Here is a 72,089-nt window from a genome sequence, read left to right as displayed (position 1 = left end):
TCTGAGGGCAAAAACTTCTAAGATATCACAATGTCAGCATGTCACAGAAGTTATGAGGATAGGAGAGGTTTGTGATGTCACATGGTATTAGATATATCACAATGGCACTGTGATGTCACAACGTGATTATGATGTCAAAATGGTTATGTTGGCACAAAAATGTATTTTGGATATCAACTCTCATGGCATATTTGAAATACAATGAAATCACAGAATAGGCATTCATAATGTATCTATGATGTCACAATGACAATTGTCATAATGAGATTATGTCATTGAGTTTGGTGATGTCACAATTAGCTGATGCTCTCATAATGAAAATGTGACATCACACTGTTGAGGATGTCACAAACACTTTTTGATGTTATAATGGCATGTCTGATCTCAATTGTCATTAGTTAACAACAAGGATATGGGTACACAAAGGGAATGTAATGTTGAAAAGGGTATGTAATTTTTCAAAGGAGCTAAGATGTCATAATAGATTTGAGATGTCACAATGGAATCATGATGAAACAATGACAATATGGTCACAATGGGTTTGTGATGTCGTGCTGATGATGATGTCAAAATGGGTTTGTAATTTCACAACGACTTTGTAATATCACAAGCAAATTTCCAATTTCAATTGCAACTAGTTCACAAGGAGGATACTGTAATAATCAGCAGGGCCCTAATAATCTATAGGGTCCAATAATCAGTGTGGCCCCATCTCCTGGCCAGCTGGAGAGGACAGGCATTCTGTGGGAGGGGCTGGAACTTTAATCACCAGGAGTTGAGCTGTTAAGAAGTGATTGGGCTGTGGGGAGTTTGGGATGTGACAGTTGAAAACTGTTAGCTATTGGAGTGGAGAAGGGGTACAGACTTTATATATGCTGCTTGTTCACAGCAATGGAAGGGGAGATTAAAATTGAAAAGTCCTGGAAGGAAGGAAGTGGTGTCATAGCAGAGGGGAAAGACCTGGGAGGAGAGGAAGTTGAGGGAGAGCAGGAGGTGAAGGATGGCAACTGACGACCCAGGCAAAACAGTTCAGGCCTGTGGAGAGTAGAGAGGCCTGAAGAGAAGAAGGAACTGGTAAAAGGGATAAAGGGAAAGACTTCAAAGGAAGTATAGGTCTGTAGCGAAGGAGAGACAAAGGGAAGGGGAAAAAAGTCTTGCCCTTTGATATTTGGAGCTTTGGATAACATAATTTTGGGTGTCGGTGGTTTGGAGAACATTCATTATATTAAATGTGTCTTGATGGATTCTCTTGAACAATAGAGGCTTGAATTTTGGAGATCCCATTGAGATTAATCTGTTTGGATGGCATCAGACCTTGGTCTCAGGGGAAAATCCCTATAGGTGAGAGTGTCAGCCTTCAAGGCCTCGAGTGTTTGTCTCCAGAGGAGCAACATGCACAAAAGTCATATAGGTACCTCTAGGGGTGCGTCTGGGCAAGCTTGCCAGCCTGTTTTTGGGACCCCCTCTAGAGGTCATTTGTGGCTTTCTTGGGAACTCCTTGAGAGGTCATGTGGGCCTTCCTTGGGAAGCCATCTGGAACTTCATCAAGAGTGCATCTGCAACTTCCTTGAGAAGCTATCTGAGACCTACCCTGGAGGTAATCTTGTGCCTTCTCCAGTGGCCATCTTGGACTTTCTCCAGAGGTCATCTGTGGCTTCCTCAGGAGGCCACCTGAGACCTATTCAAAAGTAGTCATTGGGGCTTCCTTAAGAGGCAAGTTAGGACGACCTCCTGAGGTCATGTGGAGCTTCTTTGGGAGGTCATCTAGGGTTACCTTGATGAAAACTCTGACTGTCTTCAGACATCATCTGGGAATTCCTTGAGAAGCTATATAGGACCTTCTCTGGAAGTCATCTGTCACTTTCTCAAAAGGGTTATCTGGAACCTTCTCTGGAGTTCATATGTGGCCTCCTTGAGTGGCCATCTGGGAGCTACTCAGGAGGTAATCTCAGCCTCATGGAGAGGACATCTGGGTCCTCCTATGGAGGTCAACTGACACTTCCTTGGGAAGCCGTTTGGAACCTCCATGAGAGGTCTTCTAGGGCCTCCTAGGGAGAATATATGTGACATCCTCCAGAGGTCATCTGCAGCATCCACAAGAGGCAATCTGGGATGTTCTCTCTGTCATCTCATATCTCTGTAGAGGTCAAAATGGAGTGGTGTGGCACTTGTGGGTTAAGTGTCTGTGGCTGTTGGTCTGTGTGTGTATGCTGATAGTTTTATCTGTGTCATGTATGCACCTCTGTTTACTCCTTTTCTCAGGATGGGAGAACAAGCCTAAAGTTGTCATATCCAAAAAAATATTCTCCCCCAGTGTTACAGAATCCTTCAGTGGAAGATGCACTCTCTGTCCTATTCTTTGCCATCAACACCTCTAATCTAAAGTCCTCCCATACCAAAAGTGGTTACTTGTACCAGCCTGAGGTGGTACAACGTGGTATGTTACCCTTATTACCCTTGAGACAGGAACATGGAAGAGATGGTGGGCAGGACCTTCTCTAATATATTTTCCCTTTACAGCTAGTGACCTGTATAACTGGAAACAGCAAAATACATCCTTTTCAGAAAAAATAAATCCAGGGACTCATTCCCTCATGAGAGACAGTAATTTTCACACACAAGCACATCTGGGATGAGTGTCAGCAAATTTTACACGTGTGTTTCACCTGGTCGTAAAGGGAGTAAATCCTGCTCAGTGACTTAAAGGTGGTCCTTCTACCACACAGTAGCCCCACTATTGAACCAGACCATTTGGTGCTTTCTTTTTAGTAGGTAGTTGGAGATAAGAGCATTAAAGACTTTCCTGCCCTGGCGTTAAGCCTCTATCCTTCTAACTCAGCCTCTTAAGTAGCAAGGATGACAAGCGTGATGTTCCAGCATTCAGCTCAAACCAAGGTTTCTTCATGTGCTCGGGAACCAGCACTAGAACCTTTCATCGTCTATGACCTCCCCACACACTGGACCCTGGCACACTGTGATGCGTTGTTGGATAAATAAATGAACATCTGCCTATTACAATACTACAGAAAAGTCCCATCCCATACTGGTAAGCATCCTGGGGCGGGGGGTGCAAAACCTGATGTAGCTCTCCCAGTTCTCCGTCTTTCCTCTTCCCGCCCTCCTGGTGCCACCGCACTTAACTGTTTTGGCTCCAAGAATGTGAGCCACGATATACTCACTGGATTCTGGGGCCTCTGGTATGCCTATCTTCTCAAAGATCTCTGGCCAACAGCTGACCAGTTCTGTGGCACTCAATTCCCTACTCAAGTGTGAACAAGGTTGCTGTGAGCTGAAGGCCTGGCTCAAGTGGCCTCCTCTCCTCCCCGCTGGGCCAGTCACGATGTTCTACCACCTCCAGCCCCCAAGTTTCATGTTGCAGAGAAAGGATCCTTGAGGCATCCCAGGTTTCTGAATCTCCCAGAGTCCAGTGTAGGTGCTCGGAATCATCTCTGTTCACAGCTGGCAGGCTAGGGATGATGAGGTCACAATCTCTGCTCCCCACGATATCCTCGACTGTGGTGGTCACCCTAGAAAGAGCCAGAGGAGAATCAACAGCTGCCTCATAAAGGCAGTCAAGTCACGACGTTCATAGCAGGAGACCATCTGGCTGGGGAACTCTGCCTGTGCTTCTTTGAATGTCATTGTTTGGTGGCTGAAGTGGTCTATCTAATTTGACCCATAATCCCAGGTGTTAATGGAAATTGCCAGCTTCAAGAAAAAACCCTGGAAAAGATGGAATTGCAGTTGTCCCGATCAAACTTAAAGGGTTCCAAAATCAGTGGTCCCCTTTTCCTTCCAGACAGCCTACATCAGGTTACAGAAACTAGCATTCAGAGAGCCTTAGCTAACTGCCACGGCCTGATACTGAGCAGGCTCCAGGAGGGGAAACACACTTGCCTACCACAGCCCAGCTGGAAATGGACTAGGAGGGACGCAGATTGGAGTTTGCAGGACTCCAGGGAGGACTGCCCACTGGCGCACTCCCCCTGGAGGGAACACGCCACCAGTGGGGGCTTGGAGCACCCTGGCCAGATGCCCATGGACACCGTCAATGCCCTGGGTAAGGTTGCCCCCTCATTCTTGGTCGTGGTGAATCATCTACTACGTAACAATTCACCACTCCCCAGACCCTCCTAGCTTCATAGCCCCTGCTCGACTCCCCCACATCTCATTCCCTAATTACGTTTTGTAGACACATTCCCAATCCTTGAATTAGCTCCAAATATACACACGAGAACAGACAGGCTGGCTGGAAGAGTGAGGCTGTGGTCACACTCGTCTCACAAGCATTCAGGCTGAAGACAGATGCACAGGTGTAAACTCTGGTCTGCGGTTCACATAGGCCTCCTAGGGGAGACCCATGCAGGCCCAGGAGCTACTGTGGGATACATAACAGAGGGAAGAGATAGCTGGAAAGGAACATCTACTGAAACCTTCCCCCAAAGGAGCCATGAAACGGTGAAGGAGGAAACAAAAATTATGGCTAGACGCGTACTTGGTATTGATGAAAAAAGAACAACACACACACACACACACAAATAAAATGCTTTTGCTCTTTTTAGACATGGTGACTTAAATATATTTTCATTTTTCTCATCCCCCTGCTCTCCCAACACATACACACATCCAGACTGTGACAGAAGACTAATCTATGCAGTACCTGCAATTTGCCAACTGATCACTCACCTGAGCACAGTCAACTTGTATAAGGGAAAGATGATCTCTCTCTCTCTCTCTTTCTCTTGCTCTGTCTCTCTCATGCACACACACACACACACACACACACACACACACACACACACACACACACAAACAGACTCAGAGCAGTGCCTCCTGAGATTGTTGGTTCCTCCTCTGGGACAAGGTGCAAGCTGGAGCATGGGGGTTCCCTTGTCAGAATCAAGGGCTCGACCCAAGGAAGCACTACTCTAATAATGCTGAACAATCCTGCCTCTCCCGTTCTCTAGGGCCAGATGCTTTCCCTTGGGAACAACCAGCCTTGACTCCCCATTCACCAAAACCCCAGGTCAGGATGCTGGGTGAAGTTATACCGAGATAGGTGGCTCCTCAGAGCCAGGACTGAAAACAAGCAGGGGGTCATAGTGCCCCAGAGATGTGTCTGACCTGGGGTGCGGGCGGTGTTGGGGAAATGGATAGGATCCTAAAGGCTACATACATAGATGGACTCCCTACTTCCAGCTTAGATGAGTCTGGGTGACTTGGTGGATTCTTGGGAAGGACTAGGAGACCAGATGAAACTGGAGCATCAGCAGATGGTGGCAGAACTGGGAAATGTGATCACCCTGTGAGGACTGTTGACAGCTGAGATGGAGGGCGGACAGGCCGAGTGTATGTGTGTCAGAAGAGGTGTGTTCCTCCCAGATATTCACCTTCTATCTGACCCCCAGTGCCCTCACCTCCCTAGTGGGCTCTTCTGGGACCCTCCTCAGTTAAAAAGGTGACCGAGCACAAAAGACAAGGGCTCACACAGCAAGGAGGCCCTATCTTCTGCATCCAACACCCACCACCCCCAGCAAAAAGGAAAAGACCCAAGAAGGCTGGTGAGGTGCTACTCCCCACCTCTGACTAAAGCCACCAGGTTCCCACCAGGGAGAAATACGGTGCAGATGCACAGCTGTGTGTCTCTCACTGCTCCAGGCCAGGGGCTCTGTGGTGCCCACTTCTCACTCTTTCTGCATCTTCCCGTTTCCTGGGACACTGGCAAGTAGATGGAGGTGGGATCCCTGGGTCGACACCCACTCCCACCCTCCACCCCTGGGGCACATTTGTGGCAGGGCTATGGCAGACTGTGGGGCATGGCGCATGCGAGGGAAGGACGGGAGAGGGGAGGCAGGAGGCATGGGTCTACATCAGTGGGGGAAGAAGGGGGACAGGAGGGTTCACAGGTCCTGGGCCCTTGGCAGCCACTCACCTGTGCTGCTGGGAGAAGCCGTAGGCAGTGGCTCTGTGTGCTTGCAGGCCTGGAGTCCAAGGACTGAGGACTCAGACTGGGTTGGGGCCAAAAACCGGCCAGGGATGCGCCATCTCTGTTGGGTGACTGTGAGAGACAACATGGGTCCAAGCTATGTTTGAAACACCATGCTGCTGGGAGGGGGCAGGTGTATCTGCACGGCAACATAGAATGGCTGCATGAGGCCTCTGCTCCTCTTCCTCTTCCAATGCCACCCCTGCCTCAACTGCCACCATTGCCTCCGTGCTCCCCTATGCTGTGACCTCAGACTCAGGGCCACCATGGCCCTGAGTGGCTGCCTGTGGCAGTGTGCCTGCTGCGCCAGCTCCATGTGCTCTGTGATCTCCACTAGGACCTGTGAAATTTCGGGGAGGCCGCCAGATGATGAAACTGCTTGTCCTTGTGCGTGTGCTTGCTCTTTTCTCTGCTCTCTCTCTCTCTTTCTCTCTCTCTGCCCCCACTCCTCTCCTGGGCCACCTCGTGCCTGCCCCCTCCCCCAGTGCCTGCCCCCATACCCCTGGCCACTGCTGCCATCTCAGTGAGCCCTGGGCCCTGCCCCCTCCTTCCCTTGGCCATGTCCCCTCTTCTGCTAGACCCCTCCCCCCACCTTGGCTGCAAGCCCAGACCTGATTGGGCCCTAAGGCTTCCAAGCCATGGCAATTGCAGCCTCACCTCAGCTCAGCACTCCCTCCCAACCCCAGACCCTTCCCAGAGGATTAATTCTCCCCTTGCCCCACTGTTGGAGGAGACTCTCCTCCGTCTCTCTCCACTCCACACACCAAGCAGGTACACAGTGACCCTCATTTGTATGTGTGTGTGTGTGATTGGTGGGGATAACAACCTCTCAAGGACTCAGAACATAGCACCCTTTGAGATGATTCAGCACACAGCACACTTCAAAAAACAGCTTAAAGCACCCTGTGTAAAGGATTCAGCACACAGATCCCTTTGAAGGACTCAGCATATAGTATCTTGTGTAGAGTACTCAGCACACAGCATCCTTTGAAGGAAGGAGTCCATAGCCTGCAGTGTAAAGGACTCAGCACATGGCATGCTTTGAAAAACTCAGCATGTAGTACTTTTTCCCAGTTACTCAGTACATAGCACCCTGTGTTAAGAGCACCCACAGCCCCCTTTGAAAGGCTGAGTATGTAGCACCCTGTGTAAAACAGTGCACAGAACCCTTTGAAAGACTCAGCACATAGCACAATATTGAAAGACTCAGCACATACCACCCTGGGGAAGGATTCAGCACATACCACACTGTCAAAGGATTCACCACAGAGCACCATTTGAAAGACAGTACAGAGCACACTGTGTAAAGGACTCTGCACACAGCACTTGAAAAATTCACCTCATCCCTCCCTTCTCAAGGGCTCAGCACATAGCAGCAGCCTTTGGGATGAATTAGCACACCTCACCTTTTGAAGGACTCAGCATACAGTACGTTATGTAATGGACTCAGCACATAGCACCCTTTGCATGATTCAGCAAACAGCACCTTTTTGAGGACGTAGCAGAAAACCCCAATGTGGAAAAGCCCCAGCCAACAACACCCTGTGAATGACTCAGCACATAGCTGTATGTCACAAGTTCAGCTGTCATTAGAATTAGGGTGCTTTCTTCATATCACCATTCTTCAGAAACACTTCACAAATCCTACTAGTTTACTTTAGCCAACCTGTGTTTTATGGAGGACAGTCAACTGGGCGTCTTGAACTCAAAGCATGGGGTCCCTTTTCCTGAGCTCTTTGGTTCAATGCTAGAACTCTACCACTTGGAGCCATAGCTCCAATTTTGTTTTTTTGGGGTTGTCCTTTGACAGGTCTTATGGTAATCAGGAAGGGAAGGCCAAGTTGGGGTGTCTGTGCGCAAAGGCTCTTAGCTCGGCCTGGAACTGACCTCTCCTTTCCTTGGGCCCCTGGGTGCTGTGCCTCCTGGAGCTCTCTTGGCTTAGGGGGAACAGACCTGCTCTGGCATCAGCACTCAGGGTGAACAAAAGTCAGCTTGGCCCTGGTCACTTCCGAAAATTGAACTCTAGAGAATGGCATGAGGCTGCACATCTGGCCACCAGGGGGGAGGGGTCACTCACCATAGGGATTGTACCTGCAAGTTGTGTTTACTCTTGCTTCCATGGGGCCCCCATCATGCTTCAAAGCCATCCTGGACAGGAAAGCACTTGAGACTCTTACTTACAATTAACCATCAAAAGGGAAGTGGGGCTGTGGCGCAGGTCACAGAACATGAGCCTTGAGCAAGAAAACTCAGGGATAGAGCCTAGGCACTGAGTTCACACACACACATACACACACACACACACACACACACACACACACCACACACACACACACACACACACACACACACACACACACACACACTACATGCATGCAAAATCAGATATTTCTACACTGCATTCTTTGGGTATTCTCTACCTTTTCCCCACTAAGCCTGATGGCTGTTGACCTAGGAGTTCGATGCATACACCACCACCTGGCATCTTTAATTTTGGGGAACAGAATGGCTAGAAGGTCTGCCTTCCCCCATCCCAGCTCCTTGATTGGGTCATGGTCTATCCAGGCCCTTTGGAGACTCTCCAAGATGCCTTCAAAAGGCCTCACATGCTGGGCACAGGTGGCTCGTACCTGCCATCCTAGATACTCAGGAAGCTAAGATCTGGTGGATCATGGTGCCAAGCCAGCTTGGGCATGAAAGTGTGTGAGACTCTTATCCTCGATGAATCATGATAAAACAAAAGTGTCCCTGTGGATCAAGTGGTAGAGTGCTATCCTTGAGAAAACGAGCTCAGGGACAGTGCTCATGGACAACAACAAGGAGAGGCATTGCATGTTGACTTTAGGATTGGTATGGGCCAAATAAAATTGGAATTTTCAAGTGCTCCAAGACTAGCAGTACCTCCTTTAGCCCTGTGCTCCTCCATCTTGTCTCACACCCTGACCTTGGCCATGCTTTGGGTCAGCATTGATCTGGCTTGATGGGAGGGCTCCAAGTCAGAAGATCCCAAAGCAATCACCCCGCCTCCTTCCACCCTTCTCACCCTGCTGCTTTTGCTCTTTGCCATAGACCTTCTTCCTGGAATACATCCATGAGGTCATCACTGCCAACATTGTGGTGAGTGGTGGGTCCAGCCTAACTCGAGGTAGTCAGAGGTGGAAGTCAGTCTGGGATTAGGAGCTTCTACCTGTGTGTGGGCTGAAGTCAGGGCTGACCTTTATTTCATCCTGAGTCTTGAAGTGATGAAGAGATAGTGTAGATTCCACATTGAGTCAGGTAAGATCAGAATCTAGAGGACCACTTGTGTGAGGTAGGCTGTGTGTCTCACGGGGCCACTTTTCGTGATACTCTTCTCTTGGGACTCACCTCTCCCTCTCTCATCCCTATGTTAGAATAGAAAGTTCAACTAAGTGGATCTAAGAGGTGTCAGTGGAGCATTTCTGTGTGAACCGGACTTGTGCTTCATATTCATCCTAGCCCCTACTTCCTATTTATCTGAGGAATGGCCATATGGGTTTGGGGCGGAGAGGAATCATCCTAACTGAGAATGTGGCTCAGTGGTAGATGGTCGCCTAGCATGAGTGACACCCTGGGTTCAATTCCGTACAGAAAAAGCTTGAAGGGGAGGTGGGGCTCAACTGGTAGAGTGCCAGCCTTGACCAAAAGAGCTCAGGGAGAGTGGTCAGGCCCTGAGTTCAATGCCCCGGACTGGAAGAACGAATTTTTGTTGGAGGTTTTACTTCCCTTTGAAAACAATTTATTGTTTGTGACAAGCATAACATGGGTCTCTTCTCTGGCTACCGATGGGCCATTAGGTGTCCCTTGAATTTGGGCCACATCCCGAAGCCTGTGCCCTACCTGACCCACAGTTTACCCATCCCATCTTGTGGCAGATGGAGGCCTGAGAGAAGGCCACCTTGCCACCTACTTCTGGTGGCTTCCAAGGCTTTTGAAAGTCAGTATGTCATATAGAGAGTCATCATCCAGATCAGTCTACAGAAGAAAGGGAGGGAGCACTCCTTGTCCGAGCCCGCGAGCAGCAGGCCACTCTGGATGTGGGGCATCTGCATCAGGACGAGCTTCATGGAGGAGTTATCTACAGGTTCAGGAACTCCGACCTCTTCTTTGGCAGTTTCCAAGGTGTCTTCAAGTTGCAATTCTTCAAAACCTTTCTGCTCCTCTCTCATTTCGCCCAGCCCAGAGCATGAGTCATTTGAAGCAGTGGTGGTGGCAGGGGGCTAGAGCCTGCTGTCTGTCCTTCCCCTGCGAGGAGCGACATCAGCTCCTGCAGCTCTCTTCTCCATCTTCTCCTGGGAGAGCCAGCACATGCGCTTGGCTTTCTCCCAACACAGCTCATCCTGGATGAATGTCTGCTCTTTACACCCCATGAGGGACTCCTCGACAGTGGATATGTGTGCCAACATCTTGCTGCATCGATGGTGGAGCTTATCTGCTGGACTATCGAAGTCCACTTCATCATACAGGTCATGGACAAACCAGATTTTCTTCTTGGATGCCCACATGTCCTACTTCCTATCCCTATGCCTGCTGTGGTGGCAGCTCACAGAGCAGGGGGCCTGTGGCTCCAGCTCTGTCTGGCACTTGCTGCCGGATGGGCCGGGCACCTGCAGCAGGGCCACCGCTCCTGCAGCAGGAGTTTCCCCCTGTGGATCTCAGCCTCCTAGAGCTCTCACAGAGCCATGTCCCTCTCGGTCTGGGGGACATCTCCAGCCTCTGCTTGGTCTCATCTGGGGGTGTTACCTCCTCACCTTTTGCTTCTCCAGGGCTCATGCCTTTCCCTTCCTTAGGGAAAGACAGGAAGCTCAGCTGGGCCTCCAGGCACTCCTGTGCTCTGGTGGTTTCCAGGCACTGGACCATGTCCTGCTACTTTGGGGGCACCAACTGTTCCCCCCAGTTGGTTGGGCCTTGTACTTGCTTCAGCTGCTTCAGCAGCTGGGTCTACTTCTGCAGGTGCTGCTGCAGGGCCTACTTCTCAGTGTTCAGCCGCTCATTGGAGACAATCTGCTGCTGACAGGTGGCTCTGAGCTCCTGCAGCTGGGCCAGAGACTGATCCTGCTGCTCCTGCAGCTCCCAAACCACATGGTCCTGTCTCTCGGACCTGTCTCTCTTTCCATTCCCCTATATTCTCCTCTAAGTGATCTAGCTGTTCCCACAGATGTTTCTTCACCTGGTGCTCTGAGTCCAGGATTCTGGTGAGGTCCTTCTCACTGCTCACCCTGTGGAGAGCATCCCACAGCAGGGCCAGCTATTCCTCTGGCTATGGGTCGCACACACCCATGTGCATCATGGGGGTCTGAGGGATCTCCTGCCGACCCTTGGCCTTCTCCTCTAGTATCCGTAGTTGCTCCCACTGCTCCGCGTTCTAGAGACATAGCTTTTGGTTTTCCTTGACCTGGATGTGACCTTGTTCCTCAAGGTTCTTCAACTCCATCTGCGTGTGCTAGGCCTGCACCGCAACTGCCAATCAGCCTGAGATGGCTCTATCAGCTTGCTGCTCAGTTCCCCCAGCTCATTCTCTAGGTCCAGCACCTGCCTCTCCCTTTGCTCCTTCTCTGTCAGTTGGTTCACCTGGTCAGTCAGCCACTGAGCCTCCTCCTTCCATGAGGACCTATCAATGCACAGGTCCTCTGAGAAGGTGTCTCTCTCCAGATTTTCTGAGGTCACCATACAGCTCAGGTTGTCCAATAGTCTCTTCAGTACCTCCCGCCCCGCCAGCCCTTGTTGGAACTTGCAGATTCTGTTCTTCCTGTTACTCTTCTGTGTCCAGAGTGCTTCCAGCTTCTCCTGCAACACTGTGTTCACTTGCTCCAGGTCATTGAAGCTTCTGGACTTTTCCTCGAACTGAAGTGTCACATCATTCAGCTGTTCGAAGAACATTTTGATCTCCTTCTGTGTAGCAGTGATGGCAGAAAAAGCCATCTCCACCTCCACCATGCCCCACTCTGCAGCCTGCATGTGGCAGGTGAGAGCTTCTTGCTCCATTTCTGTGTCATTGGCCACCTGCTTCACTTAGGCCGTTGCAGATTGTAAATCACTTTTTGCTGAAACCAACCTCTGTATGGGTGGCTTGTGGATCTCTAGCTCTGTTTTTGGTTCTTTGTGCACCTCAGCTATCTTGTCCCTCTCTTTCTCCAGTCGACCCTGCCGGTCTGTCTTTTCTTGCTTCAGTGGTTGGATCTTGGCACAGAGTGCCTGATTTTCCTCTTTGGCTGCAGTCCAGGGTTGGCATCATGTGTCGCTAGCACCTCTGCAGATCCTTGGTGGTACTGCGATACTTGATATTCTTGACCCTGTTGGCTTTGACTGTGTTCAAAGGCAGGGGAGGCCCCCAGTCAGCATCACCTTTGGCTGGACCCTCCGTTGAATCACCCTCCCCAGTTGTGTTTGTCTTGGGGATCCCTCCCTTTTTCGTGTTCTGTGTTTTCTTGAATGTTGCAGGTCTAATGGGAGGATTCTTCTGCCAGTGTTCTGGCAGTAGATTCTTGCCCACAGCTCTCTCATGGAGTCTTGTTGTTTCAGACATATGAGCACTGGAATGGGAAAGATGGGCTGGCCACATTCCCAGGCTCTGGGAAATCCTCTATTCTCCCACTCACTGACAAGGACGTCAATTTCCTACTCTACTCCAAAGTTGCCTCAAGTCTGTAGCTCACCACACAGCCACCTCTACCTTCCTCAACTGCTGGTGGTGGTGTCAACCAATAGAGGGAATCTTGATGCTTGGCAGCATGGAATGTGGGGTGACACCATCCTTGTATCCCATTGGTTAGAAAGAACAATGAAACAATGGGGTGTGACCGGAATCCTGTGATGCAGACAGCATGGTCAGAGTCAAGATGACAGAGGCTCCCCCAGCCCCTTTCCCAGGGAATTCTCTCCAATTCTGTTGGGGACAAGAGGATGACCTGCTTTAGCTGGATGGCTGCACAGATTGTTGTGTATGTCTGTTTTTTGCCAGTCCCAGACCTTGAACTCAGGATCTGGGCACAGTCTGTGAGGTGCCTTTGCTCAAGGCTAGCCCTCTACCACAAGAGCTACACTGCTCTACTTCTGTCTTTGTTGTCACTGAAGTTGGACAGAGGTCTCAAGGACTTTCCTGCCTAGGGTGAATTTGACCAGGATCCTCACATAGCATCTAGATTTGTAGATATGTTCTCCATCATGCCTGACACCAAGGACTCTCCCAGAAAAGGAAAATATGTGTCACACTCGGCTTCTTACTCCAAGATTAAATTTTTCGCTGGGATCTGAACTCAGGGCCTAGCAGGCCCAATTCACGAATGGATGATTGTGAGCATTGCAGCCTCTAGCCATTGAAGCTGTCAGGTGGCTCCCAGATGCTGATATCCAGCCCCAGGTTTAGCCAAAACAGTGATACATGGATAGGCAGACGATGCTATACAAATAAATATATGTTGGTAAAGAGTGCCAGAGCCGTCTAGCTACACCTACTATGTTCCTACCAACTCTTAGTCATTTATTATAGTGCCATTAAAGGAATATTATTCTTTTCATGCTTAATAAACTATTCATTAGGATCAATCAGGTTCCTAGGATTATTGCATCCAATTTTAGACTAGACTGAAGCATGAACTACTCTTTCAACTGGTATTCCTATGCATAGGAACGAGTCTCTTCTGATCTGCCATTGGTAGGTGTCAGGACTGGGATTTGAACCCAGGACCTATATTGACAAGATGGCCTATGGCTTCACTGATAGCCCGCCAGCCTTCAGCAATGGCAGGTAAGGTCCACTTTGCAACCGTATCATTCAGACCTAAGATGTTCACCATGCAAAGAAAAAAATGTAAAACCCCCAGCCCTCTGCAGCTCACCACGTTTTGTTCTATCCTACTTTTTTTTCTTCCTGCAAGCCATCTGGGCCTAGGATCCCAGGATCGGCTATGGGTCCAGAGGCTTCACCCCAGCCTAGGGCTATTGAAGCTGAAACAGGGTTTCAAAGACCTGAGTTCAAGTCCTGTGTTGTCAAAATAAAGAATAAATAAAAAATTAATTAAATATTTAACTAAATTAAAAAAGAAATAAAGCTCCCTGGTTTGGAATTTCTGCCAATTTTCTTTCCTAGCCTGGGATTTGAGCTCAAGGTCTTTGTAAATCTGTAGCAATGTTTGGGAAAGTGCAGAGTTGCCACTTCTTGAGATCAAACCCCATGAAAAGCCAAAAATAAAAAAAAGTGACTGAGCTCAAAAGGGGGAGTAGTTGTGGAGATGGGAAGGGAGGCATGGTAGGGGGAAAACAAAGAAGGAGGCAAGAATGTTCAATTGGAAATGTACTCACTACCTTGATCGTTTAACTGTAACTTCTCTGTACAACTTTTTTACAATACAAATTGAAAAAAAATAGTGCTCAGAGAAACATTTTTGGGGTAAGGGATAGTTGTCTAAATAGATGTACAAAATTCTACACTGCTTTTTTTAATGTTCAGTATGGAACTGAATAAACATAACTGCTTCCATTAAAAAAATTAAGTCATTGTCTTGGAACTGGGGCCAGTATTTCCATCATTGCTGGGATTTGATCTCACCATCCAGGTAAATCTTTTGCACCATGGATGAAGGCAAAACTCACTGTCCTTGAGGAAAAGAAATTCAGACTAGAGATACCAGGGTCTGAATGAAGGCCCTGCAATGGAAAAATATTTCCATATAGGTGTAATATATGATATATATTTACATATGTAAGTTTACATATTATGATTTTTATTATTGATTTTGCATTTATTTTAATTTTTACTTGATTCATTTATTTATTGTTTATGGTATTTAGTATTATTATACACATAATATTTAGTACAGGTTGTACATTTATTATAAAATTATACACAATAATTTAGGACATTGACTCATTTTTCATTAATACTTTTTAAGTGTTGAACATGATACATAATTAAATGGAAGCATTTGTCACAGTCTTCACATGTTCACAGTCTCTCCCAAGTATGATCTTTGTCTTATTTATCTTTGGACACCTTCCTATAGGAATTTCTTTAGATGAGTTATACTTAGAAGCCTTTTCTTGAGGATAGGCAATTTGAGGGATAAAATTGTAAGGGTGGGGCTAGAAATTTGTCTTACTGGTAGAGAGCTTGCTCAGCATTCATGGATGCCAGACTTTGAATCATCAGTGCAACAACTCAGAAAAAGCCAAAAGCTGTGGAATGGCTTAAGTGGTAGAGTGCTAGCCTTGAGAAAAAGAAGCTCAGAAACAGAACCTGGTCCCTAAGATCAAGCCCCAGGACTGTCAGAAACAATAGGCCACGTGCCAGTGGCTCACAACTGGAACATTAGCTTCTCAGGAAGCTGAGATCTGAAGACCACAGTTCAAAGACAGCCTAGGCAAGGAAAGCCTTTTAGACTCTTCTCTCCAATGAAACACAAAAAGACCCTATGTGATGCTATGCCTCAAGTGATAGAGTATTCGCCTTGAGCTGATGGGATCAGGTATAGTGCCTAGGCTTGAGTTGGAGACACATATCAAGGGAAAAAGTGAGGGTTAATCAAACTATTTTTCCTATTTGCTAATTAGGAGAACATTCTCCAGAAAATGAATGCTGATGTACACCAGAATTGGAGTCAGAACTCCAGGTTTAAGTGTAGAACATCCATATGCCCAGCCTCTCAGGCTCTGGCATTATAACCGTGTGTCCTACAGGGTTCTGAAAGGTCCAATGTTGAAAAGCTTAATACGTTCCCCAAGCCCTTTGTGATAAGCAGTTGACTTATATTGTTAATGTCATTACAGTTCTGACCTAGCAGAGCACCAGTAGCTCATGCCTGTCACCCTAGCTCAGGAGACTGAGGTCTGAGGATCACAGGGTGAAGCCAATCAGGGCCAGAAAGTCTATGACACTCTGACTTCCACTTCTGAAAGGTCAGATATTCAAGAGCTTCCTGTGTTTCCCTTGGTGATGAGAAGTTACTTGCACTCTAAATGTTCTTAGAATTCTTGAGCTATAGAAGCAGGAACGAAACATTATTGAACCATCCTGGGTTCAAATGAAGTTCTCAGGATCCAAGCCCTAGCCATGTTAACAGGATGAACTCCGGTGTAACACTGTATTTGAAGGCAGAAAACAGTTGCAAAAGCCAAGCTAGGTGAAGAAACCTAGGCCTACAGGATTAGGAGGCAGAATGTACACACTCAACAGGGAAGTAAGCTGCAAAACGACTTCATTCATTCCAGGCACGGCCAGCCATGAGGGGAAACTGGAAATATTTTTTAGAGTTACAACAAGGTCAGGCTTTTCTCAGCCTCTTCAAACAATGACTAATTAACCTTCCTCCCTCAGGTGAAGGAACTTCAGGCTATCTTTAGGATACTAATAGAGAGCCAGTTTAGTGCTGGAGAGGGGAGGAACAGAGTAGAAAAACCCTGCTCTTTGGTCTTAGGGAGTGCATTCTTGACTCTCCATCTGTCAGATTTGAAGGCCCTTCTACCTCTACCAGACCAATCTCCTTCCTTCATTCTCCCCATCATTAATGTAAATCCACAGTTCAAGGAGAGGCATGGCCTTTTCTCTTCTGTTTCCAAGCACCTGAGTTACAACCTACCTCTGCCCTCTGGACTCTGGGGCCCTGCCTGAGAAGTGGGAAAGAGACCATCTTCCTGCTCTGTAGTTGTTTGAAGGTGATGCTCGTGGTCTGGCACACTGCAGAATGCCTCATGACTGGGACTTGTTCCCTTCTTTCCTCCTGACAACCAAGACAAGATTCATCTATTTATCTATCTATCTATCTATCTATCTATCTATCTATCTATCTATCTATCTATCTATCTATCTATCTATCATCTATCATCTATCTATCTACCTACCTACGTACCTACCTACCTACTTACCTGGCTATCTCTTTGCCGTTTGTTGGGTTGAACTCAAGGCCTGGGCATTGGTTCTAGAACTCTACAACTTGAGCCACAGCACCAATTCTGGCTTTTTCTGTGGATGTGCTACTAAGGAATCAAACCCAGAGCTCCTTGAAAGCTAGGCAAGGACTCTCTCACTAATCCGCATTTCCCCCTCATCTTTTTCTTTTTTTTTCTTTTTTGGGTCCGGTCATGGGACCTGAACTTTGGGCCTGGGCACTGTCCCTCAGCTCTTCAGCTCAAGGCTAGCACTCTACCACTTGAAACACAGCGCCACTTCCAGCTTTTGTTCCTTTTTCTTATGTGATGCTGAGGAATCGAACCCAGGGCCTCAGGCATGCAAGGCAAGCACTCTAACATTGAGCCACCTTCCAGCCCCCTCATCTTTTTCTTAATGGTAGTTTTTACATAAGGATGCTGCCATTTTACGTCCCCAAGTTTAATTTTCTGAATATAGGTCACTTCTAAGAAACCTGATCTTCTCTTCACCTGCCTGGTTTGTGACTGTTCCTGCATTGGCCTCATAATAAATTGCAAAAAAGGCTGTTGAGGGTGACCTGCTTTAGTCCGATGGCTGCACAGATTGTTCTGTATGTCTTTTTGTTTCCAGTCCCGAACCTTGAACTCAGGAGCGGGGCACTGTCCTTGAGCTGCTTTTGTTTAAGGCTAGCCCTCTACCACAGGAGCCATATGGCTGTCTTCTGGCCTTGTTGGCAATAAAGTTGGACAGTGGTCTCAAGGACTTTCCTGCCTAGGGTGAATTTGACCATGATCCTCCTATCACAGCCTTGTAAGTATCAAGGAGGACTGCTGAGAGCCACTGGTGCCTGCTTAATCACTGGTTTTGCTGATATTCTTGGACAGACCAGTGAGTTCCCTATCCTCAGGTTTACGTGGTGGGATGTGGAGACCACTGTTCCAATCCTGGTCCTGCCACCTCCAAATGGCAGAAGATCCTAAGAAACTCATTCCTATCCATATGAATACTAATGGAAAGTTATATATGTCATGATTGAGCGGGCAGTTCCTGGATTATTCTAGGATAAAATTATACACAATTTTATTATAGTAATCTGATCGGTTTTAATTAATACTTCATGAAGCACTTAAACAATCACATTCATTAAATGGAGGCATAATGAAATACGTAAGAATTGGGAGTCACATAATTTAGAGATGTCATTTTTTTCTGCCAGGACATTCTTTAGTTAATTGGTATATACCATTTTCTGAATGTAGTTTGATATATGAAACTAGGATATATTATGCCTGAAGAGTTTTTATCTGAAATGCTTATAGCGAAATGTAGAGGTAAAGCCAAATTATGTATATTTGAAGACAATGCTTGGTTAGTCCTATTCTCACATTCCCCATTCCCTTCATGAGAATAATACACATTGTAAGGAAATGCTTAGTGTGTTTTGGAGATATAGGTTGACTTTAAACCAGTGAGTGACTCTATGCTGCATTTTGTTTACTTTATATACAAAAAAGCTAAATTCTTACTTTATAATTTTCCTTAGGCTTTATACTCAGATTTAATCTCTGATGGGTGACAAATAAAGATATAAACATTTTTTAACAGTGGCTAAATTTAGGCTGAGAAATCTAGGTACAATGGTACTCATGCACATAGGCCTCATCAGTCATGAGACGATGATATCAAAATGTTAACCAATGCGTACTGCTGTCATGCTTATGAGATTTTGTGTATTATAAACAGTGGTTATTAGAATTTTTTGTAATCATCATCATTTCATGGGTTATGAACTGAAGTGAGACATTATACTCAGAACAAAATTTAAGGAAGCATCCAAAATTCGTTACCAAGATATACATCATGTAACACAATGGTATAAAAATGCAAGCTAAACTAAATAACTTTTGGAAAAAGAAAACAGCATTTACTATAAATACAGAATCAGTACGACTGATTATTCTTTTACCCAAGTTGCAATATGACTTACATGATAACTTTTCTGGTTATATGTTTAGTTAGGTCTTGATATTTAGTTGGAGAAGATATGTTCTTTCATATATTCATTTGTCAGATAAAAGAGGAAATGAATTCCATGCCAGAGTTAACATCCATAATAATGTTACAGATGTATCCTTCTACTTTGCCAAAGTTTCAAATCAGCTCGAGTAACTTGGGTCTTTTTTTGTATCTAACTAAATAGGTATGCAATTTTGTCAGTGCTTAAAAGATTTTGACCAGGGCTGGGAAGGTGGCTCAGTGGTAGAGCGCTTGCCTTGCATGCTCAAGGCCCTGGGTTCGATTCCTCAGCACCACATAAGAAAAAAGAAAAAAGCCGGAAGTGGCGCTGTAGCTCAAGTGGTAGAGCACTAGCCTTGAGCTGAAGAGGTGAGGGACAGCGCCCAGGCCCCGAGTTCAGGCCCCACGATCGGACCCCCAAAAAAAAAAAAAGATTTGGACCACTATTTATTAAACTATTACTTTCCACAAACTACTTCTCTCTTTTCATGAGATTTTTAATTTCATTTATATCATGTGTTAATGTGTTCCTTTAGATAAGCCACATCCAGTCTTCTACAAGGTGTAATTTGGAGTAGTTTAAAATTATGTACACTCAGCTACACTGCTCAGATTCTATTATTTGCATATTTTTTCTTGTTAAATCAGCAGGAATTCGTTCTCAATATGGATACTATTGTACTTATTCATTGCCTTTCTGAATTGTTTAAACATGTCATGATTTTTCTTTTAAATATGTGCAGATCTCACTCTGCATAGTCACATTTGTTTTAAACAATTCGATCCAATCAAGGGATTTGCTATATTAGGTTCATCTAGATGAATTTAATTACAAATTAACACAACCGTATTTCTGAGACACAGTTATCTTTATGGCTCTCCTCCAAGTTAACATGTATTTGAGGTTTTTGTGCATAAAAAACCTGGGCACAACATGTTTTTGTTTGTGGGGGAGTTCTACTTTGTTGGTTGTTTTTCCGGTTGTGGTGACTTCAACATATGTGTGCATTTTATTACAATTGTTTTGTGTCTATATTTTGTTTCATATAACAGAGAGTACAGAAAGAATCAGTGATTTAGACTGCTTCCTAATACAATTCTAAGAGAAACATTTGAAATTTTGTGACAACTGGGAATGGACAGGTCTTCATAGTGGAGGGGGTAGCAGAATAACAGAGACATAGTTTGATATGATTTGAATTCTTCCTCCTCTTGCCTCAAAATTTCCAATAATATTACTTCAAAGTCTTTAGTGAAAAGAAAATAATTTTGTCTGTATGAACTTAGAATTTTTGGTTCATTTGGGACACACTACACATTCATATTCATTTTAACTCGAAAATCTTTCCTTCGTTTAAAATCACAGATGTGAATTTATAATGCTAAAATAGCATCTACTAATTTATATGAAATGGTCCAAACTATTTTCACTTCACACTATATGTAACATAGAGTGTAATAATAATAGTGAGTAATACAGTATGTAATAATTAACTTTGGGGAAAGTCAGTTACTGTAGATTTTTGTGAGATATTGAGTAATAGTAAAAGTTATATTTGATTCTATTAAAAAATTCAATTACATCTAAAAATAACTCATAGTTATAAACTAATGCTCAACAATAAGATTATTTACTGGAAAAAGACAGAAGTTTCTGTAAGTTTGCTTTTTAAAAATTGTCTTTGAGCCGAGCACTGGTGGCTCAATCCTGTAATCCTAGCTACTCAGGAGGCTGAGATCTGAGGATCGCGGTTCAAAGCCAGCTCGGGCAGGAGAGACCGTGAGACTCCTATCTCCAATAAACCACCAGAAAACCGGAAGTGGCCCTGTAGCTCAAGTGGTAGAGCGCTCGCCTTGAGCTGAAGAGCTGAGGGACAGCGCCCAGGCCCAGAGTTGAAGCCCCAGGACCGACAAAAAAAAAAAAAAAATTGTCTTGGATCTGCACTCTGGTGGCTCCTGCCTGTAATCCTAGCTACCCAAAAGTCTGGGATTTGAGGATAGTGGTTCAAAACCAGCTTGGGAAGAAAAGTCTGAGAGACTCTTATCTCCAATATATCTCTTGAAAACTAATAATAGCACTGTGCCTCAAGTCATACAATGGTATCCTTGAGCTGAAGAACTGAGGGATAGTGCCGAGGACCAGAGTTCAAACCCCATGACCGACAAAAGTATTGACATGGGGGATGGGAAGGTGGCTCAGTGGTAGAGCACTTGCCTTGCATGCATGAGGCCCTGGGTTCGATTCCTCAGCACCCCACAAGCAAAAAGAAAAAAAGCCGGAAGTGGCACTGTGGCTCAAGTCGTAGAGTGCTAGCCTTGAGCCGAAGAGCTGAGAGACAGTGCCCAGGCCCAGAGTTCAGGCCCCACGACAGGATCCAAAAAAAATAAATTGACATGGACTTTTACTTTATTATTTCATGATTTTTTATTATGAAAATACATACAGAGGGGTTACAATTACATGAACAAGGTAATTAGTACATTTCCTATCAACATTGTTGCCTCCTCCTTTGTTTCCCCTTCCTATCCCCTCCCATCTCCCCTTCTGGGCCTATCCGCCCCTCTCCCCCACGACAAAGTTGTAAACTTTGGTTTTCGATATAATGCCTTTATATGTCATTGTTGCAATAGGTTCACCTGTATCCAAATTTGTTTTTCCCATTCCCTCCACAAATTATACCAACATCAAATACAGTGAAAATAGGGGTTATACTGTGGGGTAGGGACATACAAAGCAACAAAAAATCATCTTATAAATACACTGGAAACAATAGCAGAAAAGAAAAAAAATTGAGTATCTTGGGGTTCATTTCACCTAACATCAACTTGTCTAACTGTTACAGTTTGTCTCAGACATATATTGGATATTGCAAATAATGGAAACCATAGGACCTTTGTTTCTTTGGGCCTGGATTATTTCACTTAATATATTTTTTTCCGAGGCTTTCCATTTCCTTACAAATGGGGCAATGCTATTCTTTCTGATGGAGGCATAGAATTCCATTGTATATATATCTCACATTTTCTTTTTTTTTTTTTTTTTTTTTAATTTAATTTTATTTTATTTGTGAACATACTGTACAGAGGAGTTACAGTTACATGGGCAGGATAATGTGTACATTTCTTACCAAGCATTGCAGCCTCCTCCTTTGTTTATCCTTCACATCCCTTCCCAGCCTCCCCCCTCCCCCCCTAATCCCAATCCTTCTCCTTCCTCCCTCCCCCCAGCCCCCCCCCCACCAACATTGTAAAGTTCGTTTTGGACATGACAACTTGTACTTCTCATTGTTGCAACAGGTCCACCTGTATCCTTAAACAACTGGTTTTTCCCCATCTCCTCCACAAGTTATACTGACATCAAATATAGTGAAAGCAAGGGTTATACTATGGGGGAGGGACATACAAAGCAACAAAGAGATAATCTTATAAATGTGTTAGAAACACATGCATGAAAGAAAAAAACATTAAAATACACATCTAAGGGTTCATTTTCCTGACATCACATTATCTGACCTTTTCCGCTTGACTCATACATATACTAGATATTACAAATAAGGGAAACCATGGGACCTACGTTTCTTTGGGCCTGGCTTACTTCACTTAATATAATTTTTTCCAAGTTTTTCCATTTCCTAACAAATGGGGCAATGTCATTCTTTCTGATGGAGGCATAGAATTCCATTGTGTATATATACCACATTTTCTTGATCCATTCATCTACTGAGGGGCATCTGGGTTGGTTCCATATCTTAGCTATGGTAAATAATGCTGCAATAAACATAGTTGTGCTGGTAGCTTTAGTGTGGTCTTGTTTGTAAACATTAGGGTAAATGCCCAAAAGTGGGATTGCTGGGTCATAGGGGAGCTCTATGTGGAGTCTTTTGAGGAACCTCCATACTACTTTCCAAAGTGGTTGAACAAGTTTACATTCCCACCAACAATGAATTAAGGTTCCTTTCTGTCCACATCCCCTCCAGCATCTGTTGTTGTTAGAGTTCTTGATTTTTGCCGTTCTCACTGGAGTGAGGTGATATCTCAATGTTGTTTTGATTTGCATTTCTTTTATGGCTAGGGATGTTGAACATTTCTTCATGTGTCTATTGGCCATCCTTCTTTCTTCTTCAGAGAAGTTTCTCTTTAAGTCTTTCGCCCACTTATTTATTGGGCAGTTGTTTCTTTGAGGATTTGTTGTTGGGGGGTTTAATTTTTTGAGTTCCAAGTATATTTTAGATATGAGACCCTTGTCCATTGTATGGCTAGTAAAGATCTTCTCCCAATCCGTGGGCTTTCTATTGATCTTGCTAGCTATGTCATTTGCCCTGCAGAAGCTCTGCAACTTTATGCAATCCCATTTGTCCAACCTTTCTTTGATTTGTTGTGTTTCCAGGTCTCTATTCAGAAAATTTCGGCCTGAGCCAAGGAGACCTAGGGTTTCTCCTATTCCATCCTGTAATGTTTTCAGAGTGTCTGCTTTGAGTTCAAGGTCTTTGATCCATTTGGAGTTGATTCTGGTGCAGGGTGATATATAAGGATCTAGCTTAAGTTTTCTACATGTAGTTAACCAATTTTGCCAGCACCATTTACTGAAGAGGTTGTCTTTCTTCCATTCTATTGTTTTAGCTCCCTTATCGAAGATTAGATGGCTATAGGTCTGTGGGTTCATTTCTGGGTTTTCAATTCTATTCCATTGGTCCTGAGGTCTGTTCTTATGCCAATACCAAGCTGTTTTGATTACTATGGCTTTATAGTAGAGTTTGAAGTTTGGTATTGATATTCCTCCAGCAGTGTTCTTTCCATTCAGGAGCGTTTTTGCTATTCGGGGTCTTTTATTGTTCCATATGAATTTTTGGATTGCCTCTTCTATTTCCTTCATCTACTGAAGGGCATCTGGGTTGGTTCCATATCTTAGCTATGGTAAATAATACTGCAATATGGGATGGGAAGGTGGCTCAGTGGTAGAGAACTTGCCTTGCATGCATGAAGCCCTGGGTTCGATTCCCCAGCACCACATAAGCAAAAAGAAAAAAATAAGCCAGAAGTGGTGCTGTGGCTCAAGTGTTAGAGCGTTAGTCTTGAGCTAAAGAGCTAAGGGACAGCGCATAGGCCCAGAATTCAGGCCCCACCATGACCCCCCAAAAAATAATGCTGAAATAAATACATTTGTGCTGGTAGCTTTAGCATGGTCTTCTTTGTGATCATTTGGGTAAATGTCATGGGAGTACTGGGTCATCAGCGAGCTCTATGTCTTTTGAGGAACATCCATACTACTTTACGAACTGGTTGAACAAGTTTTCATTCCCACCAACATCCCCTCCAGCTTCAGTTGTTATTAGAGTTCTTTTTTTTGGGGGGGGTCCGGTCGTTGGGCCTGAACTCTGGGCCTGGGTGCTGTCCCTCAGCTCTTCAGCTCAAGGCTAGCGCTCTACCACTTGAGCCACAGCACTATTTCCGGCTTTTTTTTCTTTTTGCTTATGTGGTGCTGAGGAATCGAACCCAGGGCCTCGAGCATGCATGGCAAGCGCTCTACCACTGAGCCACCTTCCCAGCCCTGTTAGAATTCTTGACTATAGCCATTCTAACTGGGGTGAGGTAGTATCTCAGTGTTGTTTAAATTTGCATTTCTTTTATGGCTAGGGAGATTGAGCATTTCTTCATGTGTCTATTGGCTATCTTTCTTTCTTCATCAGAGAAGTTTTTCTATACATCTTTAGCCCACTTATTTATCGGGCAATTGTTTCTTTGAGGATTTGTTATTGGAGGATTTAAATTTTTGAGTTCCAGGTGTATTTTAGATACACCTTGTCCATTGTATGGCTAGAGAAGATCTTCTTCCTATCCGTGGGTTTTCTATTGATCTTGCTACTTTTGTCCTTTGCCATGCAGAAGCTCTGCAATTTCATGCAATCCAATTTGTCCAACCTTTCTTTGATTTGTTGTGTTTCTGGGTCTCTATTAAGAAAATTTCCACCTGTGCCAAGGAGACATAGTGTATCTCTTATATTGTCCAGTAATTTGGAGTTGTTTCTTGTGCAGGGTGATATATAAGGATCTAGCTTTAGTTTTCTATAAGTGATTGACCAATTTTACCAGCAACATTTACTGAAGAGGCTGTGTTTCTTCCATTCTATTTTTTTAGCTCCCTTATCGAAGTTTAGGTGGCTATAGATCCATGGGTAAATTTCTGCGTTTTCAGTTCTATTCCATTGGTCCTGAGGTCTGTTATTGTGCCAGTACCAATCTGTTTTGATTACTATGGTTTTGTAGTAGAGTTTGAAATTTGGTATTGATATTCCCCCAGCACTGTTCTTTTTGTTAAGGTTCATTTTTGCTATTCGAGGTCTTTTATTGTTCCATGTGAATTTTTGGATTGCCTCTTCTATTTCCTTGACGAATGAGGATAGAATATTGATAGGTATCACATTGAATTTGTAGATAGCGTTGGGAAGTATTGGCATTTTCACAATGTTGATCCTTCCAATCCAGGAGCATGGGAGGTTTTTCCACTTTCTAAGTTCTGTTTTGAATTCCTTTTTCTGGTTTTTAATGTTTTCTTCATAAAGGTCCTTTACTACTTTGAATAAGTTAATTCCTAGGTATTTTATTTTTGGGGGGCTATTACGAATGGAGTTGCTTTCCTGATTTTAGCCACACTTTTCTCATGTTGGCATACAGAAAAGCTATTGATTTTTAAGATTTAATTTTATACCTTGCTACTCTGCTAAAGTTTTGAATCAGCATGAGTAATTTGGGAGTGGAGTCCAAGGGATTCTTTAAATGCAAGATCATGTCATCTGCAAAGAGGGAGAGTTTTACTTCTTCTTTCCCCATTTGGATCCCATTTATGTTTGCATCTTGTCTTATTGCTGTAGCTAGGCATTCTAATAGTAGGTTGAAGAGAAGTGGAGAGAGTGGACATTCTTGTTTTGTTCCTGAGTTAAGAGGAAATGGCTTTAGTTTTCCACCATTAAGTATAATGCTGGCTGTAGGTTTGTCAAATACATCCTTTATTGTATTGAGGCATGTTACCCAGATTCATAGTTTTCCCAGAGCTTTCATCATAAAAGGGTGTTGGATCTTGTCAAATGCTTTTTCGACATCCATTGAGATAATCATGAATTTCTTATCCTTGCTCTTGTTGATGTGATGAAATATTTTAATTGATTTGCATATATTGAACGAGCTTTGCATCCCTGAAATAAATCCTGTTTAATCGTTGTGTATTTTTTTGGAGGAATTGTTGAATTCGATTGGTCAAAATTTTGTTGAGGAGTTTTGCATCAATGTTCATCAAAGAAATGGGTCTATATTTCTCTTTCTATGATGAGTGCCTGCCTGGGTTTGGGAAGAGGTAAAAGGGTGAGATGTGGTCCCCTCTGGGCGAAGGAAGCAGGCAACAGCTGTCACTTGGGCATTGAGTCCTTAGATGAAGTCTGGCGCCTTGGATGAAGTCTGGAGAAGATTCATGAGGCATTGAGGGACTGAAAAAAATACTAGAGAGCAAATAAATGGCAAGAGGAAGGACTTGGGGCTGAAAATGTTGGTAGAAAATGTAAGGTCCATTCCTGGACGGCGAACAGACCTCACCCAGTACCTGCGTTACCTAGGCAACTGGGATACCTGGAAGAGGTCACATCCACATCCGCTGAGGTCACATCTTAACCTGATGTGGCCACACCTTTCTCCCACCTGATCCCACTTCACTTTACCTGGACACACCCTTCCCCACCCCCTACCCTATATAAGGCCTAAACCGCAGCCAGACCGCCCTCTTTTCCTTTTGCCAGCCGCGTGGAGTGCCAACCTTGCCTGGTCCCAGCAGGTCTACTGAATAAACCTACCCCTTACCTGAATACCACGTGCGTGGTGCAGTTCTTACTCGGCCACCTCTTTTTAAAAACCTAACAGAAATGTTCCTAGATATTTCTGACATCTGGCGACTAGGTAGAGAAGAAGACAAGTGACAAAGGCAAGAATATAAATTCCTGTCCAATTGAAAGTTAGAAAGGAATGAACATTAGATGGGCAGCCTTCTTACTTCTATTGATCTCCCGGCTCTGGTATATTTTGAAAGGGCAGGCACAAAGTGGCTGATGTGATATCATCTCCTCTTACTCCTCTCTATGATCCCCAGACCGGCCGAGTCTAGGTGATCATTGTTGGAATGGTTTGCCCCAGTTGGTATTCAAGGAGGTTTGTACTTAAGGCCTAGGCACTGTCCCTGAGCACTTCTGCTCAAGGCTAGCACACTACCACTTTGAGTTATAGTACCACTTGCAGTGTTTGTTGCTTAGAGATAAGAGGCTCGAGCCATGCTTCCAGCCTGTTTTTGCAGGTTAGTTGGGTAATGGAGTCTGAGGGATATTTTGGCCTGGGCTGGCTTTGAAGTGCAATCTTTGCCACAAAAACCCTTTGTTATTTCTAATTAAAGCAACAAGGAGATCAAATAGAATAAGTAGGGCTTACCTGGTTCTTATCAAGAATTGACCAAATATTCTGCAATGACAAAACTCATTAGACGTGAGAATCTTAGCAGAGATATACTCAATATTTTATAATCACATAGTCAGTACCAAACTACACAACACAAAACAAAAAAGGCAAAACTCAAAACTTAAAATTTTTGACAACAATATTTAGACATCTTTGCTAACAAATCACATCAGATGGTTGGGCATCAGTTATCAGTGTCTGTGAAAAGAGCAACTTTTTAGCAAGGCACATTAGAAATAGATGAAAGGAGGAGTAGTAAGCTTGGTGCAAGGGTACGGGTTGGATGGGGCCAATCCCTTAACCCACTATGTGGCCAAGATGGCAAACTCAAGTTGGCAAATTTCTGAAAAATGCAAAGAAAAACAACAAAAAATCAAGCCTTGTTTGGCCAGCCTTTGAGAGGGAACTAGAGGGGTGCCCAGGACCCAGCCCATGTAGCACTCTTCAGGGCACAATCCAAAAAGTTGTAGAAAAGAAAGGGAGATATATGGAAAGTTGGACATGAATAGCAGAGATCAAAGGGAGTCTGAAACTAAACATACTTCGACCAATGCAGAGGCAAAAGTTCTCTAAATCTGACAACAGCATAAAAATATTAGGTGTGCCGTCTATCCAGGGAGTGCAGGAAGCATTTCAGAGGGGTTTCACTGTTCAGGCATGGCTCACAGAACCCTATTAAATGTGTACGACAGTCAGTCTGGTGAATGAAGGAGAGCTGACCAGGCAAAAGTGGCATCCCATCTTCCCCCAGAGCCCTCTAGAGAGAAATGTCCAAGTCCCCAAACCAAGCATCCTCGGCTTCAGAGTGACCAGCCTTTCGGCTAAAGGCCAGAGGAGCTCTTTGGCTTGGTGGCACCTCTGAAAAGAGATTGAGAAACAGAGAGCCATAGAGACTAGTTTCACTCACCAGAGTAGAGATGTGGTGTGGACGTGGATGTCAAGGCCAGCAATGGTATTGGTGAAAAGTCTCGTGTGGTGTCTCAAGGCATTTTGGTTTGCAGAAAGAGGGTGGTTAGGAAATTCTAACATTTCCAACTCAAAAACCCCATCCGAGACAGAGCACCATATATAAGGTATATTAAATAGGTAGGTTTCATTAGGTAGCTGATGAAGAGAACACCACATGCTATTCAGACTCTTCGGAGTCTTCTGGAAGCCTTGGGATGCTTGAGAGTGTGTGGTCCTCTGAAGGTCCAGAGCCGGGGCCACATAAGCAGCCTGGTAAGAAGCCCTGCCACTTAAGCTGCTCAGCGTGGAGCCCCATCAACAACAAGGGATTTGGGAAGGGTCTTCCCACTTTAATGTCTGTGTAAGTTTTTCCCTTTTCTTTTTCACTTCCTGTAGCTCTCTGAGTAATCGCCCTTTTTCTGGTGGGTCACCTGGAGAAACAGAGAATTGAAATCTGTATTTGGTTAGAGAGAGCTATGGTGTTTCCCTGCTGTTCCATCGCCATCTTGACCCCTCCCCTGCAGGTGGAGTTTTTCTTAGGTGGCCTGTGGGCCTTCCTTACCAAAGGATAGGTACATAAAAGAATATGTTGTAAAGCCTGCAGATTGTATATTAACATTTATGTTAATATAGCCTTCCCAAGTTTAGCAACCAAAGGGGGTGGTCTACCATAAAGTATTTCAAAGGTATTAAATCCTTTAACATAAGGGCTACATATTGCTCGAAGGAGAGCAAAGTTCAGGAGGCTTACCTAGCCATGGCCAGTCCCTGTATTTAATTTAGTTAATGTTTCCTTTAAGGTGATATTCATTCTTTCTAGTCCCTTGAATTCTGAGATCTATAAATGGATTGTAACTTCCAATTTATTTCTAGGGCGTTAGTTAATAATTGAGAAATGTGGCCTTGAATGAAGGGGCATCTTTGGACCCCATAGCTAAAGGTAAGCCAAATCAAGAAACTATCACATGCCTCAGCTCAGCCTGAAAAAGTGTCCACAATTAGTAACAGATACCAATAACCATACTTTCCAGCCTTTACCTCGGTGAAGCCCACATTCCCAAATTTACCATCTGAGGTTCCTCACATACGAATTGTTTCCATACGTTCCAGCTTTTCAGCATTTACCTGTTGGAAATTACCTACACACATTACAAAGGATTGTCAGGCTGAGGTCCCACTGGTTTTCGAACAGTTATAATAAGTGGCCCGGGGCAATATACCAGGGTGCAAATATATACATGTAAACTGACAGAAAGCTTGAGCCTGCATGCATTTTTCACAAGTTCAGTGTCAACATTTGCACACTTATTACTACTGTTTTTGCTTCTTCTTTTAATCTTAACGACTAGTAGCTCTAGAGATCCCACTGGTTTTAGAGTGGTCTCCCAAGCTACCTGATCAGCTCAGATGTTTCCCTGTATCTTAGGGTCTCTAGTTTTACTCCTTTATAGTACGCTGAACTTTGGAAACTTCTTCCGTTTTATTCTCCTCCTTTTCTCTCAAACTTGCTTTCATGATCTTACTCTCCTTCTCAATGTGCTCCTTAACCTGCAAGTATTTTGACAGGGTCACAGGAGAGTTCCTTTGACTGGTCAACTGCTGCTCCTTCTCACATCACCTTTGCTTGCTCTTCAACTACTCCCTTAAGTTCAAAAAGGTGCTATTGAGAGGTATTTTTTCCCACCTCCATCTGTTCCATCGGGAGTCGATGCTTCTGCATTACATTTATGGTGAAGGTCTCAGCAGTCTTTTTGGCCTTTTACTCTAGTATTTTCTCTTTCTGGTTTTCCACTTCAGTGTAATTTTGTGACAGATCTTTCAACTGTTTGTTTAGCTTTTCTGCTTTTCTTCCCAATGATCTTTCCCTTTCCCTAGCATTCTCAATCAGAGCATGTGGTCCTTTAAATCTTTCTGAAGATTAACAATCTCTTTCTTCAGCCTGATATTTTCCTGTACACTTTTCTTGGCCTGATCTTCTATGACACAGCACTTCCCTGTCTTCTCTGCTAACTACTCTTTCCTTCTTTCTCTGTTGCCTTGAATTTCTGGTGACACTCTTCAAAGCTTATAATCAACATGTACTTTACCCTAATACATTCTTATATTAGGTCTAGCTCCTTTTGCATGGCTATGATTTCTTAATGCAGCATCTAGATCTTTTCTTGGCCTCACTTGTGGTTAGCAAGGATGGCAGCATTGCTGTCCTGTGCTTCTGTTGGCCTCTGACTTGCAGTCCCCTAATTTTCCTCATGCTTACCCAGGCTAATGTACTTGAATTTCATTTGATTCTGGGTGTTTTCTAGGTTCCTTGTGAGGATTTTCTTCTCATTTTTGACTCTCACAAGTTCCTAATTTATATCTTCAAATCTTTTCTTCATGTTAAATAATTATCTCTATTTTCTCCTGTGTGCTCTATGTGCTTTTACCCTCTTGGTGGGTTTTGACTGGCACCTATAGGAGATTCAGTCTTTTATAAGCCTGTGTTTTGAGTTAGAAGTGGGTGAATTTTTTCTTTACCACATTTCTTCTTAAGTTCAGAGGGCTGCTTTTTAAATTGAGCACAGTTGGAATTCGGGGCCCAAAGCTCCTTTGCATGTTTCCCCAGAGAAATGAATACATTTTCCAGGTGGTTAATATGATTATTTACCCTGTCATTTTCTATCTTTCTCCTCCTTGGACATTCTTTCCCCAATGTCCATTTTGCTTGCAATAAGCACACTGGTTTAGTCCTACTGGTTTAGTTTCCTACTGTCATTTTCAAATCGATTGTACTGTCTTCACCAAAGGTTTCTTGATCCGTATTCTGGTGCTCCTACCAAAAATTCAAACTCCCTTCTTAGACTCTTTTTTTACAGGGTACCTCTGTTATCAAAAACCCACTGGGCAAAACACTTCCAACTTAGAATGCACCTTTCCCTCAAAACCTTCTAACTTTTGAAGCTTTCTTCTAATCTCTGTGGCCAACTGGGTAACAAAGGCCATATTTAGGGATCTTTGATTCTCCAGGTCTTCAAGATCTATAGGCCAGGCCTATAGGTCCTATAGGTTTCTGGGAGAAGTTCCAGAAAAGCATTAGAGTACTCACTGGGGAACTGTCCCATCTCACTCACCTTAGATTGATGACTTGGCTTTCTAGCCACTGTGTTATCCCTGCTAACCAAACCTGGCAATAATTGGTAAGTACCTCCATACCTCGATAGCTGTTAGTTTCAGCTTGAGTTAGTCTCGGGAAAGACTTGTTCCAAATGGTCTGGTTCAATAGTGGGGCTACTGTGTGGTCGAAGGACCATATTTAAGTCACTGAGCAGGACTTACTCCCTTTACTACCAGGTGAAACACACCTGTAAAATTTGCTGACACTCATCTCAGATGTGCTTGTGTGTGAAAATTACTGTCTCTAATGAGGGAATGAGCCCCTGGTTTTATTTTTTCTGAAAAGGATGTATTTTTCTGTTTCCAGGTATACAGGTCACTAGCTGTAAAGGGAAAATATATTAGAAAGGGTCCTGCCCACCATCTCTTCCATGTTTCTGTCTCAAGGGTAATAAGGGTAACATACCATGTTGTACCACCTCAGGCTGGTACAAGTAACCACTTTTGGTATGGGAGGACTTTAGATTACAGGTGGTGATGGCAAAGAATAGGAGAGAGAGTATATCAGTGCATCGTCATCTGAAGGATTCTGTAACCCTGGGGGAGAATATTTTTTTGGATATGACAACTTTAGGCCTGTTCTGCTATCCTGAGAAAAGGAGTAAACAGAGGTGCATACAGGACACAGATCGAACTATCAGCATACACACACAGACCAATAGCCACAAACATTTAACCCACAAGTCCCACACCACTCAATTTTGACTCTACAGAGATCTGAGATGACAGAGAGAACATCCCAGATTGCCTCTTGAGGATGCTGCAGATGATCTCTGGAGGATGTCACATATATCCTCCCTAGGAGGCCCTAGATTACCTCTCCTGGAGGTCCCAAACGGCTTCCCAAAGAAGTGTCAGATGACCTCAAAATGAGGCCCCAGACGTCCTCTCAATGAGGATGAGATTACCTCTTGAGTAAGTCCCAGATGGCCAGTCAAGGAGGCCACATATGAACTCCAAAGGAGGTTCCAGATAACCATCTTGAGTAAGCGACAGATGACCTCCAGAAAAGGTCCTATATAGCTTCTCAAGGAATTCCCAAATGATGTCTGAAGACAGTCAGATTTTTCATAAAGGTAACCTGAGATGACCTCCCAAAGAAGCTCCACATGTCCTCAGGAGGTCGTCCTAACTTCCCTCTTAAGGAAGCCCCAATGACTACTTTTGAATAGGTGTCAGCTGGCCTCCTGAGGAAGCCACAGCTGACCTCTGGAGAAAGTCCAAGACGACTACTGGAGAAGGCCCAACATGACCTCCAGGGTAGGTCTCAGATAGCTTCTCAAGGAAATTGCAGATACACTCTTGATGAAGTTCCAGATGGCTTCCTAAGGAAGCACTACATGACCTCTTAAGGAGGTTCCAGATAGCTTCCCAAGGAAGTCACTCATGACCTCTCAAAGAGTTCTCAGATGGCTTCCCAAGAAAGCCACAAATGACCTCTAGAGGGGGTCCCAAAAACAGGCTGGCAAGCTTGCCCAGACGCACCCCTAGAGGTACCTATATGACTTTTGCCTATGTTACTCCTCTGGAGACAAACACTCGAGGCCTTGAAGGCTGACACTCTCACCTATAGGGATTTTCCCCTCAGGCCAAGGCCTAATGCCATCCAAATGGATTAATCTTCATGGGGTCTCCAAAAATTCGGACCTCTAATGTTCAAGAGAATCGATCGAGACACATTTAATATAATAAATGTTCTCCAAACCACCGAACCCCAAAATTATGATATCCAAAGCTCCAAATATCAAAGGGCAAGACTTTTTTCCCCTTCCCTTTGTCTCTCCTTCGCTACAGACCTATACTTCCTTTGAAGTCTTTCCCTTTATCCCTTCTACCAGTTCCTTCTTCTCTTCAGGCCTCTCTACTCTCCACAGGCCTGAACTGCTTTGCCTGGGTTGTCGGTTGCCATCCTTCACCTCCTGCTCTCCCTCAAATTCTTCTCCTCCCAGCTCTTTCCACTTCTGTTATCACACCACTTCCTTCCTTCCAGGACTTTTCAATTTTAATCTCCCCTTCCATTGCTGTGAACAAGCAGCATATATAAAGTTTGTACCCCTTCTCCACTCCAACTGCTAACAGTTTTCAACTATCACATCCCAAGCTCCCCACAGCCCAATCACTTCTTAACAGCTCAACTCTTGGTGATTAATGTACCAGCCCCTCCCACAGAATGCCCTGCCCTCTCCAGCTGGCCAGGAGATGGGGCCACACTGATTATTGGACCCCTATAGATTATCAGTGCCCTGCTGATTATTACAGTATCCTCCTTGTGAACTAGTTGCAATTGAAATTGGAAATTTGATTGTGATATTGCAAACTCATTGTGACATCACAAACCCATTTTGACATCATCATCAGCACGACATCACAAACCCTTTGTGACAATATTTTCATTGTAACATCATGATTCCATTGTGACATCTCAAATCTATTATGACCTCTTAGCTCCTTTGAAAAATCACATACCCTTTTCAACATTACAGTACCTTTGTATACCTATATCCTTGTTGTTAACTAATGACAATTGAGATCAGACATGCCATTATAACATCAAAAAGTGTTTATGACATCCTCAACAGTGTGACATCACATTTTCATTATGAGAGCATCAGCTCATTATGACATCACCAAACTCAATGACATAATTGCATTATGACAACAATTGTCATTGTGACGTCGTAGACACATTATGAATGTCTATTCTGTGATTTCATTGTATTTCAAATGTGGCATGAGAGCTGATATCAGAAACACACTTTTGTGCCTATATAACCATTTTGACATCATAATCACTTTGTGACATCACAGAGCCATTGTGATATATCTAATACCATGTGACATCACAAACCTCTCCTATCCTCATAACTTCTGTGACATGCTGACATTGTGATATCTTATGACTTTTTGCCCTCAGAATTTGTTTCCAACCCCATATTTCATGTATGACATGAGACATCAGAAATTCACTGTGACATCATGACCATTGTGACATCACACTGACAGATGTCATGAACATCGTGTCACATTGTGACATTACAAAAAGTTTTGATGTCAAAATTAGTTGGTGATTCCATACAGGTAAGGGGTCACAGTAGGTCTATAATGTCACAATTGGTTGGTCATATCCAAATGGCATAAAGGTTCTCAGTTATTGTGTAATCACAGAGAATTTGAGTTCACAATGGACTGTGGTATCTCCAAAGTCATGTGTTGTCACAAATGTGATGAAGTCCTAGGAGGATTGTGATGTCATAATGTGACACAATGGTCATGATGTCTGTCAGTATGATGTCACAATGGTCATGATGTCACAGGGGATTTCTAATATCACATATCATAACTGAATTATTATGTTTGAAAACAGATAACGAGCTCATAAAGGGCCTAAGACATCACAATTGCAGCACGTCATAAGACTTATGAGGACAGGGCATGTTTGTGATGTCACAGTTTGTTAGTGATATATCCATGGCACTGTGATGTCACAAAGTGATTGTGATGCCATATATTTATGAGATCACAATGATTTTCAGATATCAAGCCACATGCCACTTTTAAAATAGAATGAAATAAGAGCATAAGCATTTACAATGTGTCTATTACCTCACAATGACAATATAATATCATAAAGCTATGAGGTCATTGTAAATTGGTGATGTTGCAAGGAGGTGATGGTGTCATAATGAATATGTGTTGTCACACTGGTGATGGGGTCACAAAGTGTTTGTGATATTACAATGGCATATATGAATTCAATTGTCATGTGTTCAAATTGAGGATATGGGTACACAAAGGGACTGTAATGTCACAAATGCCATATGTGTTTTCAAAAGTATCTAAGGGTCATGATAGCTTTATGATTCACAGTTGTGATGAGGTCACAATGTGTTTTTGATGCTATAATGTTTTTGTAATACCTCAAACACATGTCCAATTTGAATTGCTAGTATTTCACAATCTGCCTACAAGTTCACAGAAGGATCTTGAGGTCCTAAGGGACATGAATTTTTTTTTTAATGTTATGAGGTCATATTAGGTTTTTGAAACAGTGGGACAGTGATATCACCATGGCAGTGTCAACTCACTACATCATGTCAGAATATAATTTTGGTGTCACAAATAGTTGATGATGCCACATTAATGATGAAGCCACAAAAGTTTGGTGGTGTCACAATGTGCTGGCCATGTCACAATGAAATGATGGTTCTCAACTGTCTTTAACTTACAATGAATTCATGAGTTCACAAAGGGACTGTGGTTTCTCCAAAAGTATGTGTTGTTACATATTGAAATCCTAAAAGGTTTGTGATGTCCGAATTTGACACAATGGTTATGACATCTGGCAATGTGGTGACACCATGGTCATGACGTGACTGGGAATTTGTGATATCAAATGTCATATGTGAAATCTAATGAGGTGGCCAACAGATTATGAGGAAAAAAAGGCATGTCACAAAAGTTATGATGACAGGACAGGTTTGTGATGTCACGCTGTGTTAGTGATATCACAATGAAAATGTGATGTGCAAAGGGATTGTGATGTCACAGTGGTTATGAGTTTATGATTTGTTTATGATATCCACCTATATGCCACATTTGAAGAAGAATGAAATCACAGAAAAGGCATTCATAATGTATAGATGATATCACAATGACAATGTGAAATTATAATTTTATCATATTTTATTTTTTGTGATTTCACAATGAGCAGATGGAATCACAACGACAATGTGATGTCACAGTTGTGATGACCTCAAACTTTTTATTGTTAAAATGTCATGTCTGTTCTCAATTGTCAATATTTCACAGTGGGGATTGGGTACACAAAGGCACTGTTAACTCACAAATCTATGTATTTTTTAAAGGTTATAAGAGGTCATAATAGATATGGGATGTCACAATGTGATCCTGGTGACTAAACAGCAATGTTACGTCACAGTGACTTCATGATGTCACAGTGGTTTTGAGGTCACAATGGGTTAGTTAGATCATGAGTTTGTAATATCAAAATTATTTGTCCAATTTCAATCGCTACTATTTCACCATGAGGACACTGTAATAACCAACAGTGCCCCTATAATCCATGGGAACAGATAGACCTCCTGGACTGGACCACCAGACAGGGGGGTGCATGCTGCTGGAGTGGGCAGGACATGCTGCTGAAGAGATAGGAAGTTAAGCCCCACGTGGTGAGCTGCCAAGAAGTTATTGGGCATGGACATTTGGGAAGTGATGATTGAATACTGTTATGCAGGAAACATATTTTAGTGGGAGCAGGGTACAGTCTATATATAGGTTGCATGTTCAGAGGAACAGAAGCGGGAAGGAAAAGGGGAAAGGCCTGGAAGGAAAGAACTGTTGAAACTGCAGGAGGTTAAATTCCTGGGAGGAGAGAAAATTGAGCATGAGCAGGAGGTGAAAAACAGCAACTGGCCACCTGGACAGGGCAGGGAAGACCTGTCAAGAGTACAGCAATCTGAAGAGAAGAAGGGAATGGTGGAAGGAAAAAAAGAAAAGACCTGAAAGGTAGGACAGGTCTGTAGAGAAGGAGGATGAAGGAAAGGAAAAAGCCTTGACCTTTGAAGTGTGGGGCATTGGACATGATTATTTTGCGGGTTGGTTGTTTGAAGACCAGTTAACAAATGGCTGGGCTGCTCTTTGGAGGTCTGAGGGTTCATGGTTGAGGCTGTAATTAGCTCTGGGCATCCAACCCAGGTCAAGCTAGTTGCTTGTTACAAAATTTATGAAGACAAGACAGGTTTGTGATGTTACATTGCATTAATGATATCACAATATCAGTATGAGGTCACAAAGGGATTGCAATGTCGCAACGGTAATGTGGTTCACAATGGGTTTCTGAAATCAACCTATATGCCACATTTGAGATAGAATGAAATCACAGAATAGGCAATCACATTGTCTCTATGACCTCACAATGAAAATGTGATGTCATAATGCTATGTTGTCATTGTCATTTTGGGATGTCACAATGGGCTTATGGTATCCTAACAACAATGTGATCTCACTCTGTAGATGATGTCACAAAGCATTTGTAATGGTACAATGGCATGTCTGATGTCAGTTGTCCTTTGCACACAATGAGAATATGGTTACCTAAAGGGACTGTGGTGTTACAAACACGATGTGCTTTTTCAAAGGTGCTAAGAGGTCACAACAGGTTTGGGATATCACAAGGTGATCGTGATATCACTGTGGCAATGTGATATCACAATGGGTTTGTGATGTCACAGTGGTGATAAGTCACACTTGGATAGTGATGTTACAATGAATTTGTAATATCACCATTACCTGTCCAATTTCATTCTACTAGATCACAATGAAGATACAAGTTCACATAAGGAGATAGAAGTCAGAAAGGCCATAAATTTTGTAAAATATAATGAGGACATAATAGGTTGGTGAAAATGCAATGGGACAGAGATATTCCATTGGCAATGTGATGTTAACATTACATGAGATAGTATTGTTTTGAAGTGACAAATAGTTGGTGATCCATACAGGTTATAAGGTCACATAGGTTTGTGATTTCACAATGGGATGGTGATGTCACAATCTCCTGCCAGATCTCTAATTGACAATGAATATATAAGTTCATAAGGGATAATGATGTATCCAAAGGTATATGTTTGCACAAGTGTAATGGGTCTTAACAGGTTTGTGGTGTCACAATGTGACTCAGTGGTCATGACAACTGGCAGTGTAATGTCACAGTGGTGATGATGTCACAGTGGACTTCTGATATCATGTCATACCTGAAGTATGAGTTAAACAATTTATGAACTCAGAGATGCCAAAGAGATCACATTGGCAACATGTCAAAAAATTTATGAGAATAGGAGAGTTTTGTGATGGCACATTGGGTTAATGATATCATAATGGCAATGTGGTGTCATCAAGGTTTTGTGATGTCATAATGATTACGTGGTCCAAATATATTTCTAATATCAACCCACCTGCCACATTTGAAATAGAATGGAACCACAGAATAGGCATTCCAATGTATCTATGACATCTCAATGACCCTGTGATGTCATAATGCTATGATGTCATTGTTTTAGGATGTCACAATTTGCTGATGTTGTCATAATGACAATGTGATGTTACACTGGTAATGATGTCACAAAGTGTTTTCGACGTTAAAGTGGCATGTATGATCTCAATTGTCATTAGCTCAAAATGAGGATATGAGTACACAAATGGCCTGTGATGTCACAAAGGCCATGCTTTCTTTCAAAGATTCTGAGGTCCTAATAGGTTTGGGATGTCACAATGTGATCATGGTGGCACAATGGCAATGTGATATCACAAAGAGTTTGTGATGTCATCGCAGTGATGTGGTCACAATGGGTTAGTGATATCTCATCATTGCCTTAGAGGTAATAATTACACGAGTTCACAGAAAGAGCTTGAAGTCTCAAAGGCCATGAAGTTTCTAAGATGTGATGTGGCCATAATCGGTTTGCAAAAACACAATGGGACAGTGAAATAACAATGCTAATACCACAATATCACGTCAAAATAATGCTTCGATACCACAATTAGTTGTTGATACCACCCTCGTGATGAGCTCACAATAAGTTTGTGATGTCACAATAGGTTCATGGTGTCAAAGTGGCATGGGATATCTCAATTGTCATTAATTGACAATAAATATATGAGTTCAAAAAGGGACTGTAATGTCTCCAAAGGCATGCATTGTCACAAATGTGATGCCGGTCTAACAGCTTTGTGATGTCACAATGTGACACAATGGTCATGACATCTGGCAGTATGATGTCATAAGGGATTTCTGATATACATGTCATACCAGAAATATGAGATTGAAAACAGATTATGAGCTCACAACGGCCCTACTATATTACCATGGCAGCATGTCACAAACTTTACAAAGACAGGACTGGTAGTGACGGCACAGCAGGTTAATGATATCACAATGGCAATGTGATGTCACAAAGAATTGTGATATCACAATGGTTATATGGTCAAAATGGGTTTCTGAAACAGAGTGAATTCACAGAATAGGCCTTCACACTGTTAAGTCATAACAATGTCACTTTGATTTATAATGCTATGATGCCATTGTTGTTTGGTGATGTCACAATGAGCTGATGGTGTCATAATGACAATTTGATGTCACTGCTGATTTATGATGTTACAATGGTTATGAGGTCACATTAGTTTTCTGATATCAACAACATGTCAAATTTGAAATAGAATAAAAAAGCTGGGTGCCAGTGGCTCACGCCTGTAAACCTAGCTTCTCAGGAGGCTGAGATCTGAGGATTGCAGTTCATAGCCAGCTCAGGCAGGAAAGTCTATGAGACTTATCTCCAATGAAAACCACTAGAAACCAGAAGTGTCTCTGTGGCTCTAGCGATAGAGTGCTCACCTTGAGCTGAAGAACAGGGACAGCACCCAAGCCCAGAGTTCAAGCCCAAGGACTGGCAAAAAGAAGATTAAAATCAGGCATTCATAATCTTTTTATAACATCACAATGGCACTGTGATCTCATAATGCTATCTTGTCTTTGTAGATATATGTCAAAAGTAGTTGATGCTACCATAATGACAATATCACACTGGTGATGTCACAAAGGGTTCGTGATGTTACAATGGCATGTTTGATATCAATTGTCAGTTCATAATGAGGGTATAGTTACACAAAGGGACTGTGATGTCACAAAGGCCATGCGTTTTTTCAAAGGTGCTAAGAGGTCCTAATAGGTTTGGGATGTCACAATGTGATAGTGATTTCAAATGGCAATGAAAGCTCACAATGGTTTTGTGATGTCAGATTGGTGATGAAATCAAATAATTTTGTGAAGTCACATCTCCTAATCACATGTACAATTTCAGTTGCTACTATTTCACAATGAGGATACGAGTTCACAGAAGAAGACAAGTATAAAAGGCTATGAATTTTCCAAAATGCAGTAGGTTTTTGAAAACACAGTGGAAGAGTGACATCACAATGGCAATGTGATGTTGCAATATGATGACTTAATAATGTTTTGATATCACAATTGGTGATGACATACTGGTGATGAGTTTACAAGAGGTGTGTGATGTCACAATCGGTTGGTGATATCAAAATGACACAGGTGATCTCAATTGTCATAAACCCACAATCAGTATATGAGCTCACAGAGGGACTGAGATGTCTCCAAAGGCATGCATTGTCACAAAAGTGATGAAGTCCTAACAGGTGTCAGAATGTGACAAAATGCTCATAACATCTATCAGAGTGATGTCACCATGTTCAAGTTGTCACACTGGATATGGGTATCACATTTCATACCTGGATTGGGTATGAGAGGATTGGAATTTCACATTGGGTTAGTGATATCACTGTGGAAATGTGGGGTCATGAAGGTATTGTGCTACCACAATGGCTATTAGATCACAATGTGATTCTACTATAATAGGTTTGTGCTGTCACAATTGATTGGAAATGTCAAAATGGCATACCGTATCTCAAATGTCATTAATTTGCAATTAAGATATGAGTTCACAAAGGGACTGTGTTGTTTCCAAAGTCATGTGTTGGCACAAATGTGATGAAACACTAACAAATTTGTGAGTACACAATGTGACACCATAGTCTTGATGTCTATCAATGTGATGTAACAATGTTCATGTCAGAGACAATTTCTGATATCATATGTCATACCTGAAATATTATGAGTTTGAAAACATATTATAAGCTTACTAAAGGCCTAAAATATACTAATGGCCGCATATTGCACAAGTTATGACTAAAAACTCATGGTCTTTGGAGCTTAAGATTCTTTCTTTGAAATTGTATCCTCATTGTGAACTAGTAGAGTTTGAAATTGGACATGTCATTGTGATATTACAAACTCATAGTGACATCACAAACTCATTGTGACCTTGTCACCACTTTGACATCACAAAACCATTGTGACATCACATTGCTGTTGTGCCTTCACAATCACATTGTGACATCACAAAGCTATTGTGAACTCTTGATGTACAAGTTGTTATGTCGAAAATGAACTTTACAACTTTCATGCGGAGAGGGGGAGGGGGAGCGGGGAGGATTCGGTGGCATGGCAGGGAGAGGATGGGAAGGCGTGGGAAGGGGAAACAAATTAGGAGGCTACAATGTTTGATAAGAAATGTACTCATTATCTTGCCCATGTAATTGTCAGCCCTCTGTACAGTATTTTCACAAAAACACATGAAAAAAGAAGAAAAAACAAACACATGACCTCTGTGGCATCACAGACCCTTTGTGTACTCATATCTTCATAGTGAACTAATGAATGAAAATTGTTATCACACATAACATTGTATCATCACAAACACTTTGTGCAATAATTATGACTGTGAAATCACATTGTCATCATGACAACACCATTCATTGTGACATCACCAAACCCCAATGACACTATACCATATTTTTCTTTTTTTTCTTCTGTGGGTTTTTTTTGTAGTAAATACAGTGTACAGAAGTTTTACAGTTACATGAGCAAGGTAATGATTACATATCCTATCAAACATTGCTGCCTTGACATCCCATTGTCATTTTCATGTCATAGACCCATTTTGAATGCCTATTCTTTGATTTCATTCTATCTCAAATGTGCCATCTGTGTTGATATCAGGAAACCCTTGTGAACTCATGACCTTTGTGACATCTAAATCTCTTTGTCACAGCACATTGCCTTTGTTATATTACTAATCCACTGTGACATCAAATACCTCTCCTGTTCTCATAATTTTGTGACATGCCATTGTGATATCTTAGGCCTTTTTGAGTTGAAAATCTGTGTTCGACCTCGTATTTCAGATATGGCATGAGATATCTAAAATCCAGTGTAACATCATGATATCACAGCGCTGGACATCAGACACATTGTATTACTTTGTGACATCTCAGACCTGTTAGTTCTTCACCTTTTCACTACATATGCTTTGCTGACATCAGAATCCCTTCCCAAACTCATATACTCATGGTGTGTTAATGACAACTGAGATCCACATACCATTGTGCCATCATCAACACCTTGGGACATCTCAAATCTACTGCGACCACCTCATCAGTATTGCATCACCAATTGTGACATCAAAACATTCTTATATCATGATGGTGAGATATCACATTGTCATTGTGGAATCACTGTCCCATTGGGTTTTCACACAGTATGACCTCATACTATGGAGCTTCTTCTATCACTTGGTATCCTCATATTGAATTATGAGTCATTGAAATTTGATATATCATACAAACAAACTGTGACATCACAAAACCATTGTGACCTCATCACCACTGTGACATCAAAATCCCAATGGGATATCTCATTTCCATTGTGACATTATGGATCACATTGTGCCATCCCAAGCCTATTATGACTTCTTACCACCTTTGAAAACACACATGGCCTCTGTGACATCACAGAACCTTTTTGTATCCATATCCTCGTGGGGAACTAATGAAAACTGACATCAGATATACCATTGAAACATAACGAATTCTTTCTGACATAATCATAATTGTGACATCATGTTGCCATTATGACATGATAAGGTCATTTTGACATATAAAACTACAATGACATCATAGCATTGTTACATCACGTTGTCATTCTGATGTCATAGACACGTTGTGTTTGCCTATTATGTGATTTGATTCTATTTCTAATGTGGCATGTCGGTTGATACCAGAAATCCATTGTGAGTTCATGACCATTGTGATATCACGATGCCTTACTAGCATCACATTGCCAGTGTGATGTCACATTGCCAAATTGATGTCAAAAAGGGATTTTGATGTGACAATGGTTATGACATCACAATGAGTTTCTGATATCAACCCACATGCCACATTTCAAATACAATGAAATCACAGATTTGGCATTCATAATGTGACAACGATGTCACAATGCCAATGCCAAATGCTATGCTGTCATTATCATTTTGTGATGTCACCATAAGCTAAAGATGTCATAACAACAATATAATATTACCCTGGTTATGATGTCACACAGGGTTTATTATCTTACAATGGTTATAAGGTCACAATGTGTTTATGATATCAACTGATATGCCACATTTGAAATAGAATGAAATCACAAGATATACATTCACAATGTGTCTATGACAGCAAAATGGCAATGCAATGTCATAATGCTATGATGTCATTGTAGCTTGGTGATGTCACAATGAGCTGATGGTGTCATAATGACAGTCTGATGTCACACTGGTGATGATGTCACAAAGGGTTTATTATGTCACAATGGCATGTCAGATCTTAATTGCCATTAGTTTATAATGAGGATATGAGAATGAAGTCACAATGACATATACAAATGAACTGTGGTGAAACAAAGGCCATGTATTTTGTCAAAAGTGCTAAGGTTCCTAACAGGTTCTGGTTGTCCAAGTGTTAATGATATAAAAATGGGTTAGTGATGTCAAAACTAGTTTGCAATATCTCATCTTACTTCAATTTTCAGTTGCTACATGTTCACAATTATACAAGTTCACAGAAGGAGCTTGATGTCTCAAAGGCCATAATTTTCTAAGATGTGATGCGATCATAATAGGTTTGTGAAAGCATGATGGTTCAGTAATACCACAATTGCAATATGATGTCAAATTACAATGTCATAAGAGTGTTGTTATGTCACAATTAATTGGTGATGCCATAATAGTGATGAGTTCAAAATAGTTTTGTGATGTTGCAGTAGTTTGGTGATGTGACAATTGCATTCCAGACCTCAATTGTCATTAACTCATAATGAGTATATGAGTTTAGAATGGGATTGTGAGGATTCCAAAGTCATTTGTTGGCACAAATGTGATGAAGTCAGAAGAGATTTGTGATGTGACAATGTGACACAATGGTCATTACATCTAGCAGTGTGATGTCACAATATTCATAATATCACAGTATATTTCTAATATTTAATGTCATACCTGAAATAACATGAGGTTGAAAATAGATTGAGCTCACAATGGGCCTAACACAGTGGCAACATGTAACAAAAATTATGAGGACAGGACATGTTTGAGTTGTCACAGTTGTTTAGAGATATCACACTGGCAATGGTATATCACAAAGGGATTGTCATGTCACAATAGTTATGAAGTCAAAATGTGTTTTTTGATATGAACACACATTTGAAATACAACGAAATCACATAATAGGCCTTCATAATGTATATATGTTTTCTCAATGACAATGTGGTGTCATAGTGGTACGATGTCATTACAGATTTGTGATGTCACAATCACCTGATGTTTTCATAATGACAATCTGATGTCACACCAATGATTATACTGTAAATGCTTTGTTATATTACAATGGCATATTTGATCTCAATTGATATTTCACAGTGAGGATATGGATGCACAAAGGGCTTGTGATGTCACAAAGGCCATGTGTTTTTTCAAAGGTGCTAAGGATGTCATAATGTGTTTGGGAGGTAATCAAGGTGATCGTAATGTCACAATAGCTTTGTGATGTCACATTGTTGATGAGGTCACAATGGATGGGACAGGTTTGTGATGTCAGAACAGGTTAATGACATCACAATGGCACTGTGATGTCACAAAGGGATTTTCATGTCACAATGTCCTTGAGGTCACAATGGATTTTTGATATCCACCAATATTGCTAGCTTGTAATAGCATGAAATCACAGAATAGGAATTCACAATAGGTCTATAATATCACTGTGACATATAATGTCATAATATTATGATATTTAAGTTTAGTGATGTCAAAATGGCATGTCTAATCGTATTGCTAATTAAATTACCATGTGGATCCCAAAAGTTGCTGTGTGCTGAGTCCTTCAAAAGGCACATTGTGCTGAATCCATTACACAGGGTTCTTTGAGCTTTTTTTTGTTAAATTGTGCTGTGTGCTGTCATCCCAAAAGATTCAATTTTCTGATTCCTTGATAGGACAATCACACACACACATACACACACACATACAAACATACACACACACACACACACACACACACACACACACAAACCCGGAGCATTACCTTGCATCTGCTTGGTGTGTGGTGTGGATGGAGAATTGTCTTCCCCAGTGTTTGGGGTGAGGGGATCTTCAATTCCCCCAGGCAGCTGCTGGGCTTGGGAGGAAGCCCTGAGCTGAGGTGACGCTGCTTCTGTCATGGCCTGGTAGCCTTAGAGCTGAGTCAGGGCAGCACAAAGCAGGAGCAGGGGAATGCCCGAGGTGGGGAGGGGCTGTGACTGAGGGGAGGACAGGGCATGGCTGAAGGAGCACATAGTTGCTGCAGCCAGGGGAACACGGTAGCTGGCATACTTGCGCAGCAGGGACTGGGCAGTCTGGGTGAGAAGTGGGGCAGAGAGAGAGCAGAGAAGAGCAGGCACATGCACCAGGGGTGGCAGCATCAATGGCTGGCCTCCACTGCTGTAGGAACACAGGTGTGGGCCAGGAGCACAGAGGACACAAAGCCAGCACAGCAGGCACATCCGTCTCAGAGCCTCAGGGAGGCTTAGAGGCCAGGTAGGCCCTCAGTCCAAGGTCCTTGCACCAGAAGCTCAGCCCTGCCACCTGTCTGCCCCTGCCCAGGCCCCTTCTCCTGCCCTCCCCGTGACACTGCATTTGAAACAGGTTGCTGCCAGCTTGGACCAGTGGCGCCTCTTGGAGTCATCCAGCAATGGTGTACCCCTGGCCTCCTTATGGCCCTGACCCAGTCCCAGTCCCCAGTGGAAGTCCGTGGTCTGCACCTCACAACTCCTCCTACCCTCCACCTGCCACAGACCTAGACCTGTGACTCCTGTCTCCCCTCTTGTGTCCCAAACGCACCTCACCAGCACCAGGCAGGCCAGCTCTGACTCTGCCACAAATGAGCCCCAGGAATGGGGGGTAGGGGAGTGGATGTTGATCCTGGGAACCCACCCCCATCCCTAGTGGACAGTGTCCCAGCAAAAGGGCAGATGCAGGGATGGGTGATGAGGGGGTGCCACTGAGCCCCTGGCCTAGAGCAGTGGGAGCCACAGAGCCATGCATCTGCACCCTTCCTCTCCCTGGGGAGAACCTGGTGGCTTTAGTCAGAGGTGGGGAGCAGCAACTCCACACCTGCCTTCTTGGGATTTTTCCTTTTTTGGAGGGGTGGGAGGTGTTGGATGCAGAAGATAGCCCCACCACTTCTGTGTGAGCCCTTGTCTTTTGTGCTTGGTCACCCTTTCCACTGAGGAGGGTCCCAGAAGAGCCCACTAGGGAGGTGAGGGCACTAGGGATCAGATAGAAGGTGAACGTTTGGGGAGAACATGCCCCTCCAACACACGTACACCCTGCCTGTCCCCCCCACTCCAGCAGTCAATAGCACTAACAGGGTGATCACAATTCCCAGCTCTGCCACCATCTGCCGGTGCTCCAGGTCCATCTGGTTTCCTCATCCTCCCCCAGAATCCACCAAGTCACCCAGAAGCATCTAGGCTGGAAGTAGGAAGTTCATCCATGTATGTAGCCTTTAGGACCCCATCCATTTACCCAACACTGCCCCGACCCCGGGTCAGACACTTCTCTGGGGGCACCATGACCTCCTGCTTGTTTTCAGTCTAGGCTCTGAAGAGCCACCTGTCTCAGGACTCCTTCACCCAGAGTACTGGTCTAGGGTTTTGGTGAATGGGGTGTCAAGGCTGGTTATTCCCAAGGGAAGGTGTCTGGCCCTGAAGAAAGGGAGAGGCAGGGTGGTTCAGCATGATTAGAGCAGTGCTTCCTTGGGTCGAGCCCCTGGTTCTGACAAGGGAACTCCCGTGCTCCAACTTGTACATTGTCCCAGATGAGGAACCAACAAACTCAGGAGGGGCACTACTCTGAGTCTATGTGTGTGAGCGTGTGTGTGTGTGTGTGTGTGTGTGTGTGTGAGAGAGAGAGAGAGAGAGAGAGAGAGAGAGAGAGAGAGAGAGTGCATGAAAGAGAGAGAGAGAGAGAGAGAGAGCCTGACAGTGCTGAGATGAATGATCAGTTGACAAATTGCAGGTGCTGCATGGATGAGTCTACAGTCACTGTGTCACTGTTCTGGATTTGTGTGTGTGTGTGTGTGTGTGTGTGTGTGTGTGTGTGTACTTGTTGTTCTTTTTTCATCAATGCCAAGTATGAGACCAACCATAATTTTTGTTTTCACCTTCACTGTTTCATGGCTCCTTTGAGCAAGATTTCAGTAGATGTTCCTTTTCACCTCTCTCTTCCCCCTTTCCTATAGCCTACAGTAGCTGCTGGGCCTGCGTGGGTCTTCCCTAGGAGGCCTGTGTGAACCACAGACCAAAGTGGACACCTTCTGTCTTAAGCCTGAAGGCTTGTGAGACGAGTGTGACCACAGCTGCACTCTTCCAGCCAGACAGTCTGCTCTCGTTTGTATAGTTGGAGCTAATTCAAGGGTTGGGAATGTGTCTGCCAAATATAACTAGAGAAGGAGATGGAGGGGGGGAGTAGGGCAGGGGCTGTGAATCTAGGAGGCTCTGGGAAGTGGTGAGCGATGTGACATTGCAGATGGTTCCCCACTACCGAGGATGAGAGGGCAACCTTACCAAGGGCATTGAGGGTGTCCATGGGCATCTAGGCAGGGGACTCTGGGACCCCACTGGTGGTGTGGATTCCCTCCTGGGGGAGTGCACTGGTTTGAAGTCCTCCCTGGTGTCCTGCAGACTCTAATCTGTGTCCTGCCTGTGCTGTTTCCAGCTGGGCAGTGGTAGGCAAATGCATTCCCCCTGCTGGAGCCTGCTCGGTATCAGGCCGTGGCAGTTAGGTAGGACTTGCTGAATGCCATTTTCTGTAACCTGCTGTGGGCTGTCTGGAAAGAAAAGGGGACTGCTAACATTGGAATCCTTTAAGTTTTCTCTTTTTTTTCATTTTTTTTTTTTTTTTTTGTCGGTCGTGCAGCTTGAACTCTGGGCCTGGGCACTGTCCCTCAGCTCTTCAGCTCAAGGCAAGCACTCTACCACTTGAGCTACAGAGCCACTTCCGGTTTTCTGGTGGTTTATTGGAGATAGGAGTCTCAGGGTCTTTCCTGCCTGGGCTGGCTTTGAACAGCGATACTCGGATCTCAGCCTCCTGAGTAGCTAGGATTACAGGCGTGAGCCACCAGCACCCGGCTTGGAATCCTTTAAGTTTTATTGGGACAAATGAAATACCACCTTTTAGAGGTTTTTTTTCTTGAAGCTGGCAATTTCTACTAACAACTGGGATTATTGGTCAAATTAGACGGACCATTTCAGCCAACAATCAATGACATTCAAAATATCACAAGCAGAGTTTCCAAGCCAGATGGTCTCCTGCTATGAACGTCGTGCCTTGATTATTTTTATGCGGCAGCTGTTGATTCTCCTCTGACTCTCTCTAGTGTGACCACCACAGTTGAGTGAAGGGTTAAAATACTTGAGGCAGTGACCATTTGTTGCTTGTTTCAGAGCATAGCAACACGTGGTGCTAAACCACCTGGTTGTGTGCCTTTATAAGACCTGTAAATCCTTAGCTCAGGGCTCTCCTCTTGGGCTCCACTGTATCACAGTGTAGGACAAGGCCCCAGCTGCAGCCTGTTTAAATAAAACAGCTGTAGAGTCTGACTCTTGGTGGTCTTCTTGGTGGGGGTCCTGCGACCAAGGCATAACGTTGAGGATGTCATGGGGAGAAGAGGTTATGACCTCACCATCCCTAGCCTGCCACCTGTGAGTAGAGAGGATTCTCAGCACCTGCACTGGACTCTGGTAGATTCAGAAACCCAAGATGCCTCGAGGATCCTTTCTCTGCAACATGAAACGGGGGCCAGATGTGATGGGCCATCCTGGCTGGCCCCAGGGATAGGAGAGTAGGCCCCTTGAGCCTGGTCTTCAGCTCATGGCAACCTCATTCACTCCTGACTGGGGAATTGAGAGCCACAAAGCTGGTCAGCCGCTGACAAGAGATCTTTGTGAAGATAGGCATCCCAGAGGCCCCGGAATCCAGCGAGTACACCGTGGATCATATCATTGGAGCCCAAACAGTTATGTTTGGTGGCACCAGGATTGTGGGAAGAGGGAGGAGGGGGAACTGTGAGAGAGCTACATCAGGATTTGTCCGTCCACCTGGATGCTTACCTGGATGCGATGGGATTTTATGTAGTATTTTTGTAGACAGATGCTCATTTATTTATCCAACAGAGTTACAGTGTGTGCCAGGCTCTGGAGGGGTCAAAGACAATGAGAGTTTCCAGTGCTGGTTCCACAGCACGTAAAGAAACCTTGGTTTGAGCTGGATGCCGGTGCTTCATGCCTGTCATCTTAGCTACATAGGAGGCTGTGATGGGAGGATTGATGCTTGAGGCTCAGGCAGGAAAGCCTGTAAGACTCTTATCTCCAACTAACTACCAAAAAGAAAACACCAGAAGTGGATGTGTGGCTCAAGCCGTAGTCTGTTGGCCTTGAGTAAAAAGGCTCAGGGACAGCACTTGGGCTCGGAGTTCAAGGCCCAGGAGTGAGAGAAAGGAAGAAAAAAAGAGAAGGAGGAGGGAAGGCTGGATGGAGAAAAAGAGGAAAGGAAGGAAGAAGGGAGAACATGTGAGCCTTGGTTTGGAGTCCCAGGATCAAGGGAGCCAACCATTCACAATCTATGTGTGGACAATTTCAGAGCCTAAAGCCAGTTTGTAGGACGAAGCTACTGACACCTCAGCAACTTGCTGACATCTAGGAGCTGTGTGGCAGCCCACTGCAGAGGGAAGCAGCCTCAGGTAGGCACTAGGACTCAGGGCGGGTCACCAGGTTTCAATCATCCCTGGTGCCAATGACTTCATTTTCTGGTCAGATAAGAACAAGCTGTCCAACAGCTAAGGAGGTAGTGGTGTGAGGGAGTGTCGAGGGGGGAGCAAGGGATAAGCAGGAACATGAAGAGTGAGGACAATCACAGGTCAGGAGTGTCAGGACATTGGAGACATGACTTCGCCTGACAACCTAGACCAAAAGTGATAGAGCCTTTGACCCAGCCACACTGCTATTAAGAGTCCTGGCACATTGGATTCACCATTGACTACCTGGCTATCGTCCACTGAAGGATGCCTGTGCAGTACATCCTTGGCGACTGGGACTCTCCAGGGCTCAATCTGAAGTTGACACCCCCTACCCCGTTCTTTTCCTCCACCAGAGACAGAAGTAAGCTCTTCACTAGCACAGGGCAGCCAGGGAATGAGGGTGGGAGTAAGGACCCTTGTTGCCCCAGACTTCCTCTAGGGAGTGCAATGGCCCCGTGAATGCCATTCTCAGAGGCAGAGATGGGTCTCTTTGCTGGCTCAGCCTTTAGCCTAGATGGCAGATCTGGGATTCAGAGAGGGCAAACTGAAGGTGGGGAAGATTTGTATAGAGGCTGGTGGGAAAACCAGAGGCACTGGTCTGTGAGCAGGGTTATTTCTTTGAGGATACTCAGAACCCAGGAAAATTCCTGGGATAGATCAGCCCTTTTCTGCTTCGTGAGAGAGAGGGACCTGGAGCCCTAGTGTCTGCGTCCCATGTCCAAGAAATCCTTTCATTCCCACATCCTGTGGTTGGTTAACTACACCTTAGTTCCTTACTAGTGTAGAGGCAGGACAGTGAGAGATCTTGAGTCTTTGATAAGGTCAGGGGATCCTGAATATGCGATTGTACTTGAACATCCTAACTTCCTGCATGGGAAGTTCCATCTAGGATTACCATGATGTAGGACATAGAATCAAGAGAATCAGAGCAGGATGGGGTCTGTTCTGGGAGTCTTGAGTATTATGTGTGAGCTTTCAGCTCCTGTATGCCCACCCGTTTCCCTTTCTTGGGTGCATCTTTGCTAGAAAAAGCTTGAAACTAGGGACTGGGTCCTATCCCTTGTCATTTATACTCAAAGCTAGCACTCTACTATTTGAGCCACAGCTCCACTTCCAACTTGTTTGGGTGTTTATAATTGGAGATAAAGAGTTCTCATGGACTTTGTTGCCAAGGGTGGCATCCAACTGCAGTCTTCAGATCTCAGTCTCCTGAGAGGATAGGATGACAGGCAAAGAAAAGTATCATTGGCAGGGTGGTACTAGCTCATGACTGTCTTCCTAGGTAATCAGGAGGTGAGATGTGAGGATCAGGGGTCAAAGCCAGCCTGGGCAGAAAAAGCCCTGAAGCTCTTATCTCCAACGAACAACCAGAAAAGCACAAGTGGTGTTGTGTTGTGACTTAAGTAGTAGAGTGCTCACCTTGAGCTGAAATGCTCAGGGACAGCATCCAGGCCTAGGGTTCAAGCCCCACAACTGAAAAATGAAAGAAAGTAAAACACATTTGCCTGCAAAGGATGGTCCAGGTGTGGGAGGGACGAAGAAGGGGGTGCTGTGGTTGGGAGACCAGGTGTTTGCCCCACTGTACAGACATTTCTAAGAACTCCCCAAGTTTATCCCAGCTTGAAGGCACAGCTTCTAGAGGACGTGGCTTGTGGCAGGCAGGGAGTGGGCGAATGGGTGCAGGGGTGGGATTGCTGTGTCTGTATTCTCTCCAATAAAGGATGAATTTGGATGCTTGGTGACAAAGTCTGAAGTGAAGTGTTGCAAGGAGTTTGTGGCCTTATGAGATGGTTTTCCTCTGGGTATGTAAAGGTGGCTGAAACCGGAAGTCGCCAGTGGCTCACAACTGTCATCCTAGCTACTCAGAAGGCTGAGATGTGAAGACCATTGTTCAGAGCCAGCTTGGGCAGAAAAGTTTGTGAGACTTGATGTCCAATGGACCACCAGAGAACAGGAAGTGGTGCTGTGGCTTAAGTGAGAGAGTGCTCACCTTCAGCTGAAAATCTGAGGGACAGTGACCTGGCCCATAGTTCAAACCCCATGAGCAACAACAAAAAAAGAGGTGGCTAAGTTTTCTGAATAGCAGTGTGTACGGTATGAAATGCCATGCTGGTCTATGAGACGTTCCAGATATGTGAGAGGCTCAATGTTTTGTCTACAGTGGGTCTGAGGTCAATAGTGCCACCTTCTTGGGGATTGGATGTGATCCTAATGGAATGAGTTCATTGTTCTGTCCTCAGGGACTGCTGAAGCCTTGGGCTGTCCATGTGTGTGTGTGTGTGTGTGTGTGTGTGTGTGTGTGTGTGTGTGTGTGTGTGTTTGTGTGTGTGTGTGTGTGTGTATGTGTTTGTCGTGTGTCTGTGTCTGTGTCTGTCTGTAGTTAGAAGAACTGGGTCTTGAACTCAGGGCATAGGTGTTCTTCCTGACCTTCTGAACTCAAAGCTAGTGCTCTGACACTATCTATTTGGTAGTTCACTGAGGTAAGAGCCTCAGAGCCTTTCCTGCATGGGCTGGCATTGAACTGTAATCATCCACAACCTCCTGAGTAGCTAGGATGACAGACATGAACCACCTGTGCCGGATTTCTGTGTGTGTGTGTTTGTGTGTGTGTGTGTGTGTGTGTGTGTGTGTGTGTGTGTGTGTGTGTGTGTAGAAGTGGGTTGTAAGAATTAGCTCTGGACCCTTCGGGTAACATCTAACTGCTATCTTTGGGGGGGGGGGTGCATGGATGTTGTGTCTTAGGTTTTGGGGCTTGGATCGGTGAAAGGCATAAATTATAAGACCAAGGGATCGGTGTTCCCTGGAGCTGTCTACTCCCTTGTCCCTGGTTGGTGGCAGAGGGAGCTTGGGAGGACCTGGGGGTGCGGCCCGCAGGGGGTGGCTCCCCAGGGGGACAGAGAGCATGGCCAGCACTTAGTAAGGATACCAGCTCTGTTTGCATGGAGCGCACTGGATGGATCAGATTCTGGGTCTTCTCATCATGAGGTCTGATGGGTGAGGCCAACTCTATTTTAAACCTTGACCTATGATCTTCAGATCTCAGCCTACTGAGTATCTAGGATTATAGGCATGAGCCTCTGGCAACGGGCCTCTTATTCATTTTGGTATATTAGGGTTTCAACTCAACGCCTTAGGCTTGCCAGTCAGGAACTCTACCATGAAAGCCAAGCCTTTCTGTCTTGGGCATTTCCGAGATAGAGAGTCAATATATGATCAGGCTGGGCTGGATCAAGATCCTCCTGTGACAAGTGTGGGCCACCATGACTGGTTCTCTGTATTGGGATGCTAGACAGGTAGTGCCACGTTTAGTCATAGGTTTAGATGGATTGTCCCAAACTCTTAGTACACAGCAGCTGATTCTTGACCACAGGTGAAGCACTGTACCTTGACCATCGGACCTAAGGATCCTCCTGGGACAGTTGCGAGGAAACAAGGGATCAATATAGGGAGATCCCTGGGGCAGGGCCAGGCATAGAAGGAGTGGTTGCCAGATATGGTTCTTGGAAATTCTGTGAGCATATGACAGGAAGATACCCTGCAAGGGCTCAGATGGGACCTCTTATTTATCACGCAAAAGGTATGGGATTATAAAACAAAACATGGCTCTCTTTCATCCTTACCCTATCTGCATGTGGAAGGGGATCCTTCACTGTTCAGTTTTGCAGCTGGATAAAATGAGGCACGAAGAAGCTGGGTGACCTATTTATGACCCCCAGCTTACAGGAAGCTCAGCCTGAGTTCTCTGCCATGCTCCCCATGACAATAGCTGCTATTCCACTTGTTGTGGTGAAAAGTCCACTTCTTGTCAGTCCAGGGGCTTGAATTCTGGTCCTGGGTGCTGTCTTCAAGCTCTTCAGTTCAAGGCAGGCACTCTACCACTTGAGCCCCCAGCACCACTTCTGGATTTCTGGTGGTTCTTTGGAGATAAGAGTCTCACAGATCATTCCTGCCTGCGCTGGCTAAAAACCATGATCCTCATATCTCAGCTTCCTCTATAGCATTATGCCTGTGCCACTGGCATCAGGCCTAAGTCCAATTCTGACTTTCTCTCTCTCTCTCTCTCTCTCTCTCTCTCTCTCTCTCTCTCTCTCTCTCTCTCTCTCTCTCTCTCTCTCTTTCTTTCTTTTTTCTTTCTTTCCTTCTTTCTTTCTCCCTTCCTTCCTTCCTTCCTTCCTTCCTTCCTTCCTTCCTTCCTTCCTTCCTTCCTTCCTTCCTTCCTTCCTTCCTTCCTTCCTTTCTTTCTTTCTTTCTTTCTTTCTTTCTTTCTTTCTTTCTTTCTTTCTTTCTTTCTTTCCTTCTTCCTCTCTCTCTCTCTCTCTATTTCAGGAACTGATTGAATGGGTCCTGGAGGAGGTGGCTCAGCGTCTCCATGTGGCTGGGACCCACGGTAACCCTCTTATTCTTGAGCTGGGCTGTGGGTCAGGAGCTGTCTTGCTCAGCCTGTTGAAATAGCTCCATGAGATAAGTCTCTCTGTGCCCGGGCTAGAACATGAAGGTTATTCATTGTCCATCCATCCTCTGAGTACTTCCCCACTACCTTCTGCTAAGACAGTTAAAGGAAAGTGGATGAGGAGGCATCGTGTTGTCCAACTGACCAGCACCATCCTGGGCCTCTGATCCTCACTGCCATCTATCTGGCCAGACCCTGGTTATAAGAAAATGAATTCACTCTATGTCTACTTTGCTTTGCTGGGGTGTGTCATTTCAGGGAAGGTGGGTGGTGTGCAGAGGAAAGACTCCAGACCTGACCTTTGTTCTTGTGACAGAGCCAAGTCATTGTTGTGGATAAGGAAGTAGCTGCCATCAAACTGATCAGGAACAATGCTCAAAGGTAAGTAGGCAGGCTGTTGAAGTATCAAACCCACCCATGATTACTTCCCATTCACAACAAGAGGGGTGCAGTGCAGGTGGCTGGCACTGGCCCTAGAGGAATATAAATGGATGATGGCCATCAGGTACTGGGTCTCCCACCCATCATCCTGGCTATTCGGGAGGTTGAGGTCTGAAGGTCATGACTAAGGGCCAGCGCAGGCAGCAAAGTCTGTGATATTCTTATCTCCCAAAAACCACCTTCCCCCACCAGAAAAAATCTAGATATGGTGCTGTGGCTCAAGTGGTAGTGCCTCAGCCTTGAATGAAACAAGCTCAGGGATGACACCGAAGCCCTAAATCCAAGCCCTGGGACTCACAAAAAAATAATAAAATAAATGAATAGTGGGCACCTGTTACCTTACTACCAAAACGAATTGATTCAGTCTTCTCTCTGGTACTTGTAGCCAAAAGTAAGGGGCTTCCTTTGATGCTCCTCTAAACCTTCCTTCTCTCCATTAGCTCAACAGGCTTCAGTTTCAGGATAGAATTCAGATCATCCCACTCTATGTTACCTTATGTACCCTCCCCTCACCAACTTCCTTGGGGTGAGGATCCTGGATATAGTCACCACTGGGAGGATGAGGCACTGCAGATATGGGGGTAGGTATCCCGAAACTCACACACACACACACACACACACACACACAAACACACACACACACACACACTGACCTAGGCCAACTCAGACTAGCCTTCTCCAAAGGCACCTTATCTCCTTGTATTAACTGACCTAGCAGAGAAAATTGATCCCTTGTAAATGACTATTTTAACTAGGGCTTGCTTGTTGGCATGAGATAAACAAAGAAAGGGTCTGGTACCCATCACCTCTGGCTCATGTTCACGTCTGACACACCTACTTAGGAGGGAAAGATCTGAGCATCAAAGATCGAAGCCAGACATAAGCTGGAAAGCCGGTTAGAATCCATTCTCCATGAAACCACCAAAAAGTTAGAAGTGGAGCTGTGTGATAGAGCACCAGCCTTGAGCATGAAAACTCAGAGACCACTCCCAGAACATGAGTTCAAGCCCACACACAAAAATGGTCCCATCTTGTCGCCCCCAGACTGCCTGAACCTTGAGTGCACTCTCACAGAGTGTAATACAGCACTGGTCGTGGGTAGTGTATCAGAACCTTCAGAAATTGGGTGGTGGAAGCCAGGTCTACTCATTCATGTGCTCTTAATCCACACCAGCCGGAAGGCAGAGCGTGACAAAGCAGGCAGCCTGCAGAGCGGACAAGATCTTGCTCTGCCAGGGCGATTGGAGTGGGCTTTTTAGAGGCAGCACTTGAAAGGGGGTCTTGCTTAGCAAGAGGATCTGACAGGAAGCACAGAGAGCAAAGATCCTGTAGATAAATTACAACATAGTTGAGCATGTTTATTTCCAGCCAGGGCTGCTGGTGAGAAACTCAATACTGCTGTGCAAGACTATCCCGAGACAGGCCTGAGGGTTCATAGAAGAACAGCTATCCAGGGTTGGGATTGTGTCTTTGCAGTAGTGGGCTTGCCTACCACACAGGAAACCATGGGTTCGATTCCTCGGTCCCATCATACACAGAAAAAGCCAGAATTGGCACCATGGCTCAGGTGGAAGAACGCTTTGCCTTGGGCAGAAGAAGCTCCTAGACAGCACCCAGGCCTTGAGGTCAAGCCCCAGGACTGCGAAAATAAAATAGCACTCCGATGGACATTGGTGACAGGTGGTTGGCTATGCCCTGTAGATCTTAGTAGATCCATCCATGCTTAATGTCTCCTTCTTTGACAGAGGGGAGCTGGACATTCCTTCTGCCCTGGACACCCCTGGAGGTGGTTATCAGCAACCCTCCCAACATCTTCCACCAGGACATGGAGTAGCTGAGCCCAGAAATCCACAGGTACAGGTTGGATGGGGCGGGGAGATACAGGGCAGCCCCCAGAAGTCCTAGTGGGTCTGACCTGCCCCAGAGGACCAGTCCATCCAGAGGAGGTGGATGGGAGCTTAGAGAGGGGTAGAGATGTGGAGGGAGCTCTTTAATGCCCATGGCCCCAACCAGAAACAAAACTTCTCTTTGGTTTCTGTGAGGGAGATAGAGGAGTGTCTAGGTGGTAGTGTACAGAAGAGGACTAAATGGAAATTCTAAAGAATGAATCACTGTAAGCCATGTGCTGGTGGCTCACGCCTGTCATCCTGGCTACTCGGGTGGCTGAGATCCAGAGGATCTCGTTTCCCAGCCCAGGCAGGAAATTCCTATTAGAATGTCATCCCCAATCTCCAAACAGAAATGGTGCCATGGCTCAAAAGGTAAGAACTGGCCTTGAGCAAAAATTATCATCAGGGAGAGTTCCCAAGCCCTGAGTTCAAGCCCCTCAACAAAAACAACAACCAAAAAACCCCAGAAAGACACCCCTTGCCTGCAAGTGATGGTGAAGCAATGGGGGTACTGTGGTTAGGAGACCAGATGCTAGCCTAAGTGTACAGAAATTTCTAAAAACTCTCCAGGTTTGCCCCAGTGTGAAGTCACAGCAGCGTGGGCCTTGCCTTACCAACTACTCCAGAGGTCCTGACCTGTCTTAGGCATGGAGTGGGCTAATGGGAGCAGGGATGGGTGGGTATTGTCAATTATATTCTCTCCATCCATGGAAATATAGTTTTGGATGCTGGTGTCAAAGTCTGAAGTGAAGGGTTGCATGTGGTTTGTAGCCTGACAAGTTGGGTTTCACCTGGCTATAAGAAGGTAACTGAAGCCGGGTGCTGTCAGTGGCTCACAGCTGTCATCCTAGCAACTCAGGAGGCTGAGATCTGAGGCTTGCAGTTCAAAGCCAGCTTGGGTAAGAAAGTCTGTGAGATTTTATCTCCAATGAACCACCAGAAAACCGGAGGTGGTGCTGTGGCTCCAGTGGTAGAGCGCACACTTTCAGCTGAAGAGCTGAGGGACTGCGTGCAGGCCCATAGTTCAAACCCCATGACCGACAACCAAAAATAAGGTGGATGAGTTTTCTGCATAGAGTTGTGTACAGTAGGAAATGCCATGCTGTGTTATGAGCCATTCCAGACGTGTGAGAGGCTGAGATTTGTCTACAGTTGGTGCAAAGATGGTAGTGCCATCATCTTGGGGTTTGGGATGTTCTGGTGCTCAGGGATTGATAAGGCCTTTGGCTACCCCTGTGTGTGTGTGTGTGTGTGTGTGTGTGTGTGTGTGTGTGTGTGTGTGTGTGTGTGTGTGTGTGTGTGTGTGTGTTTGTGTTTCCCTCATCTTTCTCTGTCCCATTCCTGGGTGCCTGTCTTCCTTTTCCTGACCTTGGATGTTGCCCCTCTTCCATTACAACCTTGCCTTTAGCCCCCTTTCAGGGTCTACAATGAGTCCCAAATTGCCAGAAACCTACATAGTCCAGCTTTTCATTGGGGCCCAAGTCCGGCTGTCCATATCTTTGGCCACCTCCAGGGGATTCTGAGTCAGCAGGGCTGACTGGTGTAGGTTCTCCCTTACCTCTGGAGGGGTGGGGTTCAGTCATGTGATGTCTTGTCCTTTTCCTTAGCTGGGCCTTTGGCTGAATGTCCCTCCCAGCAGGCTGGCAGTGGAGTGAGGGAAGGGTGGTTGGCAGTGGCTCTGACCAACTCCTGTAAATCATAAGTTCATCACTTCTTCTGGCACCATATGAGCACAGGTATTTGCTTATAATACCTCCACATAGTTTAGACGTCAATGCCATGTACTCTTCTGCCAAATATGCATGGACATCCTTTGTAATTCTCCTTGAATTTTCACTGTTCTTCTCTCTACTCTCCCATGCTAAGTCCTGTGATGATCATGTTGATTTTCTCCCCTGTTACATTCATCATTGCATCTTGGCAAATACTGGTATGCATTACTGTAATTCTGTCCATTCTCCTTGTGCTTTGTCTTGTACCCCTCTCACCGCGGAGGGTCAGAGGTTGGGGATATTTTCTTCACACTTTAGCTCAGACATCTATCTTTACTTTCTAACAGTACATTCATTGAATTCTTTCTGTAAAGTCTAATGTCTTGAAAATGATTACTGCATTTTCATGGCTTTGCTATTTGGCATTAGGGAAGAACATAGGTCAGTAAATATAACTTAGGTAAAAGAAGATTGCAATCATGCCTCCATAGATGTTGTTAATTGGATAATGTTTACTTCAAGGTCTATCTGCCTGCTTCCTTTTCACTGTTTATTTTTCAATGTAGCCTTTTCTTCTGGAAAGTATTTATGGGCCTAGTGAAGATCAACCCCTACTGTACTTAGTCATTAATTTTATTCCAACATCATTTCACAGATCTTTCTGAGTTTCTTCAGGGTCTGTATAGTAATGCTTCACATTATTAGATATGTTTTTAATATCGATGCATCCGATGATAAAGACACATTGCTTAAGTCACCATTTTGTTGATTGAAAAGAAACCATGCTGCAATCTCACTATATCGCAATTTTCTGGTTTTAAATTCTTTTAGATTAGAATTGATGCTGGAGAATGAACATTCTGTGTACAATTTTATATTTTCCTAATTTTTTAGTATACTTTCCAATATTGTATAAAGTTAAAACATTACTACTTACTTAGTTTTAGGATGTCTAAAATGGTTAGAGTAAAAGTTCTATTCATTCACAATTTTAAGACAATATTGTCCATTATGACCAAGTGAGATATTGTAAACATTTTATTTTTGGTCCTTAATGGTGGTGCTGGGGAATCAAGTTCTTAGCTTCATGTGTCTTAGTCTACTGTGTGCCTCTGACCATGATGTAACCTATTGTTTTATTTTCAATCAACTGGAATAAAGAAAAATTTCCCGAGGAAGGAATTAGCACTTGGTTACTTTCTCCTGTATCTCTCACACACATAATAGTAATATAATTCTACACTGACAGAAAATGGTGTTCTTATACTGTATTTATTAGTAGTAACTTCTTATTTTTTGTAGCCCCACTCTTCACTAAGTCTTGCCCATTTGCTATCTCTCCTTTCCATAAAACTTGCCTAGATCAACTGGAAACCCACTTCTAGTCAGCCTCCTCCTTAAAAAGCTCAGCCTTAACTACCCTACCCCCTGGTAACCCTGCTAAAAACTTTCAAAGGCCTGACTGCAACCAGACTCCTTCCTGATAGCCCTCCTCTGCTTTAGGGAAATCCCTCTTCTACTCCACACCTTCCTGGAATCCCTGCTCTGCACCATCAGAAACCAGGTCACATCAGTATCTCCTTCTATTTCCCACCTTGCTGCAATAGAACCCCGCCTACACCAGGCTCCTCCCTCAAATCTCCACCTCATCCACCAGATGAAGTCTGCCTCTAACTATTCTAGTCCCTCATAGTCGAATTGCTCCCATATCCTAGTACTTCCAAACTCCTCCCTTCCCTTTTATACCCCACCCCCAACTAGACTTCTCACTCCAGTGCCCCCCCCCCGGTTTCATCAGAAACTCTGCCTATAACTAGCCTACTTGTCAGAGGCCTAACCTCTCAAACACAGCCCTTAACCTACCTCTTCCCACAAAGCCCATCATGCTATACCAAAAACCCTTCACCTTCCTATAATTGCCCTTGAAGCCCTGCGTTCTTGACCAGAAGCTTCTTACACAGCCCATCTCCTGCCTGGAAAGACAGCCCTGCTCCACCACAAGCTTCTCTATTTCCCACATCTATGCGCTCAATGGCCTGCCTTGCTCTCCAGATGAACCTGCCCCCTATTGGCTCCTCCCTCAGTTCCAAATCCTACTCCACCAGATACCCTGCCCACAATTATCCTACCCATTTTTAGCTCTTCCACTCCTTCTCAAAGCACCTCCTCCAACTAGCCCCATGGCTCTAAACCCTGCCCTGCTCCTGAAAAACCCCACTAGAAAACTCCCACCACTCTATGCCATTTCTGGACACCCACATTGCTCCACTGGAAACCACTGTTCCAGTTGGGCTACTTCTGGAAGCCTAGAAAACCCCCACCACACTCTCCCATCTCTGGACACCCACATTGCTTCACTGGAAACCACTGAACCAGTTGGCCTCCCTCTGGAAGCCTCACTAGACTCAACTGTAAATCCCAGTCCCTCCATAGTCCCTTTTGGAAGGTTGTTTTGCCCTGCTGGAAATCCTGTCCATAGTCCATGTCCTGCCTTACAACACTGAAATACCCATCCAACCTTACTCCTCTTTTCGAAGTGGTGACTGGCTACAACAGAAACCCCATCCTAACTAGTTTAGTGCACTGGATCTTATCACTGCTCTCACAAAGCCCTGGTCCTGATAAACGCCTCCATACATTGTGACTACATTCTGCTCTGCTGGAAACCCCACCTCCACCCTAATACACTTCCCAAAGCCCTGACATTCTCCATGAGAAACCACACCCCTTACTAGCCTATGTCTTCCTAGTACCACCTTGCCCTCTCAAAGCCACACCCTGAAAAGCCACTCCCTCATACCTTCGCATTCCTGCTCCAGAATCCCCACCTTCTGTCAACCTCTGGCCTCCCTTCCCTGCCCTGCTTTATCAGAAACCTCACCCTACATATCCCACAAGGGCTCACAGTGTTCCACCAGATCCCCTCCACTAAGTAATCTCTTCCTTTGTAGCCTTGTTCTTCCTTTTCAAAGCCCTGCCCCAAACAGCCTCCTCTCCCGTGACCCCACCTTCTTCCAATGAAAACCTGTCCACCTGCCAGACTCCATCCTAAATCCCGCCTTCTCCGTAAGAAACCCCTCCCCTAACAAATCTAGTCCTTCCTGTTCCCTTCCTGATGTCTCAAAGCCCTACACAGACTGGCCTTCACCCTCAATGCCCTGTCCTGTTCCACCTTACAGGCTGTGCCAATACCAACTCCTCCCTTAAACCAGACAGAGCTCTACCAGAAACCCCATACCACCTCTTCCATGAAGGTCTCATCTAGTAACTTTTATTACAAATGTGATTTTGAACATATCTGTGGAAATAAAAGTTCCAGCCTCCAGCTGGTCTCAATCACAGAGAAGGATTTGTGCCTGTTTTTGACTTTTCAGCTAGTCCTGACAATGTAAAGTGCTCTTGTGTAAAACTGAATAAAAATCTGGCCAGTTTAATTTCAGGTGAATACCGCCCCCAGCCTTCCTCAAACAGAAGGGATTCAAAAGACCAATTTTTGAAATGCCTTGCTAAATAAGCAAGCCCTGAGAAAATGAAGCTCAACAAAGTTACTTAGATTAAAATAAATACTGTATTAAATTTTTCTTTCAAAATTTTAAAATGTACATATAAGTGATTTTGAATTTTTGTGTGCTTAAAATTTTCAGTGTGTTTTGTATGTTTTGTGAACATTTTCATGATAGAAATTGTCAGCATACTGTAACAATTGGCTGAGTTTAAGTTTAAAGTTACAAAGGTTATGAGATTTGATCATTACTAAAAAATTTTTAAAGCATTTTCACATTGTTTGAAATGGTTTTTTATGGATTCTTTAACTTAAAAAATAGAAAATCTGGTGTTTTAGAATGCATAAGGCTGTTTACACTGTAATCAAGATTTATGGCTTAACAAAAAGGAGAAATTTAGGAGTGAAGGGTGAACAGGTAGAAGTGCAGTTCAGCTGGTCATGCATGGTGGAACAGGCCCTGGGAAGAGTCCACACATGGTGAAAGAGGGCAAGCTGGCAAAAATGCAGTTCAACTAACCCTAAAGAGTCGGATTGGGTGTGTGCCCATGTCCACAGGGACAAGTGGCCCATATTTATTCTGCCCCATTACCCTGCAGATAGACACTGGAAACATGATGGTAAAAATGAGTGATGTGAAGCTCTGATTAACATTGCTAAAATTACCCCTTGGATCTGTTAAAATTAAAATTAAGAAGGCCTTAGAAAGAGGGTTAAAAAGTTTATTTGTATAATGTGGTTTGCTCTCAATGATATTCTGTCATTGGACATGTTATTTTTAATGCAAAAAGGTGTTAAGTCTAGCTTCTTGGTACAGTGATGGTGATTTTAATTTTTGTATTAAGAAAAAAATGTTATTTGAGCTTAAAATTTTCATGTGTATCTGTTTTAAAACAAGCAGCCAAAAGGAAATGAGCGACACCTAGCCTCGAGAGTTTAAGGGGTTTTTCAAAATGCAACTAAAAACTAAAGTATAGAATATTAAAACAGAGATAAATAGAAGGCTTACAAATTAGGAATGGATTTCTGTATATAAAGTTTAATAGTAAAATTGTTCTAAACATTTGTGTCAAAGTACAAAAAGGAAAAATTAGAATTACCAAAGTTATTGCTTAATTCCTATTTCAGTTTAGTCTCAGAGGTTTTATTTTTTGTAACAGTTCCCAGCAGATCCACAAAAATGAGTGAGGATTCTTGTAAGTTTGTCAGATGTAACTTTGGCTCTTAATAAGTTTCAGGTAAGAATATGCTTAAAACCTACTTCTATGTTGACTGCCTTGTTGCTTTTAATTGGAGTAAAATGGCCTTTTATGAGACTCATTGATCTGAAAATTGGTTCGAATCCAGCCTGTGCAGATAAAGGTCTCTGTGAGAATGTCACCTCTACTCAGCCAGCAGAAGTCAGAAAGAGCGAGCAGACCTGCTTTTGGATTCAGTGTGGCAGAGTGCTAGCCTTGAGCTGTAGAGCTGAGGGACAGCACTCAGGCCCCAAGTTCAAGTCCAGCAACCAACTAAGGGAATTGCCAATGAGGCATTGTTCCCAGTGTGGAGAAGACACTCCTTGGACGAAAGTAATGGAGGAGCATCCAGATACCGTAAGCCAATGCTTAGATGGCAGAAATAATGTAAGATCCTTGAGTCATTTGTGCATGGCCCTTCAAAAATTAGTCAGAGCAAGGAGGTCATGGGAAGATAGTTTGTAAGCATGCCTAATGTCTATGACTGTAAGGGACAGGAACTTGTCAGTCATCTGTGATAGTAGTAAAAAGCTAAGGCTGTAAAATGTGGAGGATAGTTTAAATCCCAACCCCTGTATGTGCCAAAAGCTCTAATTGGCAGTAACTTTTGAGCTGACACCAGCTACATGAAATTCATCTGCTCAGGAAAAGTTTGTAAACCTGAGAGTGTGTTTCTATTGATATCTGTCTGAAGGCCTACATAGGTATCTCAGACATTGTTAGGATTACTAGAGATTATGTTCTTAAGCCATCCATAAAGATCCTTTTGCAAACCAGAAGGCTAAATAAGCTCCACTGCTGTAGCCAGAAAAATGGTCTGTGCATTTGTCAAAAGTTAAAATATTGTTCTTAATGATATCTAACCCTGGTAACCTCTTTGTAAAATAGGCTAAGTTTATAGGTTCCTGGCAAGGTAGGATCAACACTCCTGAGTCAGCTTGAAGAAGTGACAGAAGATGAATCTTTGCCCATCATCCCCTTTTAAGAACAAGGGAAAATATTCACTTTTTTTAAAATGTGGCAAAAATAGACAGAAGGAAAAGGCATGGGTAATAATAGTACAGGCCTGAGCCCTGTATATATATCTGCTTAGAAAATCTTAGCCTTATTAAAAGAACTATTTGTTTAAAAAGTTGTCATCTTGGTAAATTGTCCTGGGCTATTGTATAAATTGTCTTAAAAACTAGTGGGGTCACAGCCTGCCAAGTGTATACAATGTATCATTACCAGTCTATGTAGGAATTTACAGTGCAGCACGAGGTGTGACAGTCCCTTGGAACCACTGAGAGACCCTGTTGCTGCTGCAGCACATACTAATGTGTAAACTTCAACAACAGCCTGACAGTTACCTCGAGGAAATCTACATCATCACCCAGACCACCTCCACCTTGGTAAAAGTAGACTACACTCCTGCCTGATTCCATCACCTGAAAATGCTTCCCGGTTCAAAGCTGCTACAACTAAGATCTTGTGGGACATTCTCTTGGTAATATGCAGTAACCCTCTATACTCCCACAGTAGATATTGGGAACGAGGATATCACTGGCTTGCCTTAGGCACTTCAGGGTCACAGCCTAGTCTGGTTCTGGTATGGTAATAACCTGCTTCCTTCTGGGTGTGTTTTAAAGATAAAGGAGAGATTTTTTTTAATCAATGAAGTTAGTATGAAGAATGAGACCCAGCCCTAATCTTAGCCTTAAAATCTAGCAAGCTTAGGCTGGGAAGGTGGCTCAGTGGTAGAACGCTTGCCTTGCATGCCTCAGGCCCTTGGTTCGATTCCTCAGCACCACATAAGCAAAAAGAAAAAAGCCGGAACTGTCGCTGTGGCTCAAGTGGTAGAGCACTAGTCTTGAGCTAAAGAGCTGAGGGACAGTTCCCAGGCCCAGAGTTGAGGCCCCACAACCGGACACTCCCCCAAAAATCTAGCATACTTTTCATCCCAATGGTGCCTTGAGGCTTTCTGAGATAACTTGGTTCCACAAGTCAAAGGAAAAATGGGCAGTTTTAAACTTTCACCACAAAGAAGCTCAAGGAATTGTAAAGAAGATGAGGGTAGTACAGAAAGCCTTAGGAAAGGAACTGGGGGAAAATTGGTATCCTCTGGATAAGAAAGGATTTAAAATGTAAGGATTGTCTTAAAATGTTTGTAAAGAAGACAAACCTCAGAATGTTTAAGTATGTAACAAATGGTATGAGTATGTCTTAAAATTGGAGCTTACGAGTACAGCTGGTATAAAATTAAGTTAGCTGTTATATACAGAGTCAAGATTGCTAGAAGAAAATGTCAGGGCCTTTGGTACTGTTAATTTTGTTACTCACAATCGGACCTTGTAGACTGGTGTCCTTTGTGAAAGAGAGGATCAGCACAGTCCATCTATTAGTTCTGAGATCCCAATACCAAACTGTAAATATAGAAGACTGTGCCAATTAGGGGAACATGATTGGACCATGATGCTTTACAAGAGGAGGGAATGAAGAGCCAAAGTAACTGCAACTTGAGATTAACCCCACCATCTTGTGCTAGGCTGCCCCCAGAGTAACCCCAAGAGAGAGAAAAAAAACACAGGTTGCCACCAACCGTGCCCACCCTTAAGAAAGCAGAACAGTTGGCCAAGTATTTGAGGAACAGAACATACCAACAGTTCAGAAAAAGGGCAGTATGTTTAGTGTGGACTCAAACCAATCATGTAACTGCTTGTGTGGAAATTCCCTAAACTTGTTTGTTCAATACTATAAAAACTGTGCTGATTTTGTGCTTGGGGACTCTTACTGTCATCGGTTACCAGTGCGTGGAGGACCAAGCTTGAGCTTGCAAATAAATGACTCTTTTGCTGTTCCCATTGGTCATAGTTCTCTGATGGTCTTTTGGGGGTCCCAAGTCCTTACAAGAGGGCTTGATATAAAATGTCTCTGCCCAGAGATTTGAATGAAGGCATTTATAGTTTAAATGATTTAGGGTAATTATTAACATCTATCACATGCTGAGGTTTTTATTTATACCCCTCTTTCACCCTTTCTTTCTTCCTCCCTTTCTTTCTTTTTTTCTTTTCCTTCCTTCCTTCCTTTCTTCCTTCCTTCCTTCCTTTCTTTCTTTCTTTCTTTCTTTCTTACTTTCTTTTAGTTCCTTTCTCTTTTTCTTTCTTTCTTTCTATCTTTCTTTGTTTCTTTCTTTCCTTCTTTCTTTGGTTCTTTCGTTCCCTTGCTTCCTTCCTTCTGTCCTTCCTTATTTCCTTCTTTCTTTCCTTCTTTCCTTCCTACCTTCCTTTCCTTCCCTCTCCCCCTCCCTCTTTCCTTCCTTCCTTCTTTCTTTCCTTCTTTTGTTCCTTCCTTCCTTCCTTCCTTCCTTCCTTCCTTCCTTCCTTCCTTCCTTCCTTCCTTCCTTCCTTCACTTCTCTCCTCCTTCTGTGCTTTCTTTTCTTTCTCTTTCTTTCTTTCTTCCCTTTTCTTTCCTCTTTTATTAAATGAGTATGAATTTAGATATTTTGTTTGCTGAGCAGTATTATACCATTAGAACAATCCTTTTTTAATTTAGTTACTTTGCTCATAGGTTATCAATTTTGCTGAGGGCTGAACAGAGTCTAAGTTCCTTACTTATGTCTGCCAAGTAACTGGGATCACAAATGTATTCCAACTTGCTAGACTTTAGGATAATATGAGAATCATATTACTTTCCTGACACACTGGTTCTGAGGTGTGATCCTCTCAAATTCTCCCCCTTTAGTTAGTGATGTGAGCTCCAATAGATGGTCCTCAGTATAGATTATCTAAATGAATGATTGAAGGTAATTTCACTAAATCTCTTTTTTCCCAGTTCAGGAACTGTTATAATTTTATTTCTATACAATTTTTGTGTATATGTGCACATTACTTTTAAAATGTTGCTTTCCCTCACTTTTTTTTCCTTTTTTATTTTTGTAGGTCATGGGGCTTGAACTCCAGGCTTGGGTGCTGTCCCTAAGTTCTTTAGATCAAGGCTAGCACTTTACACTTGAGCCACAATGCCACTTCCAGTTTTTTGGTGTTTAATTGGAGGCAAGAATGTCACAAATTTCCTGCAAGGGCTAGCTTTGAACTACCATCTGCAGATCTCAGCTCTTGCATAGCTAGGATTACCGGCATGAACCACTGGCTCCCAGGTAAATTTTACTTATTTTAAGTTCTATGATTTAGTTGAGGGATTAGCATGAGTGTGGAGAAAGGAAACTTTCATTTTTTTTGGGGGGGGGGTGGAGGGGAAGACATTCAAATTTTATTTTCCAACAGCATCAGCAGGTACAAACCCCAGGGACCTTCCTCGGCCCCACATTCATTGGCAGGCGTGTTCAGCTGGGTTGGGCAGTGAGGAGCACCTCAGGGTGCTGGTCCCCTAGAACGACGCTCACTTCACAAGGTAAACAGGTGAGCCCCAGTATTACAAACACTGACAATTCTAGAAGGAAAGGCACGACGTGGCAAGAAACAATCTTTTGGGATCCTAAAGTCAGGTGCAGTATGGAAGAGACAAAACCTGGGGTGCAATCTTTGTCCTCATTCCAATATGGGGGGAAAATTCGACACAATGGAGGAAGACTCCCCCCACCCACACCCCCAGGCTGGGTCCTTCATGCTCATAAAACCATTAGGCCAACCTCCTGTGTACAAAGGAGGACAATAATAATACAGCAATCAAAGATTTCACAAAGGTCTTAACTGTTCCCACCCATACAATCAACTCTGAGCTTTTCAGATAAAGCCCGTATTATCACAGTAGTCAGATATTTTCCTAAGTAAATTTTGCTTCACATTAAAAAACATCTCGACCAGAATTCAGGACTTATTTTGCTGTCTGTCAACTTGTATGTTATCTGGGAAAATAAACTTAATGTCTTCCATGCGTGGTAAAGATCTTTGAATGGTCTGATATGCTGGTTCACATCTATAATCATGGTTAGCAATCAGAAGTAAATAGATCACAATTTGAACATAGCCTAACCAAAAATATGGGCAGTCTCAATCTCAACAAACTAGTGGATGATGTTGAAGCATGTCATTAATCTGAACACCACAAGAGGCTAAGTCTCTGCCCAATATTTCTGTCACTTAGGTAACTGGCTCACTTGGAGGCAGTCACCTCTCCTGATTCAAGAGGAGGGAGGAGTCTCCCCCACTGTCCCTGGGTGGACCTCCAGAATGCAGTGAATGTGCTTGCTTTCCTCCTCCAAATGGCTTGAGATGCCATCCTGCTGAGTGCTCATTATTTGATTCCAGTGACCTGTGGTAGAGGTGTAAGGTAACAGTAAATTAAATTTCACATTTTCCAATTGAGCTGTTCTTCACAGCCTGTGAGTTCAACTCACAAAGTGTCCATTTTTTGAGTTTTGAGAATACTGAGGTAGGAGAGAGAGGGAGGGTGAGTGAAAGAGAGGAGAGATAGATAGAAAAAAAGAGAGGAGAGAGAACAGAAAGAAAGGAAGGCAGGAAAGGCAGGAAGGCAGGAAAGGCAGGAAGGCAGGAAGGAAGGAAGGAACGAAGGAAGGAAGGAAGGAAGAAAAGAAGGAAGAAAGGAAGGAAGACAGAAAGAAGGATGGAAGACAGAAAGAAGGATGGAAGGAAAGAAAGAAAGAAAAAAAGAAAGAAAGAAAAAAAAAGAAAAAAGAAAAAGAAAAGAAAGATAATAATTGAGAATGAATGGTTTGGAGTCAGGAGTTACATGGCAGAGGTGCTACCTGTATTTGGTATTAGGTCTGCCCAAGCCATGCAGACCCTATGCAGACACTTCCCCTCTTCTTGGCTAAGTTTCCCTACTTTATGTGTTACCTAGGTATCTGGCATTCCTGGAGGCAGACACCTCCCCCTCCTGCTAAATCACAACCTGGTCAGTCTCTGGTCACACTTTCCATTTGACCAGAGGAGATTCCCAGGCCCTGAGGTCACATTCAGTGTGGCCAGAATCCCCCACCAGGCCATATCTCATCCGGTCCTTGGCCTAGATATGTCCTGGCCCAAGGTTGTGTCAACCCCCTTTTTTTCACATGCCTCTCCACCATATATGGCATTTGCAGCAGTTCAGTAAATAAACTACTTTACATGACTGAATACCATGTGGTGTTCTCTTCATTGGCTACCTAATGAAAGTTGCCTAATTAATATACCTTACACTTCAGAGTTTCTAGTTATGAATTCATGGATATTTTTCTGACATATGTGAGATCAGTATTTACAAAACATATGTACTAACTCATCATTTAACAGTATAATTCTGCCTGGAATCTTTTTTTTTCAATTTTTTTATTTTGAAAATAATGTACAGAGAAGTTGCAATTACATTTGCAAGATAATGAGTGCATGTCTTATTAAGCATTGGTGCCTCCTCCTTTGTTTCCCCTTTTCATCCCTTACCATCTCCCACTTCCTCCTCCAAAGTTGTAAAGTTCCTTTTTTGACATAATGTGTTGTACATATCATTGTTGCTATGGATCCACCTGTATCCCTATTTACATAATTTGTTTTTACCCTTCCTCTCTACGAAGACTACCAACATCTGAATTTTTAATAGCAGCCTAATTAACCTTAAAGTCTATTTTGTTTGTTTTGCTTTGTTTTGTTTTTAGCTTAAAGTAATCGAAGATTTGGTGGGACAATCTGAAAAGATCTCTGCCTTCATATTTTCTAATCACCCTGGGCTACAACATTTGTGATATCAGGTCAGATGAAATACTAGAAAGCAGATGCACATCATAAGGTCCATGGCTTTGGGATTTCTCAGATTCTTTTTTAAATGTAATTGTTACTACTGTGTGTAGAGTGAGTTTACCATATCACAATTCATGAATGTGTACATTTGCCTTGTAGACAATGCCATCCTTTCCTGAGCTTTCTCCCAGTTTTTGTTTGTTTTGTTGTTGTTGTTTGTTTTTGTTTTTGTACCTAACCATCAGGTTCAACTCAGGATTGGTTGCTGCACCTGAGTTTTTGTAATCAAGGCTACTCTACCTCTGGAGTCCCAGCTCCCTTTATGGCTTTTTGGTTGTTAATTGGAGAGAAGAGTCACAGATTTTCTCACTCCTGCTGTCTTTGAACTGTGATCATCAGCCTCCTGAATAGCTAGGATTATAGGCCTGAGTCCACAGTGTCCAGCTACTAACGTGTTGGTTTCATGCTTCCCTGGTTGTGTTACAATTTTCCTTGACTCTTGGCACTAATACTACATATTTCCTGGCTCAAATCTGAATTGGTGAAACATGCTTGTATTTTGAGGAAGGCAGGATTAGGAAACTATAGGCCATAGGGACATATAAGCTAAAGAAATCATTTGGAACATGGCAAAAAGACAAGTAAATTTATTGCCAGTTGACTGTGTCTTGTCTTTATTTCTAATTTTGTAATGCCTGTGAATGATGTTAGACACATCCAAATGGCAATTGGCAGAAATAAGGTTCTCATCCTGTTCTAAAAACAAAACAAAAAGCCACCAAAAATATTATGTATGAGTCCAGCAATTTCCTCAAATTAGAGACCAATCTGCCCTAATTTATGAAAAAATGTCCTTTATTCAAGTGCTGCTACTTTATCTAACTACAAATATAATGAAATCTGTAGTAGTCTGTAGAGTTGTATACCATAGTTGTCATTTTAATTTACAAGAAATTCCGACTTTAAAATGTTTATTTATTTTTTTGACAGTTGTGGGCTTTGGACTCAGGGACGGGGCACTGTCCCTGAGACTCTGTGCTCAAGGTTGTTAGCATTCTACCCATTGAGCCACAGAGTCACTTCTGTTTTATCAGTTGTTAATTGGAGATAAGAGTCTTATGGGGACTTTTCTTCCTGGGCTGGCTTTGAACTGCGATCCTCAGATCTCAGACTCATAACTAGCTGGAATTACAGGCATGAGGGACTGGCACCTGACTTCAAATAGTCATTGTTAAAATGAACTACTAGGTGCCTCTGGCTCACATATATAATCCTAGCTATAGTTAGGATTACATTTATGAGAAACAAACACTAGTTAAGTGTTGTTCATGATGGTTTGTATTGCCATGCTTTAATATTGTTTGTTTCTTATACTACAATGCTCTTATTTTTATTTTCACTTAGGTGGGGGTGATAAGTGCTAGCCAGTGTTGAACTTTCTTTGGTTAAGATGGAGCCATGTGGACGATCTTTCCTAGAATGTCATGGAAATGAAATCCTCCTGCTCTCAACTCCCCATGGGCCTGGGATGATAGAAATATTCCATCACGCATAGCCAGGGGTTGGGGAGCATTGCAGGTAACTTTACACTGGTCTGGAACTGATGTCCCAAATACCTAGCTTTACAGGCAAAACCACGTTATATTCCATTTCACTTTGAATAGCTTATGTATATACTTAGAGAGTACAATGATAACACACTACATGTTAAATATATAAAATAGCCAATATAATTAGCAGGTTTATCTCCCTAAACATTCAAGCTAATTTATTTTGGTAATCTCCTGACTCTGCTAGCTATTTTGTAATATACCATAAACACGAATACACTGACAATGTGCAGAATATTGGAAGCTGATAGAGAAAGGGACAAGTTAGACTATGTTTGGTAAATATATATTTATCTATTGCTCCT

The sequence above is a fragment of the Dipodomys spectabilis genome, unplaced genomic scaffold (genome assembly GCF_019054845.1).
Source record: "Dipodomys spectabilis isolate Male_0828 unplaced genomic scaffold, ASM1905484v1 ptg000565l, whole genome shotgun sequence".
Classification (NCBI taxonomy): Eukaryota; Metazoa; Chordata; class Mammalia; order Rodentia; family Heteromyidae; genus Dipodomys; species Dipodomys spectabilis.
This window is presented reverse-complemented; position numbering follows the sequence as displayed.